General features: G+C 29.2%; 5 protein-coding genes and 4 long non-coding RNA genes across 9 annotated transcripts; 4 read left to right on the top strand and 5 right to left on the bottom strand.

Annotated features, from left to right (window-relative positions):
- The first annotated feature begins 3,665 nt into the window (after positions 1-3,665).
- Positions 3,666-4,927, top strand: LOC133811175 (uncharacterized). Its single transcript, XR_009882773.1, has 3 exons — positions 3,666-3,817; positions 4,405-4,479; positions 4,900-4,927. It is a non-coding gene; the product is annotated as an uncharacterized LOC133811175 (long non-coding RNA).
- A 2,712-nt stretch (positions 4,928-7,639) lies between these two features.
- LOC133811166 (uncharacterized) lies at positions 7,640-9,316 on the bottom strand. Its single transcript, XM_062246146.1, has 2 exons — positions 9,067-9,316; positions 7,640-8,850 (listed from the first exon to the last, which is right to left on the bottom strand). The coding sequence occupies exons 1-2, from the start codon at positions 9,152-9,154 to the stop codon at positions 8,060-8,062; spliced, it is 879 nt and encodes a 292-aa protein (XP_062102130.1). The 5' UTR covers positions 9,155-9,316; the 3' UTR covers positions 7,640-8,059.
- A 6,696-nt stretch (positions 9,317-16,012) lies between these two features.
- On the top strand, positions 16,013-17,264 carry LOC133811172 (uncharacterized). Its single transcript, XR_009882770.1, has 3 exons — positions 16,013-16,145; positions 16,733-16,807; positions 17,228-17,264. It is a non-coding gene; the product is annotated as an uncharacterized LOC133811172 (long non-coding RNA).
- Positions 17,265-19,964: 2,700 nt separating this feature from the next.
- Positions 19,965-21,641, bottom strand: LOC133811167 (uncharacterized). Its single transcript, XM_062246147.1, has 2 exons — positions 21,392-21,641; positions 19,965-21,175 (listed from the first exon to the last, which is right to left on the bottom strand). Exons 1-2 carry the CDS (start codon positions 21,477-21,479, stop codon positions 20,385-20,387), a joined length of 879 nt encoding a protein of 292 aa, XP_062102131.1. The 5' UTR covers positions 21,480-21,641; the 3' UTR covers positions 19,965-20,384.
- Positions 21,642-28,325: 6,684 nt separating this feature from the next.
- Positions 28,326-29,594, top strand: LOC133811173 (uncharacterized). The gene is made up of 3 exons (XR_009882771.1): positions 28,326-28,458; positions 29,046-29,120; positions 29,541-29,594. It is a non-coding gene; the product is annotated as an uncharacterized LOC133811173 (long non-coding RNA).
- A 2,681-nt stretch (positions 29,595-32,275) lies between these two features.
- Positions 32,276-33,952, bottom strand: LOC133811170 (uncharacterized). Its single transcript, XM_062246149.1, has 2 exons — positions 33,703-33,952; positions 32,276-33,486 (listed from the first exon to the last, which is right to left on the bottom strand). Exons 1-2 carry the CDS (start codon positions 33,788-33,790, stop codon positions 32,696-32,698), a joined length of 879 nt encoding a protein of 292 aa, XP_062102133.1. The 5' UTR covers positions 33,791-33,952; the 3' UTR covers positions 32,276-32,695.
- Positions 33,953-41,796: 7,844 nt separating this feature from the next.
- LOC133811171 (uncharacterized) lies at positions 41,797-43,473 on the bottom strand. The gene is made up of 2 exons (XM_062246150.1): positions 43,224-43,473; positions 41,797-43,007 (listed from the first exon to the last, which is right to left on the bottom strand). Exons 1-2 carry the CDS (start codon positions 43,309-43,311, stop codon positions 42,217-42,219), a joined length of 879 nt encoding a protein of 292 aa, XP_062102134.1. The 5' UTR covers positions 43,312-43,473; the 3' UTR covers positions 41,797-42,216.
- A 6,680-nt stretch (positions 43,474-50,153) lies between these two features.
- LOC133811174 (uncharacterized) lies at positions 50,154-51,405 on the top strand. Its single transcript, XR_009882772.1, has 3 exons — positions 50,154-50,286; positions 50,874-50,948; positions 51,369-51,405. It is a non-coding gene; the product is annotated as an uncharacterized LOC133811174 (long non-coding RNA).
- A 2,698-nt stretch (positions 51,406-54,103) lies between these two features.
- Positions 54,104-55,780, bottom strand: LOC133811169 (uncharacterized). The gene is made up of 2 exons (XM_062246148.1): positions 55,531-55,780; positions 54,104-55,314 (listed from the first exon to the last, which is right to left on the bottom strand). The coding sequence occupies exons 1-2, from the start codon at positions 55,616-55,618 to the stop codon at positions 54,524-54,526; spliced, it is 879 nt and encodes a 292-aa protein (XP_062102132.1). The 5' UTR covers positions 55,619-55,780; the 3' UTR covers positions 54,104-54,523.
- Between the last annotated feature and the right edge of the window lie 3,023 nt (positions 55,781-58,803).

Below are 58,803 nucleotides of genomic sequence, written 5' to 3'. Positions count from 1 at the left end.
TAACGGTTTTTTATTTTTTTAATCTTAACTTTAACGAAATATTCTTGTATTTAACAGAATATTCTTATATTTAACGGTAGTTTGTAAACACTTAAACTTAAATAAAATAAAATAAATATTTAAAAAATTAAAATAGATATTTTTGAGATATTTTACAATGATAATTATTTACAAATAATAAATAATTAAACAAATTAAAATGGAATATTTTTTAGATATTTTACAGTGATAATTATTTAAAAATAATAAATAATTAAACAAATTAAAATAAGATATTTTTGAAATATTTTACAATGATAATTATTTAAAAAAAAAAAAAATCGTACATTTTATAAATTAAATAAAATCTAATAAACTTAACCTTACTTATTAGAATAATACCATATTAAACATATAATATAATCTATTGTCAATTAACAACAAATTGGTTTTAAAAAAAATAGCAAGAAACTTAAATTTAAAATCCACGTATAATATTTAATATTACATTAAACATATAATATATAATCTATTGTTGCCACTCCCAAATTTAAAAACTAGAACAAACATAAACTTAAACATAAATAAATAAATTATGTAATTAAAATATGATATTTATTTGAAATTTATATGATATTAATATACATTTAATAAAAATAATTAATAAATTCTATAAATAAAACTAAACAAACGTGCATATTGCACGTTGCTTGTATCTAGTATATAAATACAAGTGTAAAATTTTGCACAAGTCCCAATTGAAGTACAATAGAAAAAGTTTCATTAAAAATACAAGAATACAATATATTTCCATACTAAAACTGGTAAATACTCATTTGCTACCCTTTGTTTTATCGAAATATATATTTAGTACCCTATATTTTCAATAATACACATTTGCTGTCTTTTAATTTGAAATCATACATATTTGGCACCCTAGACTTAAATTTATCAATATAACAAAGCTGTCTTCAATTATATGAGTTTCAAATTCATATTTAATTGCCTAATTGCATATTATTGATGATAATTTGGTCACATTGATAAAATTTTATTGTTGACATTTGAGTCCAGGGTAGCTATTATATACAATTTCAAACTACAGAGTACCATATGAGCATTATTAAAAACATGGGGTATCAAGATTGTATTTCGATAAAATATAAAGTATCAAATGGTTATATTCCCTATTAAAAATGAGCATTTTTTTTAATAGAAAATTTAGAACAAATAAGCATGAGAGAAGTCGCAATCCTCACATATATAATTCCTGGTCTTTGGCCTTAATTTTCATAATACAATTTTTTCATATCTTAATTAATTAAGAGATGATTGAAAATATCAACTTGATGACATTAATTTCTTAAAGAAAATAATACTTAATTTGACATACTCATCATAACACAAGTATGCACATGGCCCCAGCTTAATTAAGTGCTGATAAGTTATTAGAGTAGTAAGAGGTCTTGAAAGTAGTTGTTGAAACGTGTTTTACGTACTTAGGGAACTTTGAAAGTGCATTAACTGATAATCACATGGAAATTGACATTTATGTATTGATCATTTCATCATGTCATCAACATTTGAGGACTTTATAGGTAGAAACTACTTGTTGATTGATTCATTGGTGACTAATCAATTAGTATAGCTAGGTTTACCGAGTCAAAGTAAACATGGGGTATCAAGATTGTATGTAAAATTTAACGTTTTAATTAAAATATATCCATTCTTTTAGACCGAAATTTTCAATCTGGCCTATTAATAATACCTAGATGCACATTTATAACCTAATGACTCGTTTAGCGAGTTAAGCATTATTTAAAGTACACAGTGTGACGGTCTTGGGTTATCTATGGGGTTACATAAATAAACGTTGCTAGTATCTAGTATATATATATATATATATCCTAGGTAGAAGCAATGTGCAATGCACGTTTGTTTAGTTTTAAAATTATAAACATTGTCTATAATTTTAATAAAAACAAGTTTACTGTTTTTAAAATATATATATATATAATTGAATGAATTATAGTTATATAGTATATATACATATTTATATTAATAATTTCTACATATATGAAATCTAAACACAACGTTAGATTTACATGGTTATCTGACATATATATAAAATAAAATAATATTTAAAAAGAAATTAATAATATAAATAAAATAAGAAAAAAAAAATCATAGTGTAGACAGTTGTATATATGCATCAACTATTTTTTGTTTATAATGTATCTCACAATGTCCTTTGGTGAATTTGATGAAGAAAAAGAGCTTCAATCACTTGATAAAAGATAAACTATCACACAAATTTATAAGAAAATAAATGATATGAATGTCTTTATTATTTTTAATTAAATATGATTTAATGATTTAAATTATTATAAAATATTTAAAAAAAAATCCTATTTTAATTTATTCATTTATTTTTGTTTAAGTTTATGTTTTTTTCCAGTTTTTGAATTTGACAATGGCAACAAAAGATTATATATTATATGTTTAATATAGTATTAAGTTTAAATTTAATTAAATTTTATTTAAGTTATAAAATATATGATTTTATTATTTTTAAATAGTTATCATTTTAAAATATCTAAAAAATATCTTATTTTAACTTGTTTAGTTATTCATTTTATTTAAGTTTAAGTCATGTTTACAATCTAGCGTTAAATATAAAAATATTCTGTTAAGATTAACGGGCAAAAATAAAAAGCCGTTAAAATAAAAAAAATTCAATTAACAAACCTATAACAAGCATGGTAGTTTTTTTTTTTATTATTATTTCTTTCTTCATTAATAAACTTAATTAATAAGAGGACCACTCAAAACAACGACTATTTAAAGAAATGTCAAATTAGAAAGAAAAAAGTGAATACACAAAGTTTGGACCCATGTTGTGGTCCTGTATATGGACAGGAAAATTGATGATGAATCCCGTGTTGGAGAAATAAATTTAGAAGAGGAAGAAATTTTGTACCATGGTCAGTTTGGACCTTTTGAATAGAGACATTAATAAAATGAGTTTTAACCATAGTATGAAACTGAATAAAAAGATTAGCACATTCATCCTTGGATTCTAAGAGATACAGTGAGGAAAAGCGAGAAAAATGATCAATAAGTAGAAGAAAATATTTATATCCATTAATAGAGACCATGGGGAAGCTGCCCAAAGATCCTTGTGTACGCAACACTTGATTAGTGATCACATAGGATTGATGACCTAGTCCAACGTGCCGAATTGACACATCAGAGTGTTGAAAATTAAGATGAATTTGGGAGAGACTTATTAGTCTTTTATTTAGGGAGACTTACACTACAACAAATTTGACATACAATGACTCCCTACAATGTCTTACACCATTGGTGTAAGACATTAAAACTTATCAGGGGTTTTAAATGTCTAATGGTGTAAGACATTGAAAGTTTTTATTAATGACTACAATTGGAAGACATTAAAAATGGTGGAAGACGTTGGAAATAGGTTGAGAAGTGGCCAGGGGGACATCTAATGTCTCCCACTGGGAGACGTGGGACACGTGGCACGTCTCCCACTGGGAGACATTGAATGTATAGAGGGGTACATCCAACGTCTCCCACTGGGAGACGTGGGACACGTGGCACGTCTCCCAATGGGAGACGTTGGATGTACCCCTCTATACATTCAATGTCTCCCAGTGGGAGACGTGCCACGTGTCCCACGTCTCCCAGTGGGAGACGTTGGATGTCCCCCTGGCCATTTAATGAATTTTGGGTCTTCTTCTTCCTCATAACACCAAACAGAGAGAGCACACCAAACAGAGAGCACGAAAGGGGTTGCGATTTTAGGGTTTTCAAGGTTAGTTTTTTTTAATTTTTATGAATTTTAGTTAATTATTTTGATAAAAAATCATAGGTTTAGCATTAGGATGAGTAATATACATGATTTTGTGTTAATTTTACATTTTTATGCATTTTTTTCTATACATTGTTAGATTTATTTGTTTTTCTATGGAGGTTTTTTTATAGATTTAAGATTTCATAGTTTTTTTTTAATTTAACCTATCACATTGTATATATTTCATTATAATATATATGTTCATGATTTTTTTTAATTTTTATCATTATTTATTTCGTTAGATATATTTTTGTATGTATATTTAAACTTTTTTTTTTTTTAAATTCTAACTATTTTGTTATATATATAGTTATTATGTTAAAATAAATTTATTAAATAATTTAAAAAATATAAATATATGCAAAAATTTATGTTTTTGTTGATTATTGAGATTTTAGGTTATGAAATTTTTTATTGATTTTTTGTTTAGGTTATAATTAGTGGCTCATTGGAGTTTTTTTTTATTTGTTTACCAATCAATTACTTATTAGGAATTTAGTGATATTTGTTTAGTAATGTTTAACATATTAATTAATTTAATTTCGTAGGTTGTGATTTTGGTGGTGAGATTTTAGAGAGTACTTTGCATCAAAACTTCTATATCTATCAATCACACATTTGAGGTAATTAAGTTTCTAAAATTATAATAATAAGTTATATATTGCTAGATATTTAGTGATATTTTATTTATTATTTATTAATTTATTTATATTGGTTTGTGAATTTAATAGCGAATTCGATTACTACTTGAAGTAATTTTGCTAGCTTTTGAATTATTAATTGCAAGAGGTAAATATATATTCTCTTACTTCTACTTTTAATATTATTAAACAAATGTTAGAAGAGTTTGAATATCTTAAATATTCATCCATAGTGAAGTAGGTTCTGAGATTAAAATTGTGTGCTGCGGTGATAACGGAAGGTTGAGAACTTGTGTGTATTAGTGAAGTAGGTTCTGAGAAATTTGACTGTGTGTTGCGGAGCTATAAGGAAGAAACTTATTGTATGTTGTTTGAATTGTTTGTTTTGCTATTCACATGTAGATGGTTAGGTCACTATTATAGGGGAAATGCTGCTCGATTTTATCTAGGATAATAAACAATTAATTTTATATAGGCATTCTATAAGGAAGAAACTTATTGTATGTTGTTTGAATTGTTTGTTTTGTTATTCACATGCAGATGGTTAGATCACTATTATAGGGGAAATGCTGCCCGATATTATTTAGGATAATAAACGATTAGTTGAGAACGGGCATTACTTGATTGAACATGCAAGTCCCAGGCATTACTTGAGAACGGTATTATTAATTAAAATTTACAAATTATTTTTGAAACTATAAATGTAATCAAATAATTAATTAATATATTTTACTTTATATTTCTTGCAGCTAACAAGCACATCATATACAGAGGCACAAATTGATGAGTTGCGACAAGAATGGGCGACATATATGTTGCCGATAATCCAAAGTTACCGACCTCGTTGATAGGTTTTTTTTTAATTTTTTAACTCTTTCTTCATACACAATGCAATATTTGTTCATTTTGAATATTTCTAACAAATATTGTATTTCTTGTATATATCTAACAAATATATTTTTTTATTTCAATTTAAATTAATATTATTTCAATTTAATTAATTTAAATTTAGATTAAAATAATTTCAATTTAAATTAATATTATTTCAATTTAATTAATTATTAAATTAATTTCAATTTAGATTAAAATAATTTCAATTTAAATTAAAATAATTTCAATTTAAATTAATATTATTTCAATTTAATTAATTATTAAATCAAATTAAAATAATATTAATTATAAATTTATTTAATTTATTTTTTTAAAATGTGGGAGACTTTCAATGTCTCCCATTGGGAGAGGTGGGAGACTTCCCACGTTTCCCAATGGGAGAGGTGGAAAGTCAAATGTTGACTTTCCACCTCTCCCATTGGGAGACGTGGGAAATGACTCACCTCTCCCAATGGGAGACGTGGGATGTCTCCTAGGGACTTCCCACGTCTCCCATTGGGAGAGGTGAGTCACTTCCCACGTCTCCCAATGGGAGAGGTGGAAAGTCAACGTTTGACTTTCCACCTCTCCCAGTGGGAAGTGAGGCACGTCTCCCAATGGGAGACGTGGGATATATACCTACAATGACCCTAGCAACAACGTCTCACTAAGTGGGAGACATTGTAGACTTCCAATGTCTCCCAATTAAAGTCATAAAACCTCTATTTTGTTGTAGTGTTATTTTTTCTCTACCCCAGAGATAGACTTATTATCAGTCACCATCTGATTAGGGTTGCAAGCCCCATAATCATTTATTTATGCTGTATAGATGCAGTAATAAGTTTTCTTGCTGAGCCTTGGTTCACGAGTGCTATGTTGTGCAGGTAAAGGGAAAGAAAAACACACACAGCCTTGAGTGGAGAGTTTAGGTGGCGATGTGTACATATGCAGCTGCTTGACCACCACGACCAATGTGTTTCTCAGGGGAAGTAGGGTTTAACCCTATTTTTGCCGCTTAGGTTGGCGGGTTGTAACTTTTATACAGTAATGACCATTTTGGATTGTAAATAACTTTATAAAACACTTTTATCGCCCATGTGCAATTCAACATTTTTATTAAAATATATCCATTCCTTTTGACCGAAATTTTCACCCTGGCCTATTAATAACACTTAGATGCACATTTATAACCTAATGACTCATTTAGCGAGTTAAGCATTATTTAAAGTACACAGTGTTACGGTCTTGGGTTATCGAGGGCGTTACATATATAAATGTTGCTTGTATCTAGTATATATACACATATATATCCTAGGTAGAAGCAACGTGCAATGCACGTTTGCTTAGATTTAAAGTTGTAAAATTGTTTATAATTTTAATAAAAACTGATTTACTGTTTTTAAATATATATATATATATATATAATTGAATGAATTATAGTTCTATAGTATATTTACATATTTATATCAATAATTTCTACATATATGAAATCTAAAGACAACGTTGACATAGATATATATTTACATGGTTATATGACATATATATAAGAATAAAATAATATTTAAAATAAAATTTTGGGAATATATGCATCAACTATTTTTTGTTTCTAATGATTCTCACAATGTCCTTTGGTGAATTTGATGTTGAAAAAGAGCTCCAATCACTTGATAAAAAATAAACTATCATACAAATTTATAAGAAAAAAATAATATGTATGTCTTTATTATTTTTAATTAAATACAATTTAATTATTTAAATTATCATAAAATATTTTTAAAAAATCCTATTTTAATTTATTCATTTATTTTTGTTTAAGTATATGTTTTCTCTAGCTTTCTGAATTTGACATTGACAACGAAAGATTAAATATTATATGTTTAATATAGTATTAAGTTTAAGTTTAATTAAATTTTATTTAAGTTATAAAATATATGATTTTATTATTTTTAAATAGTTATCATTTTAAAATATCTAAAAAATATCTTATTTTAACTTCTTCAGTTATTCATTTTATTTAAGTTTAAGACATGTTTACAATCTACCGTTAAATATAAAAATATTCGGTTATTCCGTTAAGATTAACGGGCAAAAATAAAAAAAACCGTTAAAATAAAAAAAATTCTTTGAAAAAATTTGTAGTTTACTTGGACCTTTTGTATAGAGACATTAATAAATTGAGTTATAACCATAGTATGAAACTGAATAAAAAGATTAGTACATTCATCCTTAGATTTTAAGAGATACAGCCAGGAATAGCGAGAAAAATCATCAATAAGCAGAAGAAAATATTTATACCCATTAATAGAGACCATGGGGAAGCTGCCCAAAGATCCATGTGTACACAACACTTGATTAGTGATCACAGAGGAACAATGACCAAGTCCAATTTATTAGCTAGCAGAATATTCTAGATAATTCTCATATGCTAATTAAGAAAGTGGAGTTCTAGAATGCTAAAAACCCAACAACTTCTAGTAAATACACACAAAGACACTAGCTAGAAACTATAGTAAATACATGGAAACTCTAGAAACTCCAAATTCATGCAAATTCTAGAAACTAACAATAATAAATCAAGTTTAATATTTCAACAAAGAGGTCTTGCGAGAAAGAGTCGAGGAGAGACAGAATTGGACGGTGACGGAGAGAAGGGTTGATGATGTGGGGAGAGACAGTCGATAGAGACCATCAACTAGGTGGCCGTGAAGAACTTTCTGAGTATCGTGATGATGTTTGACATGATTATCTTTGCATAAACGGACAACACTAATAAGAATATGAGAACTATCTTTGCATAAATGGGCAACACTAATAAGATTATGAGAAATAGAGGGAGCATGTAAGGCATCTGACAAGGTAACGGGTTGAACAGAGGTAGAAAAGGTACGCTTCGAATCTTGTCACCATCATCATCATCCTTTTTTTCTTGTTGATCTTCGTCTGCACCATTAGATTCTTGTTGATGCATTCTTATATCATATCGAAGCGTATCAATCTTCTGTTTCACAAGCACATTAAACACAGTTTTAGCCGTGTTCTTCACAGAAAGGGGCTGACGAGTCATATCTTCAAACGCAGTCTTTCCTTTATTTTTCCAAGAAAAGATTTGCAAGCTTACACGTTTGCCAGTCTTGCAGTACACTGCGAAGGTCTCACAATTGCTCGTAGAAAAGTCGTAATCGCCGAAACCCTCGTCGGAGTTTAAGATATCGGCGGCGCGTCGGACGACGTCGTCTGGGGAGTAGATGCATGAGCCGGTGGAGCATGTTCCTGATCTATTGAAGAAAAACCTCGAAGATGAGACACCATAGTCGAAGAGATAGAGACTGTGGCCGTTGAGGAAGCAGTCAAGGCAGGACTTGACCACTCCTCGGTCCTTCGTTGGAGCGTAGTTGCAGTCTCCGCAGCTGGTGACATGGTTTGGTGATTTGGAGAAGTCAGGGCTTGTGAAATGAATCACTCTATCATCTCCAACATATATTCCTGTTTATTGATGAGAATAAATAGATCATTTACTCATGAATAGATGTTAAACCTTTTATCGGGCCAATACAAAATAATCTATATTCTGACTATTACACATTATATAAACACTCAAAAATTATTATTATTATTTTTGTATCGATCTTTGAAGGAAAAAGCATGCATTTAACAAATTATTCATCTGCTATATATAGGAATATATAAATTAAAACTAACCGTGGTGGGTGTAGACGTGCGTGTTTCTGTAGCCGTAAACGTGATCTCCTGCTCGAAGTAAACTCTTATCGATTGGAAATAAACCCATGATCACTTTGCATATGACTATTATTTCTTAAACCCAAAAGAATAAATGGAAAATGGGTTACTCTTCTCTTGTTTTTCTCATTCACTATAAACCTTTATCATCTACTTTTACGATTGCAAATCTTCTTATATAGACAGAAAACGTCCTATAGTAGTGCTTTCTTTCTTTGTTGACCCATTCCACTATCTCAATTTCTTTGTAGATTCATTCCATATACCATACATGACACCACTCTTAAAATTGACCAAACTGCGTAGCTATAAAATTAATTATAGGGTCATTTATGTGTCAACAAACTTATTAATTAGTAATATAAATTTTCTTGGTACGTAATAAAAGTACGTACCAAGTCCACATTTTTTAAGAAGTCAATGATCATGAAAGTGCCGAGCAAAGTCATCGGTAAATTAAACTTTCTACCAACAGGGCGTGTTTGGATTGACCTTTTTTCTACAACCTTATTACTTCCAAAATAAAGTCGTGGGCATGTGCAACCAAATGTGGCCCTCTTCCCATTGAATTTTAACTTCGTTTTTTAAGAAAGTGAAGTAGTATCTATTTTTTTAGCGCTAGATCCAAAAGCAAAGTAAAAGAGTTTAATAAGTCTTTTACTTTAGTTTTTTCGTATGTTGAGCATAAAAGCTAAAGTAAAAGTCTATATTTCTAGTAGTGCTGCAAAAAGGTAGACTATTGAAATTGTTAGTAATACTGGCCCAACACAAGAGTCACGCCCAATTAAGTTGGACTCTATAGAGCGTCGACAAAAGTCCCACCAATTCAACTTTCATCGGCAACATTGTTTGCCGGTGAAAGTGGTCCAACCGTCGGTGAAAAAGAGCCGTCAATGCATAATCCGACGCACTTTTGCTGGCGCGTTGACTTTTGTCGGCGTTATTTAAAACCGCCGGTACAACATACTTTGCCGGCGCAGTTAATACATCGCCGACGAAATGTCACCGGAAACCTTTGCCAGCGCTAAATTGCGCCGACGAAAGGTGACTCGACGAAATGTTTTTGACCTATGCCGGCGCAATATGGGTACTTTTGATGGCGCAAATTTGCTGTCTCACAAATTCTCGACCTATTGCTGTTGTCCTCCTTTCTATATATCTCTCGGAATGTACATATACTGGTGCAAGCAACATACAATACACGTTTACTTAGTTTAATTTTAAAAAATCATTATTTATTTTATAAAGTTTTTATGATTTTTATAGAAAATTTTAAATAATAATAAACAATATTATAAATAAAAGAATGACATAAACATATTTAAACAAATATTAAACAAAACATTGATTATAGATTTTTATTAAAAAAGATGATAACATTTAAGATATTATTCAAATGACACCTGAATGATTAAAAGAAAATCTTATTTATTCTTAATACATATATTTAAATAATCCTAATTCTTTTGGGTTTGGACAAGGCCCAATGTTGGTGCAGATCGATCATTCAATCCTCATCTTCCACTTCATCTTCCTCCTCACTTGTCTCACCTGTCTTCCCTTGATCATTGATTCTTTGGGCTTTATTCGTAAAGAAATTTCTTATAAAAGACTCAGTAATGGCTCTAATAGAATCATGTTCACCACTGGTGGCCGTTTGATAAACAGTCTCAACTAGAGCTTTGAAAGCATTTCCTTGAATGCTCTTACGATAGTTTGTTGTGCAGTAGAAAGCAAAGGACTCACAGTTGTTCTCGATAGGGTGATATTCTCCAAACTTTTTTCCTTCTTTATCATACATTGCGGTGGCGAGTTGAATCACCTTCTCAGGAGTGTTGGAAGATCTGTGATGCATGAACCTGACTTTTTGACGAGACACTGAATCATGGAGACATTGTATTCACATCGAAAGAGCCTATGTTTCTTTAGAAAGCAGTCAACACAGGTCTTCACCACTCCTTTGTCCCTACGTGGGTTGTACTTACACTTTTCACAGGATTTTCTTAGTATGAATTTTGAGATTTTGCTTTCTTTTGTTCTTGTGAATTGGATTACTCTGTCTTCTCCAATGTAAATTCCTACAATTATATTTTCCATACATAATGCATATAAGTATACGTAGTAACACTCATGCATGGTGTATATATATATGATCAGATCGTAAGAAAATAATATATATTGAACTGAAGAAACATTGTTGTATTCATAACATACATCACAATATGATTTGGTACCGTGGTGGGAGTATGTGTCTGCTTTTCTCCTGGCCGGAGCTGGCTTCTTTTGATGCTGTTTGATATTATTCCCATTCTCTCTCTCTCTCTCTCTCTCTCTCTCTCTGTTGAGAGTTTATGTGGATGCCCAACACCACAAGAAGATGTCATATTCTTATATATTGGTGTAATCTAATATAGAGTCTCACACATTTCAATTTAATAAGTATTATGAGGTATTGTTAACCAAACATAGAGTGTCACCTCATTTAGTAATAGATACCTTAAAATATTAAAATATTAAATAGCGGGTTTTAATAACTTTTCTACCAATGATAAGAAAAACACACACATGTATGGTTAATGTTGCTTTTAATATTTTAGAATTAATAGGGCCCATTTGAGTTGTCAGGTGGACTTTGTGTCCTAGATTATTTATAACTAAATTAATTTTAAATTGGCTGTTTCTTCTTCTTCTTTTACATATTAATTTATTCATTTCAGGCATTGTTTTTTTTTTTATTTTAAAATACATATTTGGGTTGAGATTGACCATAATAAATATATAAATAAAAATCATTTATTATATTTATAGGAGTTAAGCTGCTGCTTTTGAAATTTAATTTATGTAAATCATATAGAGACATATAACTATAAAATAGACTCTCTCTCAAAGATTTTATTATAAAATATAACAATTTTCCATTACATTTCCTCTCATAATAAATTCTCCATATATGTCACTATAATAAAATAAAGCATAAAAGAAATAATAAATTATATTATTATAGAATATTCTTAAATAATAAAGAAATAAATTTATGCCCCGCAAATACGTTGGCTGTATTTATTCATGAATTAATCTCCTTTTTTGTTCTCTTTTGCAACACATACTTAACACCCCACTCATTACATTTATAGATTTATTATTATAGGCATAATGATATTTTAGTAATTAAACCATCTCTTCTATATGATAAGTGTGTAGATAACGGAAATATTTTTATTTTAACGGTTTTTTATTTTTTTAATCTTAACTTTAACGAAATATTCTTGTATTTAACAGAATATTCTTATATTTAACGGTAGTTTGTAAACACTTAAACTTAAATAAAATAAAATAAATATTTAAAAAATTAAAATAGATATTTTTGAGATATTTTACAATGATAATTATTTACAAATAATAAATAATTAAACAAATTAAAATGGAATATTTTTTAGATATTTTACAGTGATAATTATTTAAAAATAATAAATAATTAAACAAATTAAAATAAGATATTTTTGAAATATTTTACAATGATAATTATTTAAAAAAAAAAAAATCGTACATTTTATAAATTAAATAAAATCTAATAAACTTAAACTTACTTATTAGAATAATACCATATTAAACATATAATATAATCTATTGTCAATTAACAACAAATTGGTTTTAAAAAAAATAGCAAGAAACTTAAATTTAAAATCCACGTATAATATTTAATATTACATTAAACATATAATATATAATCTATTGTTGCCACTCCCAAATTTAAAAACTAGAACAAACATAAACTTAAACATAAATAAATAAATTATGTAATTAAAATATGATATTTATTTGAAATTTATATGATATTAATATACATTTAATAAAAATAATTAATAAATTCTATAAATAAAACTAAGCAAACGTGCATATTGCACGTTGCTTGTATCTAGTATATAAATACAAGTGTAAAATTTTGCACAAGTCCCAATTGAAGTACAATAGAAAAAGTTTCATTAAAAATACAAGAATACAATATATTTCCATACTAAAACTGGTAAATACTCATTTGCTACCCTTTGTTTTATCGAAATATATATTTAGTACCCTATATTTTCAATAATACACATTTGCTGTCTTTTAATTTGAAATCATACATATTTGGCACCCTAGACTTAAATTTATCAATATAACAAAGCTGTCTTCAATTATATGAGTTTCAAATTCATATTTAATTGCCTAATTGCATATTATTGATGATAATTTGGTCACATTGATAAAATTTTATTGTTGACATTTGAGTCCAGGGTAGCTATTATATACAATTTCAAACTACAGAGTACCATATGAGCATTATTAAAAACATGGGGTATCAAGATTGTATTTCGATAAAATATAAAGTATCAAATGGTTATATTCCCTATTAAAAATGAGCATTTTTTTTAATAGAAAATTTAGAACAAATAAGCATGAGAGAAGTCGCAATCCTCACATATATAATTCCTGGTCTTTGGCCTTAATTTTCATAATACAATTTTTTCATATCTTAATTAATTAAGAGATGATTGAAAATATCAACTTGATGACATTAATTTCTTAAAGAAAATAATACTTAATTTGACATACTCATCATAACACAAGTATGCACATGGCCCCAGCTTAATTAAGTGCTGATAAGTTATTAGAGTAGTAAGAGGTCTTGAAAGTAGTTGTTGAAACGTGTTTTACGTACTTAGGGAACTTTGAAAGTGCATTAACTGATAATCACATGGAAATTGACATTTATGTATTGATCATTTCATCATGTCATCAACATTTGAGGACTTTATAGGTAGAAACTACTTGTTGATTGATTCATTGGTGACTAATCAATTAGTATAGCTAGGTTTACCGAGTCAAAGTAAACATGGGGTATCAAGATTGTATGTAAAATTTAACGTTTTAATTAAAATATATCCATTCTTTTAGACCGAAATTTTCAATCTGGCCTATTAATAATACCTAGATGCACATTTATAACCTAATGACTCGTTTAGCGAGTTAAGCATTATTTAAAGTACACAGTGTGACGGTCTTGGGTTATCTATGGGGTTACATAAATAAACGTTGCTAGTATCTAGTATATATATATATATATATATCCTAGGTAGAAGCAATGTGCAATGCACGTTTGTTTAGTTTTAAAATTATAAACATTGTCTATAATTTTAATAAAAACAAGTTTACTGTTTTTAAAATATATATATATATAATTGAATGAATTATAGTTATATAGTATATATACATATTTATATTAATAATTTCTACATATATGAAATCTAAACACAACGTTAGATTTACATGGTTATCTGACATATATATAAAATAAAATAATATTTAAAAAGAAATTAATAATATAAATAAAATAAGAAAAAAAAAATCATAGTGTAGACAGTTGTATATATGCATCAACTATTTTTTGTTTATAATGTATCTCACAATGTCCTTTGGTGAATTTGATGAAGAAAAAGAGCTTCAATCACTTGATAAAAGATAAACTATCACACAAATTTATAAGAAAATAAATGATATGAATGTCTTTATTATTTTTAATTAAATATGATTTAATGATTTAAATTATTATAAAATATTTAAAAAAAAATCCTATTTTAATTTATTCATTTATTTTTGTTTAAGTTTATGTTTTTTTCCAGTTTTTGAATTTGACAATGGCAACAAAAGATTATATATTATATGTTTAATATAGTATTAAGTTTAAATTTAATTAAATTTTATTTAAGTTATAAAATATATGATTTTATTATTTTTAAATAGTTATCATTTTAAAATATCTAAAAAATATCTTATTTTAACTTGTTTAGTTATTCATTTTATTTAAGTTTAAGTCATGTTTACAATCTAGCGTTAAATATAAAAATATTCTGTTAAGATTAACGGGCAAAAATAAAAAGCCGTTAAAATAAAAAAAATTCAATTAACAAACCTATAACAAGCATGGTAGTTTTTTTTTTTATTATTATTTCTTTCTTCATTAATAAACTTAATTAATAAGAGGACCACTCAAAACAACGACTATTTAAAGAAATGTCAAATTAGAAAGAAAAAAGTGAATACACAAAGTTTGGACCCATGTTGTGGTCCTGTATATGGACAGGAAAATTGATGATGAATCCCGTGTTGGAGAAATAAATTTAGAAGAGGAAGAAATTTTGTACCATGGTCAGTTTGGACCTTTTGAATAGAGACATTAATAAAATGAGTTTTAACCATAGTATGAAACTGAATAAAAAGATTAGCACATTCATCCTTGGATTCTAAGAGATACAGTGAGGAAAAGCGAGAAAAATGATCAATAAGTAGAAGAAAATATTTATATCCATTAATAGAGACCATGGGGAAGCTGCCCAAAGATCCTTGTGTACGCAACACTTGATTAGTGATCACATAGGATTGATGACCTAGTCCAACGTGCCGAATTGACACATCAGAGTGTTGAAAATTAAGATGAATTTGGGAGAGACTTATTAGTCTTTTATTTAGGGAGACTTACACTACAACAAATTTGACATACAATGACTCCCTACAATGTCTTACACCATTGGTGTAAGACATTAAAACTTATCAGGGGTTTTAAATGTCTAATGGTGTAAGACATTGAAAGTTTTTATTAATGACTACAATTGGAAGACATTAAAAATGGTGGAAGACGTTGGAAATAGGTTGAGAAGTGGCCAGGGGGACATCTAATGTCTCCCACTGGGAGACGTGGGACACGTGGCACGTCTCCCACTGGGAGACATTGAATGTATAGAGGGGTACATCCAACGTCTCCCACTGGGAGACGTGGGACACGTGGCACGTCTCCCAATGGGAGACGTTGGATGTACCCCTCTATACATTCAATGTCTCCCAGTGGGAGACGTGCCACGTGTCCCACGTCTCCCAGTGGGAGACGTTGGATGTCCCCCTGGCCATTTAATGAATTTTGGGTCTTCTTCTTCCTCATAACACCAAACAGAGAGAGCACACCAAACAGAGAGCACGAAAGGGGTTGCGATTTTAGGGTTTTCAAGGTTAGTTTTTTTTAATTTTTATGAATTTTAGTTAATTATTTTGATAAAAAATCATAGGCTTAGCATTAGGATGAGTAATATACATGATTTTGTGTTAATTTTACATTTTTATGCATTTTTTTCTATACATTGTTAGATTTATTTGTTTTTCTATGGAGGTTTTTTTATAGATTTAAGATTTCATAGTTTTTTTTTAATTTAACCTATCACATTGTATATATTTCATTATAATATATATGTTCATGATTTTTTTTAATTTTTATCATTATTTATTTCGTTAGATATATTTTTGTATGTATATTTAAACTTTTTTTTTTTTTAAATTCTAACTATTTTGTTATATATATAGTTATTATGTTAAAATAAATTTATTAAATAATTTAAAAAATATAAATATATGCAAAAATTTATGTTTTTGTTGATTATTGAGATTTTAGGTTATGAAATTTTTTATTGATTTTTTGTTTAGGTTATAATTAGTGGCTCATTGGAGTTTTTTTTTATTTGTTTACCAATCAATTACTTATTAGGAATTTAGTGATATTTGTTTAGTAATGTTTAACATATTAATTAATTTAATTTCGTAGGTTGTGATTTTGGTGGTGAGATTTTAGAGAGTACTTTGCATCAAAACTTCTATATCTATCAATCACACATTTGAGGTAATTAAGTTTCTAAAATTATAATAATAAGTTATATATTGCTAGATATTTAGTGATATTTTATTTATTATTTATTAATTTATTTATATTGGTTTGTGAATTTAATAGCGAATTCGATTACTACTTGAAGTAATTTTGCTAGCTTTTGAATTATTAATTGCAAGAGGTAAATATATATTCTCTTACTTCTACTTTTAATATTATTAAACAAATGTTAGAAGAGTTTGAATATCTTAAATATTCATCCATAGTGAAGTAGGTTCTGAGATTAAAATTGTGTGCTGCGGTGATAACGGAAGGTTGAGAACTTGTGTGTATTAGTGAAGTAGGTTCTGAGAAATTTGACTGTGTGCTGCGGAGCTATAAGGAAGAAACTTATTGTATGTTGTTTGAATTGTTTGTTTTGCTATTCACATGTAGATGGTTAGGTCACTATTATAGGGGAAATGCTGCCCGATTTTATCTAGGATAATAAACAATTAATTTTATATAGGCATTCTATAAGGAAGAAACTTATTGTATGTTGTTTGAATTGTTTGTTTTGTTATTCACATGCAGATGGTTAGATCACTATTATAGGGGAAATGCTGCCCGATATTATTTAGGATAATAAACGATTAGTTGAGAACGGGCATTACTTGATTGAACATGCAAGTCCCAGGCATTACTTGAGAACGGTATTATTAATTAAAATTTACAAATTATTTTTGAAACTATAAATGTAATCAAATAATTAATTAATATATTTTACTTTATATTTCTTGCAGCTAACAAGCACATCATATACAGAGGCACAAATTGATGAGTTGCGACAAGAATGGGCGACATATATGTTGCCGATAATCCAAAGTTACCGACCTCGTTGATAGGTTTTTTTTTAATTTTTTAACTCTTTCTTCATACACAATGCAATATTTGTTCATTTTGAATATTTCTAACAAATATTGTATTTCTTGTATATATCTAACAAATATATTTTTTTATTTCAATTTAAATTAATATTATTTCAATTTAATTAATTTAAATTTAGATTAAAATAATTTCAATTTAAATTAATATTATTTCAATTTAATTAATTATTAAATTAATTTCAATTTAGATTAAAATAATTTCAATTTAAATTAAAATAATTTCAATTTAAATTAATATTATTTCAATTTAATTAATTATTAAATCAAATTAAAATAATATTAATTATAAATTTATTTAATTTATTTTTTTTAAATGTGGGAGACTTTCAATGTCTCCCATTGGGAGAGGTGGGAGACTTCCCACGTTTCCCAATGGGAGAGGTGGAAAGTCAAATGTTGACTTTCCACCTCTCCCATTGGGAGACGTGGGAAATGACTCACCTCTCCCAATGGGAGACGTGGGATGTCTCCTAGGGACTTCCCACGTCTCCCATTGGGAGAGGTGAGTCACTTCCCACGTCTCCCAATGGGAGAGGTGGAAAGTCAACGTTTGACTTTCCACCTCTCCCAGTGGGAAGTGAGGCACGTCTCCCAATGGGAGACGTGGGATATATACCTACAATGACCCTAGCAACAACGTCTCACTAAGTGGGAGACATTGTAGACTTCCAATGTCTCCCAATTAAAGTCATAAAACCTCTATTTTGTTGTAGTGTTATTTTTTCTCTACCCCAGAGATAGACTTATTATCAGTCACCATCTGATTAGGGTTGCAAGCCCCATAATCATTTATTTATGCTGTATAGATGCAGTAATAAGTTTTCTTGCTGAGCCTTGGTTCACGAGTGCTATGTTGTGCAGGTAAAGGGAAAGAAAAACACACACAGCCTTGAGTGGAGAGTTTAGGTGGCGATGTGTACATATGCAGCTGCTTGACCACCACGACCAATGTGTTTCTCAGGGGAAGTAGGGTTTAACCCTATTTTTGCCGCTTAGGTTGGCGGGTTGTAACTTTTATACAGTAATGACCATTTTGGATTGTAAATAACTTTATAAAACACTTTTATCGCCCATGTGCAATTCAACATTTTTATTAAAATATATCCATTCCTTTTGACCGAAATTTTCACCCTGGCCTATTAATAACACTTAGATGCACATTTATAACCTAATGACTCATTTAGCGAGTTAAGCATTATTTAAAGTACACAGTGTTACGGTCTTGGGTTATCGAGGGCGTTACATATATAAATGTTGCTTGTATCTAGTATATATACACATATATATCCTAGGTAGAAGCAACGTGCAATGCACGTTTGCTTAGATTTAAAGTTGTAAAATTGTTTATAATTTTAATAAAAACTGATTTACTGTTTTTAAAATATATATATATATATAATTGAATGAATTATAGTTCTATAGTATATTTACATATTTATATCAATAATTTCTACATATATGAAATCTAAAGACAACGTTGACATAGATATATATTTACATGGTTATATGACATATATATAAGAATAAAATAATATTTAAAATAAAATTTTGGGAATATATGCATCAACTATTTTTTGTTTCTAATGATTCTCACAATGTCCTTTGGTGAATTTGATGTTGAAAAAGAGCTCCAATCACTTGATAAAAAATAAACTATCATACAAATTTATAAGAAAAAAATAATATGTATGTCTTTATTATTTTTAATTAAATACAATTTAATTATTTAAATTATCATAAAATATTTTTAAAAAATCCTATTTTAATTTATTCATTTATTTTTGTTTAAGTATATGTTTTCTCTAGCTTTCTGAATTTGACATTGACAACGAAAGATTAAATATTATATGTTTAATATAGTATTAAGTTTAAGTTTAATTAAATTTTATTTAAGTTATAAAATATATGATTTTATTATTTTTAAATAGTTATCATTTTAAAATATCTAAAAAATATCTTATTTTAACTTCTTCAGTTATTCATTTTATTTAAGTTTAAGACATGTTTACAATCTACCGTTAAATATAAAAATATTCGGTTATTCCGTTAAGATTAACGGGCAAAAATAAAAAAAACCGTTAAAATAAAAAAAATTCTTTGAAAAAATTTGTAGTTTACTTGGACCTTTTGTATAGAGACATTAATAAATTGAGTTATAACCATAGTATGAAACTGAATAAAAAGATTAGTACATTCATCCTTAGATTTTAAGAGATACAGCCAGGAATAGCGAGAAAAATCATCAATAAGCAGAAGAAAATATTTATACCCATTAATAGAGACCATGGGGAAGCTGCCCAAAGATCCATGTGTACACAACACTTGATTAGTGATCACAGAGGAACAATGACCAAGTCCAATTTATTAGCTAGCAGAATATTCTAGATAATTCTCATATGCTAATTAAGAAAGTGGAGTTCTAGAATGCTAAAAACCCAACAACTTCTAGTAAATACACACAAAGACACTAGCTAGAAACTATAGTAAATACATGGAAACTCTAGAAACTCCAAATTCATGCAAATTCTAGAAACTAACAATAATAAATCAAGTTTAATATTTCAACAAAGAGGTCTTGCGAGAAAGAGTCGAGGAGAGACAGAATTGGACGGTGACGGAGAGAAGGGTTGATGATGTGGGGAGAGACAGTCGATAGAGACCATCAACTAGGTGGCCGTGAAGAACTTTCTGAGTATCGTGATGATGTTTGACATGATTATCTTTGCATAAACGGACAACACTAATAAGAATATGAGAACTATCTTTGCATAAATGGGCAACACTAATAAGATTATGAGAAATAGAGGGAGCATGTAAGGCATCTGACAAGGTAACGGGTTGAACAGAGGTAGAAAAGGTACGCTTCGAATCTTGTCACCATCATCATCATCCTTTTTTTCTTGTTGATCTTCGTCTGCACCATTAGATTCTTGTTGATGCATTCTTATATCATATCGAAGCGTATCAATCTTCTGTTTCACAAGCACATTAAACACAGTTTTAGCCGTGTTCTTCACAGAAAGGGGCTGACGAGTCATATCTTCAAACGCAGTCTTTCCTTTATTTTTCCAAGAAAAGATTTGCAAGCTTACACGTTTGCCAGTCTTGCAGTACACTGCGAAGGTCTCACAATTGCTCGTAGAAAAGTCGTAATCGCCGAAACCCTCGTCGGAGTTTAAGATATCGGCGGCGCGTCGGACGACGTCGTCTGGGGAGTAGATGCATGAGCCGGTGGAGCATGTTCCTGATCTATTGAAGAAAAACCTCGAAGATGAGACACCATAGTCGAAGAGATAGAGACTGTGGCCGTTGAGGAAGCAGTCAAGGCAGGACTTGACCACTCCTCGGTCCTTCGTTGGAGCGTAGTTGCAGTCTCCGCAGCTGGTGACATGGTTTGGTGATTTGGAGAAGTCAGGGCTTGTGAAATGAATCACTCTATCATCTCCAACATATATTCCTGTTTATTGATGAGAATAAATAGATCATTTACTCATGAATAGATGTTAAACCTTTTATCGGGCCAATACAAAATAATCTATATTCTGACTATTACACATTATATAAACACTCAAAAATTATTATTATTATTTTTGTATCGATCTTTGAAGGAAAAAGCATGCATTTAACAAATTATTCATCTGCTATATATAGGAATATATAAATTAAAACTAACCGTGGTGGGTGTAGACGTGCGTGTTTCTGTAGCCGTAAACGTGATCTCCTGCTCGAAGTAAACTCTTATCGATTGGAAATAAACCCATGATCACTTTGCATATGACTATTATTTCTTAAACCCAAAAGAATAAATGGAAAATGGGTTACTCTTCTCTTGTTTTTCTCATTCACTATAAACCTTTATCATCTACTTTTACGATTGCAAATCTTCTTATATAGACAGAAAACGTCCTATAGTAGTGCTTTCTTTCTTTGTTGACCCATTCCACTATCTCAATTTCTTTGTAGATTCATTCCATATACCATACATGACACCACTCTTAAAATTGACCAAACTGCGTAGCTATAAAATTAATTATAGGGTCATTTATGTGTCAACAAACTTATTAATTAGTAATATAAATTTTCTTGGTACGTAATAAAAGTACGTACCAAGTCCACATTTTTTAAGAAGTCAATGATCATGAAAGTGCCGAGCAAAGTCATCGGTAAATTAAACTTTCTACCAACAGGGCGTGTTTGGATTGACCTTTTTTCTACAACCTTATTACTTCCAAAATAAAGTCGTGGGCATGTGCAACCAAATGTGGCCCTCTTCCCATTGAATTTTAACTTCGTTTTTTAAGAAAGTGAAGTAGTATCTATTTTTTTAGCGCTAGATCCAAAAGCAAAGTAAAAGAGTTTAATAAGTCTTTTACTTTAGTTTTTTCGTATGTTGAGCATAAAAGCTAAAGTAAAAGTCTATATTTCTAGTAGTGCTGCAAAAAGGTAGACTATTGAAATTGTTAGTAATACTGGCCCAACACAAGAGTCACGCCCAATTAAGTTGGACTCTATAGAGCGTCGACAAAAGTCCCACCAATTCAACTTTCATCGGCAACATTGTTTGCCGGTGAAAGTGGTCCAACCGTCGGTGAAAAAGAGCCGTCAATGCATAATCCGACGCACTTTTGCTGGCGCGTTGACTTTTGTCGGCGTTATTTAAAACCGCCGGTACAACATACTTTGCCGGCGCAGTTAATACATCGCCGACGAAATGTCACCGGAAACCTTTGCCAGCGCTAAATTGCGCCGACGAAAGGTGACTCGACGAAATGTTTTTGACCTATGCCGGCGCAATATGGGTACTTTTGATGGCGCAAATTTGCTGTCTCACAAATTCTCGACCTATTGCTGTTGTCCTCCTTTCTATATATCTCTCGGAATGTACATATACTGGTGCAAGCAACATACAATACACGTTTACTTAGTTTAATTTTAAAAAATCATTATTTATTTTATAAAGTTTTTATGATTTTTATAGAAAATTTTAAATAATAATAAACAATATTATAAATAAAAGAATGACATAAACATATTTAAACAAATATTAAACAAAACATTGATTATAGATTTTTATTAAAAAAGATGATAACATTTAAGATATTATTCAAATGACACCTGAATGATTAAAAGAAAATCTTATTTATTCTTAATACATATATTTAAATAATCCTAATTCTTTTGGGTTTGGACAAGGCCCAATGTTGGTGCAGATCGATCATTCAATCCTCATCTTCCACTTCATCTTCCTCCTCACTTGTCTCACCTGTCTTCCCTTGATCATTGATTCTTTGGGCTTTATTCGTAAAGAAATTTCTTATAAAAGACTCAGTAATGGCTCTAATAGAATCATGTTCACCACTGGTGGCCGTTTGATAAACAGTCTCAACTAGAGCTTTGAAAGCATTTCCTTGAATGCTCTTACGATAGTTTGTTGTGCAGTAGAAAGCAAAGGACTCACAGTTGTTCTCGATAGGGTGATATTCTCCAAACTTTTTTCCTTCTTTATCATACATTGCGGTGGCGAGTTGAATCACCTTCTCAGGAGTGTTGGAAGATCTGTGATGCATGAACCTGACTTTTTGACGAGACACTGAATCATGGAGACATTGTATTCACATCGAAAGAGCCTATGTTTCTTTAGAAAGCAGTCAACACAGGTCTTCACCACTCCTTTGTCCCTACGTGGGTTGTACTTACACTTTTCACAGGATTTTCTTAGTATGAATTTTGAGATTTTGCTTTCTTTTGTTCTTGTGAATTGGATTACTCTGTCTTCTCCAATGTAAATTCCTACAATTATATTTTCCATACATAATGCATATAAGTATACGTAGTAACACTCATGCATGGTGTATATATATATGATCAGATCGTAAGAAAATAATATATATTGAACTGAAGAAACATTGTTGTATTCATAACATACATCACAATATGATTTGGTACCGTGGTGGGAGTATGTGTCTGCTTTTCTCCTGGCCGGAGCTGGCTTCTTTTGATGCTGTTTGATATTATTCCCATTTCTCTCTCTCTCTCTCTCTCTCTGTGTTGAGAGTTTATGTGGATGCCCAACACCACAAGAAGATGTCATATTCTTATATATTGGTGTAATCTAATATAGAGTCTCACACATTTCAATTTAATAAGTATTATGAAGTATTGTTAACTAAACATAGAGTGTCACCTCATTTAGTAGTAGATACCTTAAAATATTAAATAGCGGGTTTTAATAACTTTTCTACCAATGATAAGAAAAACACACACATATATGGTTAATGTTGCTTTTAATATTTTAGAATTAATAGGGCCCATTTGAGTTGTCAGGTGGACTTTGTGTCCTAGATTATTTATAACTAAATTAATTTTAAATTGGCTGTTTCTTCTTCTTCTTTTACATATTAATTTATTCATTTCAGGCATTGTTTTTTTTTTTTTTATTTTAAAATACATATTTGGGTTGAGATTGACCATAATAAATATATAAATAAAAATCATTTATTATATTTATAGGAGTTAAGCTGCTGCTTTTGAAATTTAATTTATGTAAATCATATAGAGACATATAACTATAAAATAGACTCTCTCTCAAAGATTTTATTATAAAATATAACAATTTTCCATTACATTTCCTCTCATAATAAATTCTTCATATATGTCACTATAATAAAATAAAGCATAAAAGAAATAATAAATTATATTATTATAGAATATTCTTAAATAATAAAGAAATAAATTTATGCCCCGCAAATACGTTGGCTGTATTTATTCATGAATTAATCTCCTTTTTTGTTCTCTTTTGCAACACATACTTAACACCCCACTCATTACATTTATAGATTTATTATTATAGGCATAATGATATTTTAGTAATTAAACCATCTCTTCTATATGATAAGTGTGTAGATAACGGAAATATTTTTATTTTAACGGTTTTTTATTTTTTTAATCTTAACTTTAACGAAATATTCTTGTATTTAACAGAATATTCTTATATTTAACGGTAGTTTGTAAACACTTAAACTTAAATAAAATAAAATAAATATTTAAAAAATTAAAATAGATATTTTTGAGATATTTTACAATGATAATTATTTACAAATAATAAATAATTAAACAAATTAAAATGGAATATTTTTTAGATATTTTACAGTGATAATTATTTAAAAATAATAAATAATTAAACAAATTAAAATAAGATATTTTTGAAATATTTTACAATGATAATTATTTAAAAAAAAAAAAAATCGTACATTTTATAAATTAAATAAAATCTAATAAACTTAAACTTACTTATTAGAATAATACCATATTAAACATATAATATAATCTATTGTCAATTAACAACAAATTGGTTTTAAAAAAAATAGCAAGAAACTTAAATTTAAAATCCACGTATAATATTTAATATTACATTAAACATATAATATATAATCTATTGTTGCCACTCCCAAATTTAAAAACTAGAACAAACATAAACTTAAACATAAATAAATAAATTATGTAATTAAAATATGATATTTATTTGAAATTTATATGATATTAATATACATTTAATAAAAATAATTAATAAATTCTATAAATAAAACTAAGCAAACGTGCATATTGCACGTTGCTTGTATCTAGTATATAAATACAAGTGTAAAATTTTGCACAAGTCCCAATTGAAGTACAATAGAAAAAGTTTCATTAAAAATACAAGAATACAATATATTTCCATACTAAAACTGGTAAATACTCATTTGCTACCCTTTGTTTTATCGAAATATATATTTAGTACCCTATATTTTCAATAATACACATTTGCTGTCTTTTAATTTGAAATCATACATATTTGGCACCCTAGACTTAAATTTATCAATATAACAAAGCTGTCTTCAATTATATGAGTTTCAAATTCATATTTAATTGCCTAATTGCATATTATTGATGATAATTTGGTCACATTGATAAAATTTTATTGTTGACATTTGAGTCCAGGGTAGCTATTATATACAATTTCAAACTACAGAGTACCATATGAGCATTATTAAAAACATGGGGTATCAAGATTGTATTTCGATAAAATATAAAGTATCAAATGGTTATATTCCCTATTAAAAATGAGCATTTTTTTTAATAGAAAATTTAGAACAAATAAGCATGAGAGAAGTCGCAATCCTCACATATATAATTCCTGGTCTTTGGCCTTAATTTTCATAATACAATTTTTTCATATCTTAATTAATTAAGAGATGATTGAAAATATCAACTTGATGACATTAATTTCTTAAAGAAAATAATACTTAATTTGACATACTCATCATAACACAAGTATGCACATGGCCCCAGCTTAATTAAGTGCTGATAAGTTATTAGAGTAGTAAGAGGTCTTGAAAGTAGTTGTTGAAACGTGTTTTACGTACTTAGGGAACTTTGAAAGTGCATTAACTGATAATCACATGGAAATTGACATTTATGTATTGATCATTTCATCATGTCATCAACATTTGAGGACTTTATAGGTAGAAACTACTTGTTGATTGATTCATTGGTGACTAATCAATTAGTATAGCTAGGTTTACCGAGTCAAAGTAAACATGGGGTATCAAGATTGTATGTAAAATTTAACGTTTTAATTAAAATATATCCATTCTTTTAGACCGAAATTTTCAATCTGGCCTATTAATAATACCTAGATGCACATTTATAACCTAATGACTCGTTTAGCGAGTTAAGCATTATTTAAAGTACACAGTGTGACGGTCTTGGGTTATCTATGGGGTTACATAAATAAACGTTGCTAGTATCTAGTATATATATATATATCCTAGGTAGAAGCAATGTGCAATGCACGTTTGTTTAGTTTTAAAATTATAAACATTGTCTATAATTTTAATAAAAACAAGTTTACTGTTTTTAAAATATATATATATATATAATTGAATGAATTATAGTTATATAGTATATATACATATTTATATTAATAATTTCTACATATATGAAATCTAAACACAACGTTAGATTTACATGGTTATCTGACATATATATAAAATAAAATAATATTTAAAAAGAAATTAATAATATAAATAAAATAAGAAAAAAAAAATCATAGTGTAGACAGTTGTATATATGCATCAACTATTTTTTGTTTATAATGTATCTCACAATGTCCTTTGGTGAATTTGATGAAGAAAAAGAGCTTCAATCACTTGATAAAAGATAAACTATCACACAAATTTATAAGAAAATAAATGATATGAATGTCTTTATTATTTTTAATTAAATATGATTTAATGATTTAAATTATTATAAAATATTTAAAAAAAAATCCTATTTTAATTTATTCATTTATTTTTGTTTAAGTTTATGTTTTTTTTCCAGTTTTTGAATTTGACAATGGCAACAAAAGATTATATATTATATGTTTAATATAGTATTAAGTTTAAATTTAATTAAATTTTATTTAAGTTATAAAATATATGATTTTATTATTTTTAAATAGTTATCATTTTAAAATATCTAAAAAATATCTTATTTTAACTTGTTTAGTTATTCATTTTATTTAAGTTTAAGTCATGTTTACAATCTAGCGTTAAATATAAAAATATTCTGTTAAGATTAACGGGCAAAAATAAAAAGCCGTTAAAATAAAAAAAATTCAATTAACAAACCTATAACAAGCATGGTAGTTTTTTTTTTTATTATTATTTCTTTCTTCATTAATAAACTTAATTAATAAGAGGACCACTCAAAACAACGACTATTTAAAGAAATGTCAAATTAGAAAGAAAAAAGTGAATACACAAAGTTTGGACCCATGTTGTGGTCCTGTATATGGACAGGAAAATTGATGATGAATCCCGTGTTGGAGAAATAAATTTAGAAGAGGAAGAAATTTTGTACCATGGTCAGTTTGGACCTTTTGAATAGAGACATTAATAAAATGAGTTTTAACCATAGTATGAAACTGAATAAAAAGATTAGCACATTCATCCTTGGATTCTAAGAGATACAGTGAGGAAAAGCGAGAAAAATGATCAATAAGTAGAAGAAAATATTTATATCCATTAATAGAGACCATGGGGAAGCTGCCCAAAGATCCTTGTGTACGCAACACTTGATTAGTGATCACATAGGATTGATGACCTAGTCCAACGTGCCGAATTGACACATGAGAGTGTTGAAAATTAAGATGAATTTGGGAGAGACTTATTAGTCTTTTATTTAGGGAGACTTACACTACAACAAATTTGACATACAATGACTCCCTACAATGTCTTACACCATTGGTGTAAGACATTAAAACTTATCAGGGGTTTTAAATGTCTAATGGTGTAAGACATTGAAAGTTTTTATTAATGACTACAATTGGAAGACATTAAAAATGGTGGAAGACGTTGGAAATAGGTTGAGAAGTGGCCAGGGGGACATCTAATGTCTCCCACTGGGAGACGTGGGACACGTGGCACGTCTCCCACTGGGAGACATTGAATGTATAGAGGGGTACATCCAACGTCTCCCACTGGGAGACGTGGGACACGTGGCACGTCTCCCAATGGGAGACGTTGGATGTACCCCTCTATACATTCAATGTCTCCCAGTGGGAGACGTGCCACGTGTCCCACGTCTCCCAGTGGGAGACGTTGGATGTCCCCCTGGCCATTTAATGAATTTTGGGTCTTCTTCTTCCTCATAACACCAAACAGAGAGAGCACACCAAACAGAGAGCACGAAAGGGGTTGCGATTTTAGGGTTTTCAAGGTTAGTTTTTTTTAATTTTTATGAATTTTAGTTAATTATTTTGATAAAAAATCATAGGCTTAGCATTAGGATGAGTAATATACATGATTTTGTGTTAATTTTACATTTTTATGCATTTTTTTCTATACATTGTTAGATTTATTTGTTTTTCTATGGAGGTTTTTTTATAGATTTAAGATTTCATAGTTTTTTTTTAATTTAACCTATCACATTGTATATATTTCATTATAATATATATGTTCATGATTTTTTTTAATTTTTATCATTATTTATTTCGTTAGATATATTTTTGTATGTATATTTAAACTTTTTTTTTTTTTAAATTCTAACTATTTTGTTATATATATAGTTATTATGTTAAAATAAATTTATTAAATAATTTAAAAAATATAAATATATGCAAAAATTTATGTTTTTGTTGATTATTGAGATTTTAGGTTATGAAATTTTTTATTGATTTTTTGTTTAGGTTATAATTAGTGGCTCATTGGAGTTTTTTTTTATTTGTTTACCAATCAATTACTTATTAGGAATTTAGTGATATTTGTTTAGTAATGTTTAACATATTAATTAATTTAATTTCGTAGGTTGTGATTTTGGTGGTGAGATTTTAGAGAGTACTTTGCATCAAAACTTCTATATCTATCAATCACACATTTGAGGTAATTAAGTTTCTAAAATTATAATAATAAGTTATATATTGCTAGATATTTAGTGATATTTTATTTATTATTTATTAATTTATTTATATTGGTTTGTGAATTTAATAGCGAATTCGATTACTACTTGAAGTAATTTTGCTAGCTTTTGAATTATTAATTGCAAGAGGTAAATATATATTCTCTTACTTCTACTTTTAATATTATTAAACAAATGTTAGAAGAGTTTGAATATCTTAAATATTCATCCATAGTGAAGTAGGTTCTGAGATTAAAATTGTGTGCTGCGGTGATAACGGAAGGTTGAGAACTTGTGTGTATTAGTGAAGTAGGTTCTGAGAAATTTGACTGTGTGCTGCGGAGCTATAAGGAAGAAACTTATTGTATGTTGTTTGAATTGTTTGTTTTGCTATTCACATGTAGATGGTTAGGTCACTATTATAGGGGAAATGCTGCCCGATTTTATCTAGGATAATAAACAATTAATTTTATATAGGCATTCTATAAGGAAGAAACTTATTGTATGTTGTTTGAATTGTTTGTTTTGTTATTCACATGCAGATGGTTAGATCACTATTATAGGGGAAATGCTGCCCGATATTATTTAGGATAATAAACGATTAGTTGAGAACGGGCATTACTTGATTGAACATGCAAGTCCCAGGCATTACTTGAGAACGGTATTATTAATTAAAATTTACAAATTATTTTTGAAACTATAAATGTAATCAAATAATTAATTAATATATTTTACTTTATATTTCTTGCAGCTAACAAGCACATCATATACAGAGGCACAAATTGATGAGTTGCGACAAGAATGGGCGACATATATGTTGCCGATAATCCAAAGTTACCGACCTCGTTGATAGGTTTTTTTTTAATTTTTTAACTCTTTCTTCATACACAATGCAATATTTGTTCATTTTGAATATTTCTAACAAATATTGTATTTCTTGTATATATCTAACAAATATATTTTTTTATTTCAATTTAAATTAATATTATTTCAATTTAATTAATTTAAATTTAGATTAAAATAATTTCAATTTAAATTAATATTATTTCAATTTAATTAATTATTAAATTAATTTCAATTTAGATTAAAATAATTTCAATTTAAATTAAAATAATTTCAATTTAAATTAATATTATTTCAATTTAATTAATTATTAAATCAAATTAAAATAATATTAATTATAAATTTATTTAATTTATTTTTTTTAAATGTGGGAGACTTTCAATGTCTCCCATTGGGAGAGGTGGGAGACTTCCCACGTTTCCCAATGGGAGAGGTGGAAAGTCAAATGTTGACTTTCCACCTCTCCCATTGGGAGACGTGGGAAATGACTCACCTCTCCCAATGGGAGACGTGGGATGTCTCCTAGGGACTTCCCACGTCTCCCATTGGGAGAGGTGAGTCACTTCCCACGTCTCCCAATGGGAGAGGTGGAAAGTCAACGTTTGACTTTCCACCTCTCCCAGTGGGAAGTGAGGCACGTCTCCCAATGGGAGACGTGGGATATATACCTACAATGACCCTAGCAACAACGTCTCACTAAGTGGGAGACATTGTAGACTTCCAATGTCTCCCAATTAAAGTCATAAAACCTCTATTTTGTTGTAGTGTTATTTTTTCTCTACCCCAGAGATAGACTTATTATCAGTCACCATCTGATTAGGGTTGCAAGCCCCATAATCATTTATTTATGCTGTATAGATGCAGTAATAAGTTTTCTTGCTGAGCCTTGGTTCACGAGTGCTATGTTGTGCAGGTAAAGGGAAAGAAAAACACACACAGCCTTGAGTGGAGAGTTTAGGTGGCGATGTGTACATATGCAGCTGCTTGACCACCACGACCAATGTGTTTCTCAGGGGAAGTAGGGTTTAACCCTATTTTTGCCGCTTAGGTTGGCGGGTTGTAACTTTTATACAGTAATGACCATTTTGGATTGTGAATAACTTTATAAAACACTTTTATCGCCCATGTGCAATTCAACATTTTTATTAAAATATATCCATTCCTTTTGACCGAAATTTTCACCCTGGCCTATTAATAACACTTAGATGCACATTTATAACCTAATGACTCATTTAGCGAGTTAAGCATTATTTAAAGTACACAGTGTTACGGTCTTGGGTTATCGAGGGCGTTACATATATAAATGTTGCTTGTATCTAGTATATATACACATATATATCCTAGGTAGAAGCAACGTGCAATGCACGTTTGCTTAGATTTAAAGTTGTAAAATTGTTTATAATTTTAATAAAAACTGATTTACTGTTTTTAAAATATATATATATATAATTGAATGAATTATAGTTCTATAGTATATTTACATATTTATATCAATAATTTCTACATATATGAAATCTAAAGACAACGTTGACATAGATATATATTTACATGGTTATATGACATATATATAAGAATAAAATAATATTTAAAATAAAATTTTGGGAATATATGCATCAACTATTTTTTGTTTCTAATGATTCTCACAATGTCCTTTGGTGAATTTGATGTTGAAAAAGAGCTCCAATCACTTGATAAAAAATAAACTATCATACAAATTTATAAGAAAAAAATAATATGTATGTCTTTATTATTTTTAATTAAATACAATTTAATTATTTAAATTATCATAAAATATTTTTAAAAAATCCTATTTTAATTTATTCATTTATTTTTGTTTAAGTATATGTTTTCTCTAGCTTTCTGAATTTGACATTGACAACGAAAGATTAAATATTATATGTTTAATATAGTATTAAGTTTAAGTTTAATTAAATTTTATTTAAGTTATAAAATATATGATTTTATTATTTTTAAATAGTTATCATTTTAAAATATCTAAAAAATATCTTATTTTAACTTCTTCAGTTATTCATTTTATTTAAGTTTAAGACATGTTTACAATCTACCGTTAAATATAAAAATATTCGGTTATTCCGTTAAGATTAACGGGCAAAAATAAAAAAAACCGTTAAAATAAAAAAAATTCTTTGAAAAAATTTGTAGTTTACTTGGACCTTTTGTATAGAGACATTAATAAATTGAGTTATAACCATAGTATGAAACTGAATAAAAAGATTAGTACATTCATCCTTAGATTTTAAGAGATACAGCCAGGAATAGCGAGAAAAATCATCAATAAGCAGAAGAAAATATTTATACCCATTAATAGAGACCATGGGGAAGCTGCCCAAAGATCCATGTGTACACAACACTTGATTAGTGATCACAGAGGAACAATGACCAAGTCCAATTTATTAGCTAGCAGAATATTCTAGATAATTCTCATATGCTAATTAAGAAAGTGGAGTTCTAGAATGCTAAAAACCCAACAACTTCTAGTAAATACACACAAAGACACTAGCTAGAAACTATAGTAAATACATGGAAACTCTAGAAACTCCAAATTCATGCAAATTCTAGAAACTAACAATAATAAATCAAGTTTAATATTTCAACAAAGAGGTCTTGCGAGAAAGAGTCGAGGAGAGACAGAATTGGACGGTGACGGAGAGAAGGGTTGATGATGTGGGGAGAGACAGTCGATAGAGACCATCAACTAGGTGGCCGTGAAGAACTTTCTGAGTATCGTGATGATGTTTGACATGATTATCTTTGCATAAACGGACAACACTAATAAGAATATGAGAACTATCTTTGCATAAATGGGCAACACTAATAAGATTATGAGAAATAGAGGGAGCATGTAAGGCATCTGACAAGGTAACGGGTTGAACAGAGGTAGAAAAGGTACGCTTCGAATCTTGTCACCATCATCATCATCCTTTTTTTCTTGTTGATCTTCGTCTGCACCATTAGATTCTTGTTGATGCATTCTTATATCATATCGAAGCGTATCAATCTTCTGTTTCACAAGCACATTAAACACAGTTTTAGCCGTGTTCTTCACAGAAAGGGGCTGACGAGTCATATCTTCAAACGCAGTCTTTCCTTTATTTTTCCAAGAAAAGATTTGCAAGCTTACACGTTTGCCAGTCTTGCAGTACACTGCGAAGGTCTCACAATTGCTCGTAGAAAAGTCGTAATCGCCGAAACCCTCGTCGGAGTTTAAGATATCGGCGGCGCGTCGGACGACGTCGTCTGGGGAGTAGATGCATGAGCCGGTGGAGCATGTTCCTGATCTATTGAAGAAAAACCTCGAAGATGAGACACCATAGTCGAAGAGATAGAGACTGTGGCCGTTGAGGAAGCAGTCAAGGCAGGACTTGACCACTCCTCGGTCCTTCGTTGGAGCGTAGTTGCAGTCTCCGCAGCTGGTGACATGGTTTGGTGATTTGGAGAAGTCAGGGCTTGTGAAATGAATCACTCTATCATCTCCAACATATATTCCTGTTTATTGATGAGAATAAATAGATCATTTACTCATGAATAGATGTTAAACCTTTTATCGGGCCAATACAAAATAATCTATATTCTGACTATTACACATTATATAAACACTCAAAAATTATTATTATTATTTTTGTATCGATCTTTGAAGGAAAAAGCATGCATTTAACAAATTATTCATCTGCTATATATAGGAATATATAAATTAAAACTAACCGTGGTGGGTGTAGACGTGCGTGTTTCTGTAGCCGTAAACGTGATCTCCTGCTCGAAGTAAACTCTTATCGATTGGAAATAAACCCATGATCACTTTGCATATGACTATTATTTCTTAAACCCAAAAGAATAAATGGAAAATGGGTTACTCTTCTCTTGTTTTTCTCATTCACTATAAACCTTTATCATCTACTTTTACGATTGCAAATCTTCTTATATAGACAGAAAACGTCCTATAGTAGTGCTTTCTTTCTTTGTTGACCCATTCCACTATCTCAATTTCTTTGTAGATTCATTCCATATACCATACATGACACCACTCTTAAAATTGACCAAACTGCGTAGCTATAAAATTAATTATAGGGTCATTTATGTGTCAACAAACTTATTAATTAGTAATATAAATTTTCTTGGTACGTAATAAAAGTACGTACCAAGTCCACATTTTTTAAGAAGTCAATGATTATGAAAGTGCAGAGCAAAGTCATCGGTAAATTAAACTTTCTACCAACAGGGCGTGTTTGGATTGACCTTTTTTCTACAACCTTATTACTTCCAAAATAAAGTCGTGGGCATGTGCAACCAAATGTGGCCCTCTTCCCATTGAATTTTAACTTCGTTTTTTAAGAAAGTGAAGTAGTATCTATTTTTTTAGCGCTAGATCCAAAAGCAAAGTAAAAGAGTTTAATAAGTCTTTTACTTTAGTTTTTTCGTATGTTGAGCATAAAAGCTAAAGTAAAAGTCTATATTTCTAGTAGTGCTGCAAAAAGGTAGACTATTGAAATTGTTAGTAATACTGGCCCAACACAAGAGTCACGCCCAATTAAGTTGGACTCTATAGAGCGTCGACAAAAGTCCCACCAATTCAACTTTCATCGGCAACATTGTTTGCCGGTGAAAGTGGTCCAACCGTCGGTGAAAAAGAGCCGTCAATGCATAATCCGACGCACTTTTGCTGGCGCGTTGACTTTTGTCGGCGTTATTTAAAACCGTCGGTACAACATACTTTGTCGGCGCAGTTAATACATCGCCGACGAAATGTCACCGGAAACCTTTGCCAGCGCTAAATTGCGCCGACGAAAGGTGACTCGACGAAATGTTTTTGACCTATGCCGGCGCAATATGGGTACTTTTGATGGCGCAAATTTGCTGTCTCACAAATTCTCGACCTATTGCTGTTGTCCTCCTTTCTATATATCTCTCGGAATGTACATATACTGGTGCAAGCAACATACAATACATGTTTACTTAGTTTAATTTTAAAAAATCATTATTTATTTTATAAAGTTTTTATGATTTTTATAGAAAATTTTAAATAATAATAAACAATATTATAAATAAAAGAATGACATAAACATATTTAAACAAATATTAAACAAAACATTGATTATAGATTTTTATTAAAAAAGATGATAACATTTAAGATATTATTCAAATGACACCTGAATGATTAAAAGAAAATCTTATTTATTCTTAATACATATATTTAAATAATCCTAATTCTTTTGGGTTTGGACAAGGCCCAATGTTGGTGCAGATCGATCATTCAATCCTCATCTTCCACTTCATCTTCCTCCTCACTTGTCTCACCTGTCTTCCCTTGATCATTGATTCTTTGGGCTTTATTCGTAAAGAAATTTCTTATAAAAGACTCAGTAATGGCTCTAATAGAATCATGTTCACCACTGGTGGCCGTTTGATAAACAGTCTCAACTAGAGCTTTGAAAGCATTTCCTTGAATGCTCTTACGATAGTTTGTTGTGCAGTAGAAAGCAAAGGACTCACAGTTGTTCTCGATAGGGTGATATTCTCCAAACTTTTTTCCTTCTTTATCATACATTGCGGTGGCGAGTTGAATCACCTTCTCAGGAGTGTTGGAAGATCTGTGATGCATGAACCTGACTTTTTGACGAGACACTGAATCATGGAGACATTGTATTCACATCGAAAGAGCCTATGTTTCTTTAGAAAGCAGTCAACACAGGTCTTCACCACTCCTTTGTCCCTACGTGGGTTGTACTTACACTTTTCACAGGATTTTCTTAGTATGAATTTTGAGATTTTGCTTTCTTTTGTTCTTGTGAATTGGATTACTCTGTCTTCTCCAATGTAAATTCCTACAATTATATTTTCCATACATAATGCATATAAGTATACGTAGTAACACTCATGCATGGTGTATATATATATGATCAGATCGTAAGAAAATAATATATATTGAACTGAAGAAACATTGTTGTATTCATAACATACATCACAATATGATTTGGTACCGTGGTGGGAGTATGTGTCTGCTTTTCTCCTGGCCGGAGCTGGCTTCTTTTGATGCTGTTTGATATTATTCCCATTTCTCTCTCTCTCTCTCTCTCTGTGTTGAGAGTTTATGTGGATGCCCAACACCACAAGAAGATGTCATATTCTTATATATTGGTGTAATCTAATATAGAGTCTCACACATTTCAATTTAATAAGTATTATGAAGTATTGTTAACTAAACATAGAGTGTCACCTCATTTAGTAGTAGATACCTTAAAATATTAAATAGCGGGTTTTAATAACTTTTCTACCAATGATAAGAAAAACACACACATATATGGTTAATGTTGCTTTTAATATTTTAGAATTAATAGGGCCCATTTGAGTTGTCAGGTGGACTTTGTGTCCTAGATTATTTATAACTAAATTAATTTTAAATTGGCTGTTTCTTCTTCTTCTTTTACATATTAATTTATTCATTTCAGGCATTGTTTTTTTTTTTTTATTTTAAAATACATATTTGGGTTGAGATTGACCATAATAAATATATAAATAAAAATCATTTATTATATTTATAGGAGTTAAGCTGCTGCTTTTGAAATTTAATTTATGTAAATCATATAGAGACATATAACTATAAAATAGACTCTCTCTCAAAGATTTTATTATAAAATATAACAATTTTCCATTACATTTCCTCTCATAATAAATTCTTCATATATGTCACTATAATAAAATAAAGCATAAAAGAAATAATAAATTATATTATTATAGAATATTCTTAAATAATAAAGAAATAAATTTATGCCCCGCAAATACGTTGGCTGTATTTATTCATGAATTAATCTCCTTTTTTGTTCTCTTTTGCAACACATACTTAACACCCCACTCATTACATTTATAGATTTATTATTATAGGCATAATGATATTTTAGTAATTAAACCATCTCTTCTATATGATAAGTGTGTAGATAACGGAAATATTTTTATTTTAACGGTTTTTTATTTTTTTAATCTTAACTTTAACGAAATATTCTTGTATTTAACAGAATATTCTTATATTTAACGGTAGTTTGTAAACACTTAAACTTAAATAAAATAAAATAAATATTTAAAAAATTAAAATAGATATTTTTGAGATATTTTACAATGATAATTATTTACAAATAATAAATAATTAAACAAATTAAAATGGAATATTTTTTAGATATTTTACAGTGATAATTATTTAAAAATAATAAATAATTAAACAAATTAAAATAAGATATTTTTGAAATATTTTACAATGATAATTATTTAAAAAAAAAAAAAATCGTACATTTTATAAATTAAATAAAATCTAATAAACTTAAACTTACTTATTAGAATAATACCATATTAAACATATAATATAATCTATTGTCAATTAACAACAAATTGGTTTTAAAAAAAATAGCAAGAAACTTAAATTTAAAATCCACGTATAATATTTAATATTACATTAAACATATAATATATAATCTATTGTTGCCACTCCCAAATTTAAAAACTAGAACAAACATAAACTTAAACATAAATAAATAAATTATGTAATTAAAATATGATATTTATTTGAAATTTATATGATATTAATATACATTTAATAAAAATAATTAATAAATTCTATAAATAAAACTAAGCAAACGTGCATATTGCACGTTGCTTGTATCTAGTATATAAATACAAGTGTAAAATTTTGCACAAGTCCCAATTGAAGTACAATAGAAAAAGTTTCATTAAAAATACAAGAATACAATATATTTCCATACTAAAACTGGTAAATACTCATTTGCTACCCTTTGTTTTATCGAAATATATATTTAGTACCCTATATTTTCAATAATACACATTTGCTGTCTTTTAATTTGAAATCATACATATTTGGCACCCTAGACTTAAATTTATCAATATAACAAAGCTGTCTTCAATTATATGAGTTTCAAATTCATATTTAATTGCCTAATTGCATATTATTGATGATAATTTGGTCACATTGATAAAATTTTATTGTTGACATTTGAGTCCAGGGTAGCTATTATATACAATTTCAAACTACAGAGTACCATATGAGCATTATTAAAAACATGGGGTATCAAGATTGTATTTCGATAAAATATAAAGTATCAAATGGTTATATTCCCTATTAAAAATGAGCATTTTTTTTAATAGAAAATTTAGAACAAATAAGCATGAGAGAAGTCGCAATCCTCACATATATAATTCCTGGTCTTTGGCCTTAATTTTCATAATACAATTTTTTCATATCTTAATTAATTAAGAGATGATTGAAAATATCAACTTGATGACATTAATTTCTTAAAGAAAATAATACTTAATTTGACATACTCATCATAACACAAGTATGCACATGGCCCCAGCTTAATTAAGTGCTGATAAGTTATTAGAGTAGTAAGAGGTCTTGAAAGTAGTTGTTGAAACGTGTTTTACGTACTTAGGGAACTTTGAAAGTGCATTAACTGATAATCACATGGAAATTGACATTTATGTATTGATCATTTCATCATGTCATCAACATTTGAGGACTTTATAGGTAGAAACTACTTGTTGATTGATTCATTGGTGACTAATCAATTAGTATAGCTAGGTTTACCGAGTCAAAGTAAACATGGGGTATCAAGATTGTATGTAAAATTTAACGTTTTAATTAAAATATATCCATTCTTTTAGACCGAAATTTTCAATCTGGCCTATTAATAATACCTAGATGCACATTTATAACCTAATGACTCGTTTAGCGAGTTAAGCATTATTTAAAGTACACAGTGTGACGGTCTTGGGTTATCTATGGGGTTACATAAATAAACGTTGCTAGTATCTAGTATATATATATATATATATCCTAGGTAGAAGCAATGTGCAATGCACGTTTGTTTAGTTTTAAAATTATAAACATTGTCTATAATTTTAATAAAAACAAGTTTACTGTTTTTAAAATATATATATATATAATTGAATGAATTATAGTTATATAGTATATATACATATTTATATTAATAATTTCTACATATATGAAATCTAAACACAACGTTAGATTTACATGGTTATCTGACATATATATAAAATAAAATAATATTTAAAAAGAAATTAATAATATAAATAAAATAAGAAAAAAAAAATCATAGTGTAGACAGTTGTATATATGCATCAACTATTTTTTGTTTATAATGTATCTCACAATGTCCTTTGGTGAATTTGATGAAGAAAAAGAGCTTCAATCACTTGATAAAAGATAAACTATCACACAAATTTATAAGAAAATAAATGATATGAATGTCTTTATTATTTTTAATTAAATATGATTTAATGATTTAAATTATTATAAAATATTTAAAAAAAAATCCTATTTTAATTTATTCATTTATTTTTGTTTAAGTTTATGTTTTTTTCCAGTTTTTGAATTTGACAATGGCAACAAAAGATTATATATTATATGTTTAATATAGTATTAAGTTTAAATTTAATTAAATTTTATTTAAGTTATAAAATATATGATTTTATTATTTTTAAATAGTTATCATTTTAAAATATCTAAAAAAATATCTTATTTTAACTTGTTTAGTTATTCATTTTATTTAAGTTTAAGTCATGTTTACAATCTAGCGTTAAATATAAAAATATTCTGTTAAGATTAACGGGCAAAAATAAAAAGCCGTTAAAATAAAAAAAATTCAATTAACAAACCTATAACAAGCATGGTAGTTTTTTTTTTTTTTTATTATTTCTTTCTTCATTAATAAACTTAATTAATAAGAGGACCACTCAAAACAACGACTATTTAAAGAAATGTCAAATTAGAAAGAAAAAAGTGAATACACAAAGTTTGGACCCATGTTGTGGTCCTGTATATGGACAGGAAAATTGATGATGAATCCCGTGTTGGAGAAATAAATTTAGAAGAGGAAGAAATTTTGTACCATGGTCAGTTTGGACCTTTTGAATAGAGACATTAATAAAATGAGTTTTAACCATAGTATGAAACTGAATAAAAAGATTAGCACATTCATCCTTGGATTCTAAGAGATACAGTGAGGAAAAGCGAGAAAAATGATCAATAAGTAGAAGAAAATATTTATATCCATTAATAGAGACCATGGGGAAGCTGCCCAAAGATCCTTGTGTACGCAACACTTGATTAGTGATCACATAGGATTGATGACCTAGTCCAACGTGCCGAATTGACACATCAGAGTGTTGAAAATTAAGATGAATTTGGGAGAGACTTATTAGTCTTTTATTTAGGGAGACTTATTTTTTCTCTACCCCGGAAATAGACTTATTAGTCATCTACCCCAAAAGACTTATTATCAGTCACCATCTGATTAGGGTTGCAAGCCCCATAATCATTTATTTATGCTGTATAGATGCAGTAATAAGTTTTCTTGCTGAGCCTTGGTTCACGAGTGCTATGTTGTGCAGGTAAAGGGAAAGAAAAACACACACAGCCTTGAGTGGAGAGTTTAGGTGGCGATGTGTACATATGCAGCTGCTTGACCACCACGACCAATGTGTTTCTCAGGGGAAGTAGGGTTTAACCCTATTTTTGCCGCTTAGGTTGGCGGGTTGTAACTTTTTTACAGTAATGACCATTTTGGATTGTAAATAACTTTATAAAACACTTTTATCGCCCATGTGCAATTCAACATTTTTATTAAAATATATCCATTCCTTTTGACCGAAATTTTCACCCTGGCCTATTAATAACACTTAGATGCACATTTATAACCTAATGACTCATTTAGCGAGTTAAGCATTATTTAAAGTACACAGTGTTACGGTCTTGGGTTATCGAGGGCGTTACATATATAAATGTTGCTTGTATCTAGTATATATACACATATATATCCTAGGTAGAAGCAACGTGCAATGCACGTTTGCTTAGATTTAAAGTTGTAAAATTGTTTATAATTTTAATAAAAACTGGTTTACTGTTTTTAAAATATATATATATATAATTGAATGAATTATAGTTCTATAGTATATTTACATATTTATATCAATAATTTCTACATATATGAAATCTAAAGACAACGTTGACATAGATATATATTTACATGGTTATATGACATATATATAAGAATAAAATAATATTTAAAATAAAATTTTGGGAATATATGCATCAACTATTTTTTGTTTCTAATGATTCTCACAATGTCCTTTGGTGAATTTGATGTTGAAAAAGAGCTCCAATCACTTGATAAAAAATAAACTATCATACAAATTTATAAGAAAAAAATAATATGTATGTCTTTATTATTTTTAATTAAATACAATTTAATTATTTAAATTATCATAAAATATTTTTAAAAAATCCTATTTTAATTTATTCATTTATTTTTGTTTAAGTATATGTTTTCTCTAGCTTTCTGAATTTGACATTGACAACGAAAGATTAAATATTATATGTTTAATATAGTATTAAGTTTAAGTTTAATTAAATTTTATTTAAGTTATAAAATATATGATTTTATTATTTTTAAATAGTTATCATTTTAAAATATCTAAAAAATATCTTATTTTAACTTGTTCAGTTATTCATTTTATTTAAGTTTAAGACATGTTTACAATCTACCGTTAAATATAAAAATATTCGGTTATTCCGTTAAGATTAACGGGCAAAAATAAAAAAAACCGTTAAAATAAAAAAAATTCTTTGAAAAATTTTGTAGTTTACTTGGACCTTTTGTATAGAGACATTAATAAATTGAGTTATAACCATAGTATGAAACTGAATAAAAAGATTAGTACATTCATCCTTAGATTTTAAGAGATACAGCGAGGAATAGCGAGAAAAATCATCAATAAGCAGAAGAAAATATTTATACCCATTAATAGAGACCATGGGGAAGCTGCCCAAAGATCCATGTGTACACAACACTTGATTAGTGATCACAGAGGAACAATGACCAAGTCCAATTTATTAGCTAGCAGAATATTCTAGATAATTCTCATATGCTAATTAAGAAAGTGGAGTTCTAGAATGCTAAAAACCCAACAACTTCTAGTAAATACACACAAAGACACTAGCTAGAAACTATAGTAAATACATGGAAACTCTAGAAACTCCAAATTCATGCAAATTCTAGAAACTAACAATAATAAATCAAGTTTAATATTTCAACAAAGAGGTCTTGCGAGAAAGAGTCGAGGAGAGACAGAATTGGACGGTGACGGAGAGAAGGGTTGATGATGTGGGGAGAGACAGTCGATAGAGACCATCAACTAGGTGGCCGTGAAGAACTTTCTGAGTATCGTGATGATGTTTGACATGATTATCTTTGCATAAACGGACAACACTAATAAGAATATGAGAACTATCTTTGCATAAATGGGCAACACTAATAAGATTATGAGAAATAGAGGGAGCATGTAAGGCATCTGACAAGGTAACGGGTTGAACAGAGGTAGAAAAGGTACGCTTCGAATCTTGTCACCATCATCATCATCCTTTTTTTCTTGTTGATCTTCGTCTGCACCATTAGATTCTTGTTGATGCATTCTTATATCATATCGAAGCGTATCAATCTTCTGTTTCACAAGCACATTAAACACAGTTTTAGCCGTGTTCTTCACAGAAAGGGGCTGACGAGTCATATCTTCAAACGCAGTCTTTCCTTTATTTTTCCAAGAAAAGATTTGCAAGCTTACACGTTTGCCAGTCTTGCAGTACACTGCGAAGGTCTCACAATTGCTCGTAGAAAAGTCGTAATCGCCGAAACCCTCGTCGGAGTTTAAGATATCGGCGGCGCGTCGGACGACGTCGTCTGGGGAGTAGATGCATGAGCCGGTGGAGCATGTTCCTGATCTATTGAAGAAAAACCTCGAAGATGAGACACCATAGTCGAAGAGATAGAGACTGTGGCCGTTGAGGAAGCAGTCAAGGCAGGACTTGACCACTCCTCGGTCCTTCGTTGGAGCGTAGTTGCAGTCTCCGCAGCTGGTGACATGGTTTGGTGATTTGGAGAAGTCAGGGCTTGTGAAATGAATCACTCTATCATCTCCAACATATATTCCTGTTTATTGATGAGAATAAATAGATCATTTACTCATGAATAGATGTTAAACCTTTTATCGGGCCAATACAAAATAATCTATATTCTGACTATTACACATTATATAAACACTCAAAAATTATTATTATTATTTTTGTATCGATCTTTGAAGGAAAAAGCATGCATTTAACAAATTATTCATCTGCTATATATAGGAATATATAAATTAAAACTAACCGTGGTGGGTGTAGACGTGCGTGTTTCTGTAGCCGTAAACGTGATCTCCTGCTCGAAGTAAACTCTTATCGATTGGAAATAAACCCATGATCACTTTGCATATGACTATTATTTCTTAAACCCAAAAGAATAAATGGAAAATGGGTTACTCTTCTCTTGTTTTTCTCATTCACTATAAACCTTTATCATCTACTTTTACGATTGCAAATCTTCTTATATAGACAGAAAACGTCCTATAGTAGTGCTTTCTTTCTTTGTTGACCCATTCCACTATCTCAATTTCTTTGTAGATTCATTCCATATACCATACATGACACCACTCTTAAAATTGACCAAACTGCGTAGCTATAAAATTAATTATAGGGTCATTTATGTGTCAACAAACTTATTAATTAGTAATATAAATTTTCTTGGTACGTAATAAAAGTACGTACCAAGTCCACATTTTTTAAGAAGTCAATGATCATGAAAGTGCCGAGCAAAGTCATCGGTAAATTAAACTTTCTACCAACAGGGCGTGTTTGGATTGACCTTTTTTCTACAACCTTATTACTTCCAAAATAAAGTCGTGGGCATGTGCAACCAAATGTGGCCCTCTTCCCATTGAATTTTAACTTCGTTTTTTAAGAAAGTGAAGTAGTATCTATTTTTTTAGCGCTAGATCCAAAAGCAAAGTAAAAGAGTTTAATAAGTCTTTTACTTTAGTTTTTTCGTATGTTGAGCATAAAAGCTAAAGTAAAAGTCTATATTTCTAGTAGTGCTGCAAAAAGGTAGACTATTGAAATTGTTAGTAATACTGGCCCAACACAAGAGTCACGCCCAATTAAGTTGGACTCTATAGAGCGTCGACAAAAGTCCCACCAATTCAACTTTCATCGGCAACATTGTTTGCCGGTGAAAGTGGTCCAACCGTCGGTGAAAAAGAGCCGTCAATGCATAATCCGACGCACTTTTGCTGGCGCGTTGACTTTTGTCGGCGTTATTTAAAACCGCCGGTACAACATACTTTGCCGGCGCAGTTAATACATCGCCGACGAAATGTCACCGGAAACCTTTGCCAGCGCTAAATTGCGCCGACGAAAGGTGACTCGACGAAATGTTTTTGACCTATGCCGGCGCAATATGGGTACTTTTGATGGCGCAAATTTGCTGTCTCACAAATTCTCGACCTATTGCTGTTGTCCTCCTTTCTATATATCTCTCGGAATGTACATATACTGGTGCAAGCAACATACAATACACGTTTACTTAGTTTAATTTTAAAAAATCATTATTTATTTTATAAAGTTTTTATGATTTTTATAGAAAATTTTAAATAATAATAAACAATATTATAAATAAAAGAATGACATAAACATATTTAAACAAATATTAAACAAAACATTGATTATAGATTTTTATTAAAAAAGATGATAACATTTAAGATATTATTCAAATGACACCTGAATGATTAAAAGAAAATCTTATTTATTCTTAATACATATATTTAAATAATCCTAATTCTTTTGGGTTTGGACAAGGCCCAATGTTGGTGCAGATCGATCATTCAATCCTCATCTTCCACTTCATCTTCCTCCTCACTTGTCTCACCTGTCTTCCCTTGATCATTGATTCTTTGGGCTTTATTCGTAAAGAAATTTCTTATAAAAGACTCAGTAATGGCTCTAATAGAATCATGTTCACCACTGGTGGCCGTTTGATAAACAGTCTCAACTAGAGCTTTGAAAGCATTTCCTTGAATGCTCTTACGATAGTTTGTTGTGCAGTAGAAAGCAAAGGACTCACAGTTGTTCTCGATAGGGTGATATTCTCCAAACTTTTTTCCTTCTTTATCATACATTGCGGTGGCGAGTTGAATCACCTTCTCAGGAGTGTTGGAAGATCTGTGATGCATGAACCTGACTTTTTGACGAGACACTGAATCATGGAGACATTGTATTCACATCGAAAGAGCCTATGTTTCTTTAGAAAGCAGTCAACACAGGTCTTCACCACTCCTTTGTCCCTACGTGGGTTGTACTTACACTTTTCACAGGATTTTCTTAGTATGAATTTTGAGATTTTGCTTTCTTTTGTTCTTGTGAATTGGATTACTCTGTCTTCTCCAATGTAAATTCCTACAATTATATTTTCCATACATAATGCATATAAGTATACGTAGTAACACTCATGCATGGTGTATATATATATGATCAGATCGTAAGAAAATAATATATATTGAACTGAAGAAACATTGTTGTATTCATAACATACATCACAATATGATTTGGTACCGTGGTGGGAGTATGTGTCTGCTTTTCTCCTGGCCGGAGCTGGCTTCTTTTGATGCTGTTTGATATTATTCCCATTTCTCTCTCTCTCTCTCTCTCTCTGTGTTGAGAGTTTATGTGGATGCCCAACACCACAAGAAGATGTCATATTCTTATATATTGGTGTAATCTAATATAGAGTCTCACACATTTCAATTTAATAAGTATTATGAGGTATTGTTAACCAAACATAGAGTGTCACCTCATTTAGTAGTAGATACCTTAAAATATTAAAATATTAAATAGCGGGTTTTAATAACTTTTCTACCAATGATAAGAAAAACACACACATATATGGTTAATGTTGCTTTTAATATTTTAGAATTAATAGGGCCCATTTGAGTTGTCAGGTGGACTTTGTGTCCTAGATTATTTATAACTAAATTAATTTTAAATTGGCTGTTTCTTCTTCTTCTTTTACATATTAATTTATTCATTTCAGGCATTGTTTTTTTTTTTTATTTTAAAATACATATTTGGGTTGAGATTGACCATAATAAATATATAAATAAAAATCATTTATTATATTTATAGGAGTTAAGCTGCTGCTTTTGAAATTTAATTTATGTAAATCATATAGAGACATATAACTATAAAATAGACTCTCTCTCAAAGATTTTATTATAAAATATAACAATTTTCCATTACATTTCCTCTCATAATAAATTCTCCATATATGTCACTATAATAAAATAAAGCATAAAAGAAATAATAAATTATATTATTATAGAATATTCTTAAATAATAAAGAAATAAATTTATGCCCCGCAAATACGTTGGCTGTATTTATTCATGAATTAATCTCCTTTTTTGTTCTCTTTTGCAACACATACTTAACACCCCACTCATTACATTTATAGATTTATTATTATAGGCATAATGATATTTTAGTAATTAAACCATCTCTTCTATATGATAAGTGTGTAGATAACGGAAATATTTTTATTTTAACGGTTTTTTATTTTTTTAATCTTAACTTTAACGAAATATTCTTGTATTTAACAGAATATTCTTATATTTAACGGTAGTTTGTAAACACTTAAACTTAAATAAAATAAAATAAATATTTAAAAAATTAAAATAGATATTTTTGAGATATTTTACAATGATAATTATTTACAAATAATAAATAATTAAACAAATTAAAATGGAATATTTTTTAGATATTTTACAGTGATAATTATTTAAAAATAATAAATAATTAAACAAATTAAAATAAGATATTTTTGAAATATTTTACAATGATAATTATTTAAAAAAAAAAAAAATCGTACATTTTATAAATTAAATAAAATCTAATAAACTTAACCTTACTTATTAGAATAATACCATATTAAACATATAATATAATCTATTGTCAATTAACAACAAATTGGTTTTAAAAAAAATAGCAAGAAACTTAAATTTAAAATCCACGTATAATATTTAATATTACATTAAACATATAATATATAATCTATTGTTGCCACTCCCAAATTTAAAAACTAGAACAAACATAAACTTAAACATAAATAAATAAATTATGTAATTAAAATATGATATTTATTTGAAATTTATATGATATTAATATACATTTAATAAAAATAATTAATAAATTCTATAAATAAAACTAAACAAACGTGCATATTGCACGTTGCTTGTATCTAGTATATAAATACAAGTGTAAAATTTTGCACAAGTCCCAATTGAAGTACAATAGAAAAAGTTTCATTAAAAATACAAGAATACAATATATTTCCATACTAAAACTGGTAAATACTCATTTGCTACCCTTTGTTTTATCGAAATATATATTTAGTACCCTATATTTTCAATAATACACATTTGCTGTCTTTTAATTTGAAATCATACATATTTGGCACCCTAGACTTAAATTTATCAATATAACAAAGCTGTCTTCAATTATATGAGTTTCAAATTCATATTTAATTGCCTAATTGCATATTATTGATGATAATTTGGTCACATTGATAAAATTTTATTGTTGACATTTGAGTCCAGGGTAGCTATTATATACAATTTCAAACTACAGAGTACCATATGAGCATTATTAAAAACATGGGGTATCAAGATTGTATTTCGATAAAATATAAAGTATCAAATGGTTATATTCCCTATTAAAAATGAGCATTTTTTTTAATAGAAAATTTAGAACAAATAAGCATGAGAGAAGTCGCAATCCTCACATATATAATTCCTGGTCTTTGGCCTTAATTTTCATAATACAATTTTTTCATATCTTAATTAATTAAGAGATGATTGAAAATATCAACTTGATGACATTAATTTCTTAAAGAAAATAATACTTAATTTGACATACTCATCATAACACAAGTATGCACATGGCCCCAGCTTAATTAAGTGCTGATAAGTTATTAGAGTAGTAAGAGGTCTTGAAAGTAGTTGTTGAAACGTGTTTTACGTACTTAGGGAACTTTGAAAGTGCATTAACTGATAATCACATGGAAATTGACATTTATGTATTGATCATTTCATCATGTCATCAACATTTGAGGACTTTATAGGTAGAAACTACTTGTTGATTGATTCATTGGTGACTAATCAATTAGTATAGCTAGGTTTACCGAGTCAAAGTAAACATGGGGTATCAAGATTGTATGTAAAATTTAACGTTTTAATTAAAATATATCCATTCTTTTAGACCGAAATTTTCAATCTGGCCTATTAATAATACCTAGATGCACATTTATAACCTAATGACTCGTTTAGCGAGTTAAGCATTATTTAAAGTACACAGTGTGACGGTCTTGGGTTATCTATGGGGTTACATAAATAAACGTTGCTAGTATCTAGTATATATATATATATATATCCTAGGTAGAAGCAATGTGCAATGCACGTTTGTTTAGTTTTAAAATTATAAACATTGTCTATAATTTTAATAAAAACAAGTTTACTGTTTTTAAAATATATATATATATAATTGAATGAATTATAGTTATATAGTATATATACATATTTATATTAATAATTTCTACATATATGAAATCTAAACACAACGTTAGATTTACATGGTTATCTGACATATATATAAAATAAAATAATATTTAAAAAGAAATTAATAATATAAATAAAATAAGAAAAAAAAAATCATAGTGTAGACAGTTGTATATATGCATCAACTATTTTTTGTTTATAATGTATCTCACAATGTCCTTTGGTGAATTTGATGAAGAAAAAGAGCTTCAATCACTTGATAAAAGATAAACTATCACACAAATTTATAAGAAAATAAATGATATGAATGTCTTTATTATTTTTAATTAAATATGATTTAATGATTTAAATTATTATAAAATATTTAAAAAAAAATCCTATTTTAATTTATTCATTTATTTTTGTTTAAGTTTATGTTTTTTTCCAGTTTTTGAATTTGACAATGGCAACAAAAGATTATATATTATATGTTTAATATAGTATTAAGTTTAAATTTAATTAAATTTTATTTAAGTTATAAAATATATGATTTTATTATTTTTAAATAGTTATCATTTTAAAATATCTAAAAAATATCTTATTTTAACTTGTTTAGTTATTCATTTTATTTAAGTTTAAGTCATGTTTACAATCTAGCGTTAAATATAAAAATATTCTGTTAAGATTAACGGGCAAAAATAAAAAGCCGTTAAAATAAAAAAAATTCAATTAACAAGCATGGTAGTTTTTTTTTTTATTATTATTTCTTTCTTCATTAATAAACTTAATTAATAAGAGGACCACTCAAAACAACGACTATTTAAAGAAATGTCAAATTAGAAAGAAAAAAGTGAATACACAAAGTTTGGACCCATGTTGTGGTCCTGTATATGGACAGGAAAATTGATGATGAATCCCGTGTTGGAGAAATAAATTTAGAAGAGGAAGAAATTTTGTACCATGGTCAGTTTGGACCTTTTGAATAGAGACATTAATAAAATGAGTTTTAACCATAGTATGAAACTGAATAAAAAGATTAGCACATTCATCCTTGGATTCTAAGAGATACAGTGAGGAAAAGCGAGAAAAATGATCAATAAGTAGAAGAAAATATTTATATCCATTAATAGAGACCATGGGGAAGCTGCCCAAAGATCCTTGTGTACGCAACACTTGATTAGTGATCACATAGGATTGATGACCTAGTCCAACGTGCCGAATTGACACATGAGAGTGTTGAAAATTAAGATGAATTTGGGAGAGACTTATTAGTCTTTTATTTAGGGAGACTTACACTACAACAAATTTGACATACAATGACTCCCTACAATGTCTTACACCATTGGTGTAAGACATTAAAACTTATCAGGGGTTTTAAATGTCTAATGGTGTAAGACATTGAAAGTTTTTATTAATGACTACAATTGGAAGACATTAAAAATGGTGGAAGACGTTGGAAATAGGTTGAGAAGTGGCCAGGGGGACATCTAATGTCTCCCACTGGGAGACGTGGGACACGTGGCACGTCTCCCACTGGGAGACATTGAATGTATAGAGGGGTACATCCAACGTCTCCCACTGGGAGACGTGGGACACGTGGCACGTCTCCCAATGGGAGACGTTGGATGTACCCCTCTATACATTCAATGTCTCCCAGTGGGAGACGTGCCACGTGTCCCACGTCTCCCAGTGGGAGACGTTGGATGTCCCCCTGGCCATTTAATGAATTTTGGGTCTTCTTCTTCCTCATAACACCAAACAGAGAGAGCACACCAAACAGAGAGCACGAAAGGGGTTGCGATTTTAGGGTTTTCAAGGTTAGTTTTTTTTAATTTTTATGAATTTTAGTTAATTATTTTGATAAAAAATCATAGGCTTAGCATTAGGATGAGTAATATACATGATTTTGTGTTAATTTTACATTTTTATGCATTTTTTTCTATACATTGTTAGATTTATTTGTTTTTCTATGGAGGTTTTTTTATAGATTTAAGATTTCATAGTTTTTTTTTAATTTAACCTATCACATTGTATATATTTCATTATAATATATATGTTCATGATTTTTTTTAATTTTTATCATTATTTATTTCGTTAGATATATTTTTGTATGTATATTTAAACTTTTTTTTTTTTTAAATTCTAACTATTTTGTTATATATATAGTTATTATGTTAAAATAAATTTATTAAATAATTTAAAAAATATAAATATATGCAAAAATTTATGTTTTTGTTGATTATTGAGATTTTAGGTTATGAAATTTTTTATTGATTTTTTGTTTAGGTTATAATTAGTGGCTCATTGGAGTTTTTTTTTATTTGTTTACCAATCAATTACTTATTAGGAATTTAGTGATATTTGTTTAGTAATGTTTAACATATTAATTAATTTAATTTCGTAGGTTGTGATTTTGGTGGTGAGATTTTAGAGAGTACTTTGCATCAAAACTTCTATATCTATCAATCACACATTTGAGGTAATTAAGTTTCTAAAATTATAATAATAAGTTATATATTGCTAGATATTTAGTGATATTTTATTTATTATTTATTAATTTATTTATATTGGTTTGTGAATTTAATAGCGAATTCGATTACTACTTGAAGTAATTTTGCTAGCTTTTGAATTATTAATTGCAAGAGGTAAATATATATTCTCTTACTTCTACTTTTAATATTATTAAACAAATGTTAGAAGAGTTTGAATATCTTAAATATTCATCCATAGTGAAGTAGGTTCTGAGATTAAAATTGTGTGCTGCGGTGATAACGGAAGGTTGAGAACTTGTGTGTATTAGTGAAGTAGGTTCTGAGAAATTTGACTGTGTGCTGCGGAGCTATAAGGAAGAAACTTATTGTATGTTGTTTGAATTGTTTGTTTTGCTATTCACATGTAGATGGTTAGGTCACTATTATAGGGGAAATGCTGCCCGATTTTATCTAGGATAATAAACAATTAATTTTATATAGGCATTCTATAAGGAAGAAACTTATTGTATGTTGTTTGAATTGTTTGTTTTGTTATTCACATGCAGATGGTTAGATCACTATTATAGGGGAAATGCTGCCCGATATTATTTAGGATAATAAACGATTAGTTGAGAACGGGCATTACTTGATTGAACATGCAAGTCCCAGGCATTACTTGAGAACGGTATTATTAATTAAAATTTACAAATTATTTTTGAAACTATAAATGTAATCAAATAATTAATTAATATATTTTACTTTATATTTCTTGCAGCTAACAAGCACATCATATACAGAGGCACAAATTGATGAGTTGCGACAAGAATGGGCGACATATATGTTGCCGATAATCCAAAGTTACCGACCTCGTTGATAGGTTTTTTTTTAATTTTTTAACTCTTTCTTCATACACAATGCAATATTTGTTCATTTTGAATATTTCTAACAAATATTGTATTTCTTGTATATATCTAACAAATATATTTTTTTATTTCAATTTAAATTAATATTATTTCAATTTAATTAATTTAAATTTAGATTAAAATAATTTCAATTTAAATTAATATTATTTCAATTTAATTAATTATTAAATTAATTTCAATTTAGATTAAAATAATTTCAATTTAAATTAAAATAATTTCAATTTAAATTAATATTATTTCAATTTAATTAATTATTAAATCAAATTAAAATAATATTAATTATAAATTTATTTAATTTATTTTTTTTAAATGTGGGAGACTTTCAATGTCTCCCATTGGGAGAGGTGGGAGACTTCCCACGTTTCCCAATGGGAGAGGTGGAAAGTCAAATGTTGACTTTCCACCTCTCCCATTGGGAGACGTGGGAAATGACTCACCTCTCCCAATGGGAGACGTGGGATGTCTCCTAGGGACTTCCCACGTCTCCCATTGGGAGAGGTGAGTCACTTCCCACGTCTCCCAATGGGAGAGGTGGAAAGTCAACGTTTGACTTTCCACCTCTCCCAGTGGGAAGTGAGGCACGTCTCCCAATGGGAGACGTGGGATATATACCTACAATGACCCTAGCAACAACGTCTCACTAAGTGGGAGACATTGTAGACTTCCAATGTCTCCCAATTAAAGTCATAAAACCTCTATTTTGTTGTAGTGTTATTTTTTCTCTACCCCAGAGATAGACTTATTATCAGTCACCATCTGATTAGGGTTGCAAGCCCCATAATCATTTATTTATGCTGTATAGATGCAGTAATAAGTTTTCTTGCTGAGCCTTGGTTCACGAGTGTTATGTTGTGCAGGTAAAGGGAAAGAAAAACACACACAGCCTTGAGTGGAGAGTTTAGGTGGCGATGTGTACATATGCAGCTGCTTGACCACCACGACCAATGTGTTTCTCAGGGGAAGTAGGGTTTAACCCTATTTTTGCCGCTTAGGTTGGCGGGTTGTAACTTTAATACAGTAATGACCATTTTGGATTGTAAATAACTTTATAAAACACTTTTATCGCCCATGTGCAATTCAACATTTTTATTAAAATATATCCATTCCTTTTGACCGAAATTTTCACCCTGGCCTATTAATAACACTTAGATGCACATTTATAACCTAATGACTCATTTAGCGAGTTAAGCATTATTTAAAGTACACAGTGTTACGGTCTTGGGTTATCGAGGGCGTTACATATATAAATGTTGCTTGTATCTAGTATATATACACATATATATCCTAGGTAGAAGCAACGTGCAATGCACGTTTGCTTAGATTTAAAGTTGTAAAATTGTTTATAATTTTAATAAAAACTGATTTACTGTTTTTAAAATATATATATATATAATTGAATGAATTATAGTTCTATAGTATATTTACATATTTATATCAATAATTTCTACATATATGAAATCTAAAGACAACGTTGACATAGATATATATTTACATGGTTATATGACATATATATAAGAATAAAATAATATTTAAAATAAAATTTTGGGAATATATGCATCAACTATTTTTTGTTTCTAATGATTCTCACAATGTCCTTTGGTGAATTTGATGTTGAAAAAGAGCTCCAATCACTTGATAAAAAATAAACTATCATACAAATTTATAAGAAAAAAATAATATGTATGTCTTTATTATTTTTAATTAAATACAATTTAATTATTTAAATTATCATAAAATATTTTTAAAAAATCCTATTTTAATTTATTCATTTATTTTTGTTTAAGTATATGTTTTCTCTAGCTTTCTGAATTTGACATTGACAACGAAAGATTAAATATTATATGTTTAATATAGTATTAAGTTTAAGTTTAATTAAATTTTATTTAAGTTATAAAATATATGATTTTATTATTTTTAAATAGTTATCATTTTAAAATATCTAAAAAATATCTTATTTTAACTTCTTCAGTTATTCATTTTATTTAAGTTTAAGACATGTTTACAATCTACCGTTAAATATAAAAATATTCGGTTATTCCGTTAAGATTAACGGGCAAAAATAAAAAAAACCGTTAAAATAAAAAAAATTCTTTGAAAAAATTTGTAGTTTACTTGGACCTTTTGTATAGAGACATTAATAAATTGAGTTATAACCATAGTATGAAACTGAATAAAAAGATTAGTACATTCATCCTTAGATTTTAAGAGATACAGCCAGGAATAGCGAGAAAAATCATCAATAAGCAGAAGAAAATATTTATACCCATTAATAGAGACCATGGGGAAGCTGCCCAAAGATCCATGTGTACACAACACTTGATTAGTGATCACAGAGGAACAATGACCAAGTCCAATTTATTAGCTAGCAGAATATTCTAGATAATTCTCATATGCTAATTAAGAAAGTGGAGTTCTAGAATGCTAAAAACCCAACAACTTCTAGTAAATACACACAAAGACACTAGCTAGAAACTATAGTAAATACATGGAAACTCTAGAAACTCCAAATTCATGCAAATTCTAGAAACTAACAATAATAAATCAAGTTTAATATTTCAACAAAGAGGTCTTGCGAGAAAGAGTCGAGGAGAGACAGAATTGGACGGTGACGGAGAGAAGGGTTGATGATGTGGGGAGAGACAGTCGATAGAGACCATCAACTAGGTGGCCGTGAAGAACTTTCTGAGTATCGTGATGATGTTTGACATGATTATCTTTGCATAAACGGACAACACTAATAAGAATATGAGAACTATCTTTGCATAAATGGGCAACACTAATAAGATTATGAGAAATAGAGGGAGCATGTAAGGCATCTGACAAGGTAACGGGTTGAACAGAGGTAGAAAAGGTACGCTTCGAATCTTGTCACCATCATCATCATCCTTTTTTTCTTGTTGATCTTCGTCTGCACCATTAGATTCTTGTTGATGCATTCTTATATCATATCGAAGCGTATCAATCTTCTGTTTCACAAGCACATTAAACACAGTTTTAGCCGTGTTCTTCACAGAAAGGGGCTGACGAGTCATATCTTCAAACGCAGTCTTTCCTTTATTTTTCCAAGAAAAGATTTGCAAGCTTACACGTTTGCCAGTCTTGCAGTACACTGCGAAGGTCTCACAATTGCTCGTAGAAAAGTCGTAATCGCCGAAACCCTCGTCGGAGTTTAAGATATCGGCGGCGCGTCGGACGACGTCGTCTGGGGAGTAGATGCATGAGCCGGTGGAGCATGTTCCTGATCTATTGAAGAAAAACCTCGAAGATGAGACACCATAGTCGAAGAGATAGAGACTGTGGCCGTTGAGGAAGCAGTCAAGGCAGGACTTGACCACTCCTCGGTCCTTCGTTGGAGCGTAGTTGCAGTCTCCGCAGCTGGTGACATGGTTTGGTGATTTGGAGAAGTCAGGGCTTGTGAAATGAATCACTCTATCATCTCCAACATATATTCCTGTTTATTGATGAGAATAAATAGATCATTTACTCATGAATAGATGTTAAACCTTTTATCGGGCCAATACAAAATAATCTATATTCTGACTATTACACATTATATAAACACTCAAAAATTATTATTATTATTTTTGTATCGATCTTTGAAGGAAAAAGCATGCATTTAACAAATTATTCATCTGCTATATATAGGAATATATAAATTAAAACTAACCGTGGTGGGTGTAGACGTGCGTGTTTCTGTAGCCGTAAACGTGATCTCCTGCTCGAAGTAAACTCTTATCGATTGGAAATAAACCCATGATCACTTTGCATATGACTATTATTTCTTAAACCCAAAAGAATAAATGGAAAATGGGTTACTCTTCTCTTGTTTTTCTCATTCACTATAAACCTTTATCATCTACTTTTACGATTGCAAATCTTCTTATATAGACAGAAAACGTCCTATAGTAGTGCTTTCTTTCTTTGTTGACCCATTCCACTATCTCAATTTCTTTGTAGATTCATTCCATATACCATACATGACACCACTCTTAAAATTGACCAAACTGCGTAGCTATAAAATTAATTATAGGGTCATTTATGTGTCAACAAACTTATTAATTAGTAATATAAATTTTCTTGGTACGTAATAAAAGTACGTACCAAGTCCACATTTTTTAAGAAGTCAATGATCATGAAAGTGCCGAGCAAAGTCATCGGTAAATTAAACTTTCTACCAACAGGGCGTGTTTGGATTGACCTTTTTTCTACAACCTTATTACTTCCAAAATAAAGTCGTGGGCATGTGCAACCAAATGTGGCCCTCTTCCCATTGAATTTTAACTTCGTTTTTTAAGAAAGTGAAGTAGTATCTATTTTTTTAGCGCTAGATCCAAAAGCAAAGTAAAAGAGTTTAATAAGTCTTTTACTTTAGTTTTTTCGTATGTTGAGCATAAAAGCTAAAGTAAAAGTCTATATTTCTAGTAGTGCTGCAAAAAGGTAGACTATTGAAATTGTTAGTAATACTGGCCCAACACAAGAGTCACGCCCAATTAAGTTGGACTCTATAGAGCGTCGACAAAAGTCCCACCAATTCAACTTTCATCAAGTTGGACTCTATAGAGCGTCGACAAAAGTCCCACCAATTCAACTTTCATCGGCAACATTGTTTGCCGGTGAAAGTGGTCCAACCGTCGGTGAAAAAGAGCCGTCAATGCATAATCCGACGCACTTTTGCTGGCGCGTTGACTTTTGTCGGCGTTATTTAAAACCGCCGGTACAACATACTTTGCCGGCGCAGTTAATACATCGCCGACGAAATGTCACCGGAAACCTTTGCCAGCGCTAAATTGCGCCGACGAAAGGTGACTCGACGAAATGTTTTTGACCTATGCCGGCGCAATATGGGTACTTTTGATGGCGCAAATTTGCTGTCTCACAAATTCTCGACCTATTGCTGTTGTCCTCCTTTCTATATATCTCTCGGAATGTACATATACTGGTGCAAGCAACATACAATACACGTTTACTTAGTTTAATTTTAAAAAATCATTATTTATTTTATAAAGTTTTTATGATTTTTATAGAAAATTTTAAATAATAATAAACAATATTATAAATAAAAGAATGACATAAACATATTTAAACAAATATTAAACAAAACATTGATTATAGATTTTTATTAAAAAAGATGATAACATTTAAGATATTATTCAAATGACACCTGAATGATTAAAAGAAAATCTTATTTATTCTTAATACATATATTTAAATAATCCTAATTCTTTTGGGTTTGGACAAGGCCCAATGTTGGTGCAGATCGATCATTCAATCCTCATCTTCCACTTCATCTTCCTCCTCACTTGTCTCACCTGTCTTCCCTTGATCATTGATTCTTTGGGCTTTATTCGTAAAGAAATTTCTTATAAAAGACTCAGTAATGGCTCTAATAGAATCATGTTCACCACTGGTGGCCGTTTGATAAACAGTCTCAACTAGAGCTTTGAAAGCATTTCCTTGAATGCTCTTACGATAGTTTGTTGTGCAGTAGAAAGCAAAGGACTCACAGTTGTTCTCGATAGGGTGATATTCTCCAAACTTTTTTCCTTCTTTATCATACATTGCGGTGGCGAGTTGAATCACCTTCTCAGGAGTGTTGGAAGATCTGTGATGCATGAACCTGACTTTTTGACGAGACACTGAATCATGGAGACATTGTATTCACATCGAAAGAGCCTATGTTTCTTTAGAAAGCAGTCAACACAGGTCTTCACCACTCCTTTGTCCCTACGTGGGTTGTACTTACACTTTTCACAGGATTTTCTTAGTATGAATTTTGAGATTTTGCTTTCTTTTGTTCTTGTGAATTGGATTACTCTGTCTTCTCCAATGTAAATTCCTACAATTATATTTTCCATACATAATGCATATAAGTATACGTAGTAACACTCATGCATGGTGTATATATATATGATCAGATCGTAAGAAAATAATATATATTGAACTGAAGAAACATTGTTGTATTCATAACATACATCACAATATGATTTGGTACCGTGGTGGGAGTATGTGTCTGCTTTTCTCCTGGCCGGAGCTGGCTTCTTTTGATGCTGTTTGATATTATTCCCATTCTCTCTCTCTCTCTCTCTCTCTCTCTCTCTCTCTGTTGAGAGTTTATGTGGATGCCCAACACCACAAGAAGATGTCATATTCTTATATATTGGTGTAATCTAATATAGAGTCTCACACATTTCAATTTAATAAGTATTATGAGGTATTGTTAACCAAACATAGAGTGTCACCTCATTTAGTAGTAGATACCTTAAAATATTAAAATATTAAATAGCGGGTTTTAATAACTTTTCTACCAATGATAAGAAAAACACACACATATATGGTTAATGTTGCTTTTAATATTTTAGAATTAATAGGGCCCATTTGAGTTGTCAGGTGGACTTTGTGTCCTAGATTATTTATAACTAAATTAATTTTAAATTGGCTGTTTCTTCTTCTTCTTTTACATATTAATTTATTCATTTCAGGCATTGTTTTTTTTTTTTATTTTAAAATACATATTTGGGTTGAGATTGACCATAATAAATATATAAATAAAAATCATTTATTATATTTATAGGAGTTAAGCTGCTGCTTTTGAAATTTAATTTATGTAAATCATATAGAGACATATAACTATAAAATAGACTCTCTCTCAAAGATTTTATTATAAAATATAACAATTTTCCATTACATTTCCTCTCATAATAAATTCTCCATATATGTCACTATAATAAAATAAAGCATAAAAGAAATAATAAATTATATTATTATAGAATATTCTTAAATAATAAAGAAATAAATTTATGCCCCGCAAATACGTTGGCTGTATTTATTCATGAATTAATCTCCTTTTTTGTTCTCTTTTGCAACACATACTTAACACCCCACTCATTACATTTATAGATTTATTATTATAGGCATAATGATATTTTAGTAATTAAACCAT

This window comes from Humulus lupulus, unplaced genomic scaffold, assembly GCF_963169125.1.
Source record: "Humulus lupulus unplaced genomic scaffold, drHumLupu1.1 SCAFFOLD_127, whole genome shotgun sequence".
Lineage (NCBI taxonomy): Eukaryota > Viridiplantae > Streptophyta > Magnoliopsida > Rosales > Cannabaceae > Humulus > Humulus lupulus.
The sequence above is the reverse complement of the archived record's forward strand: the minus strand, read 5'-3'. Positions and strand labels throughout refer to the sequence as shown.

Coding starts and splice junctions, on each gene's coding strand:
- LOC133811167 (XM_062246147.1), bottom strand. CDS start 21,479: ATGGGTTTATTTCCAATCGATAAGAGTTTACTTCGAGCAGGAGATCAC. Junction 21,176..21,391: donor GCACGTCTACACCCACCACG/GTTAGTTTTAAT, acceptor ATCAATAAACAG/GAATATATGTTGGAGATGAT.
- LOC133811166 (XM_062246146.1), bottom strand. CDS start 9,154: ATGGGTTTATTTCCAATCGATAAGAGTTTACTTCGAGCAGGAGATCAC. Junction 8,851..9,066: donor GCACGTCTACACCCACCACG/GTTAGTTTTAAT, acceptor ATCAATAAACAG/GAATATATGTTGGAGATGAT.
- LOC133811169 (XM_062246148.1), bottom strand. CDS start 55,618: ATGGGTTTATTTCCAATCGATAAGAGTTTACTTCGAGCAGGAGATCAC. Junction 55,315..55,530: donor GCACGTCTACACCCACCACG/GTTAGTTTTAAT, acceptor ATCAATAAACAG/GAATATATGTTGGAGATGAT.
- LOC133811170 (XM_062246149.1), bottom strand. CDS start 33,790: ATGGGTTTATTTCCAATCGATAAGAGTTTACTTCGAGCAGGAGATCAC. Junction 33,487..33,702: donor GCACGTCTACACCCACCACG/GTTAGTTTTAAT, acceptor ATCAATAAACAG/GAATATATGTTGGAGATGAT.
- LOC133811171 (XM_062246150.1), bottom strand. CDS start 43,311: ATGGGTTTATTTCCAATCGATAAGAGTTTACTTCGAGCAGGAGATCAC. Junction 43,008..43,223: donor GCACGTCTACACCCACCACG/GTTAGTTTTAAT, acceptor ATCAATAAACAG/GAATATATGTTGGAGATGAT.